The sequence below is a fragment of the Cyprinus carpio genome, chromosome A12, assembly GCF_018340385.1.
Source record: "Cyprinus carpio isolate SPL01 chromosome A12, ASM1834038v1, whole genome shotgun sequence".
Classification (NCBI taxonomy): Eukaryota; Metazoa; Chordata; class Actinopteri; order Cypriniformes; family Cyprinidae; genus Cyprinus; species Cyprinus carpio.
Genome location: NC_056583.1, coordinates 2640824 through 2712912, shown reverse-complemented (window position 1 = coordinate 2712912; position 72089 = coordinate 2640824). Strand labels below are relative to the sequence as shown.

Below are 72089 nucleotides of genomic sequence, written 5' to 3'. Positions count from 1 at the left end.
ATCTGAAACATGATGCATTGCTGTGTCTGTCATAATTGAATAATTAAATAAATTTGGAGACAGTGGATGTGTTTGTTTTTACATACAAATAAATAAAATAAATAAAAAAAAAAACAGTCTTGCTTTAACAGACATTAATATGAGACAATACTGCAAAAACAGTTTACTGTCAAGCTGTTATATTCCTGTTATATATTTATTGTCCAACATTCCCAATTTTTCTGATGCATATCCTTAATTTCCATTTGTTGGTATTAATTCAGTGTTTATAATGCTAATATTTGAACTTAAAAGAATATCAACTGTTTCTAGAGAGCAAAGGTTTTGTGGGAACAAAAATGGAGGACTTAAAGTCTGTAAAATAAACTTAAAAGTATTTGATGATTACTAGTCTAGTGATTGTACAATATTCTGTGTTGTCAACATTCAGGTTGGATTTCAGCTTTAAAGGGATCATATGATGTTGCTAAAAAGAACATTATGTTGTGTATTTGGTGTAATGCAACGTGTTTATGCGGTTCAAGGTTAATGATTATTTTCCACATTATGTACATTTTTATTTCTCCTCTATTCCCCACCTTTCTGAAACGTGTCGATTTTTACAAAGCTCATCGTTCTGAAAAGCGAGGTGTACACTGATTGGCCAGCTATCCAGTGCGTTGTTATTGGCTGAATACCTCAAGTGTGTGACAGAAATGTTACGCCCCTTAACATACTGTCATGCCGTCCCCCGGCTTGATGAGACAAAACCAGTAAAACCCATTACAAATGAGCCATTTGTTGCATCCAGTGGGGACATAATTACTTATTATAATGATTTATATTGTGTTTTTACGTGTTGGGTTGTGTATCACGCTGTGTAAACAGAAAAACGTGTCTGCATTTGGGATGGGAGAAATTACAAACAACAAGCGCTACTCTACACTGCTTAAAACTCACATTTGAATCATCAGTGGCAAATTCTTTAAATATAAAAAAATATACTTACAGGCTGTGAGTCAGAAGCGCAAGACTGTCCTTGCAAAGTTGGAACTGCCCCACTTTATAGAATAGCCTTTGATCACAGACCCATTGTAGGCTACTGGTTCAGGAAACAGTCCTACATAAAATATGTCACACACCGTTACACACTGCGGGCTTGAGTGAGGAATGCCAGCGGACTTGAGAATGGCGTGGCCAGCGGATTCGAGGAAGGAGCGGCCGGCGGGCTGGAACCACATGTGATGACCCCTGGCTAGACTCCGCTTCATCCATGGTGAAAGCCGATCCAGCGATCCACAGTGCGAAGTCGATCTATTTCTTCAGTGACCAGCACAGATCAGCTCTAGGCATGACAAAGCAGATATCATCCTCTTTTGGAAGGCCAAACAAAGTAGTTTTGCTTTCACAATGAAACAAACAGCATCTCCACAACATGGCGGCAGCAGCAACAGCAAGATTAAAAGTTACATCTTCTTTCTTTGCGTGAACATTTGGGCGGTGTTATGCAAAGCTTTGCCAAAGCGACAGCAAGAAGCTAATGAACTGCCGAGTTGCTTTCACCCCAAAATGGTGGAAGCGTAGGGCTGCTGCTGGGCACTGGTGTTGCAATGGAACGTTCTATTGGCTTTCACTTCTTGTCAATATAATTTCTTTGGCTGGATGCCTTTGTCCATATTAAGGATTTCCTGGAACATCATAAGGGTTGTGGCTAGAAGGGATACAGCAAAAACTGGAAGCTAACAATAAATAGAATTTCCTACCTATTAGATTGTGCTTTATTAACGTCTACACCTACCCCAACCCTAAACCTACCCCTTACAATAATGCATATATAGTAATTATTGTTGTACAGTGTGAGAAAAAATACGCTATATTGATGTGCGCATGCCCAGTAGTTTTTGCTGTATGCCATCTAGCCTTAACCCATCATAAATTCTATTTCTTCTGTGAGTCTCACTTGTGGAGTTTCTGTGTGAGGGCGCCCTCTGGCTACCAGTATGAATTAAACAGACATTACATTACGTGTATAGTCAGTACTGCTCACAAACACCATATTTTGGGTAAAAATGGGAAAAAAAACAGTTTTCTCTAAAGAAATTATAAGTAAACTAAACTAAAGTAGAGTTGTTCTCTTGATGTAGTAGAGATGCTTAAGATTTCCTGACAAAAATTACTGTGAAATTACTGTGACAGATTTTTTTTTTTAAATCATAATTTAATATTTTATAATAAAACCTTAGAAATGTCTAATGATTTATAGTTATATGCACCCTGCATGTTAACAGGGGTAACAAAGTGTAAATTATGCTTGCACTCTAATTTTCTTTCTGTTTGCATTTCAATAAAATTTACAGTTTAACTCACCTCAATTTCATATTTCAAAATTTGAATGGTAAGTACTTTTGTATTCATGTATTAATATGACATGCAGTCCAGTTACCAGCATGACACTGAAACAGGTAGTAGTAATGGTTACTTTTTACTTAAGTAGGCTACATGTCAAAGCCCATACTTCTTTACTTTAACTTAAGTGAAAAAGTGTAGTCAGTACTTCAAATTTTGCCCATCCTTTTAAACTTGAGCATCAGGGACTGATTATGATGCAGCTGTGCCCTGGGGACTGACCGATTAAAGGCCCCCCTTGGTTGAAATCACGTTTTGAGGGGGGCACAAGTGAAAGGGGGTGGGGTTGGATGATAAGGCCTCATCATGCTTCTCATGTGACACAGCAGCTACGATAGGCCATAAAATATTTTTAATATGACTGACTTTGTATTTAAAGTGTAACTTAATAAAAACATTGTAAGTTACTAATTGTAACAGGTTCATTGTACAGAAAGAGAGCAAAGAAAATTTACATGGGCTGTTGGGATTATTATAAAAATTTAAACAATTATTAACAAACAATTATATTCATTTAGTATGGCTTATTTAGAAGGCCTTATTGAAAAATAAAAATTCATTCTCTGCCAGCATGTGGCGCTTTCGGAACAGCAGAAGCCATTTCCCTGGTAACCGCAGTAAACAAACAGTGCAGCAACTGTCTTTGAAACTTGTAGCACTCATATTTAATCAATCTAACCATAGGCTTTTGAAGTGTAAGCTATATCTCAATGCTTGTCTTTCTGTCCCCAAATTTAAGACGTTGTATCATTTAAGACTTTTTATGGCCATAAATCTGAAACAGATGTCATCCTTTTAGTGATGAATGTCGAAATGGCAGGTGTGCCCTTCTGTGCCTCTGATGCGCGATTGTGCTGTTGTTATTTAATGTGCCGAGTATCGTCATTTTCCACACCATGTCTGATATTAAAATCAGTACAACACACTTTGCAAAAAGCATGTGCATTGTCGATATGGCTTCCGAGATATGAAATTAAATTCTTCTGTCCAGCTGTTGTTAAATTTAGGCAAGGCAAGGCAAGTTTATTTATATAGCACATTTCGTACACAATTGTTATTCAAAGTGCTTTACATAAAATTCATTTACATTAATATTTTGTTTTTTGTTTTTTTCACCGGCGCACCACCTGAGTCTTCTCCCATTTCTATCAGTGATGCTTGTTTCCTTCCCGTGCTACTACCTGCACAGATATCAACAGTGGCACTTGAGGTCACAAATGGATTGAAATTTGTATGATGTGTCCATTGTGTGAAAAGGATGCGTTTCATACAAGATCTGGCAACTGGACAAATATAATATGTTGACGTGATTATTCATATAATGAGGTTTGGGCCATACAAATTATGGGATTTTACTGGAGGTGAATGTAGCAAACATATCAAATACGCCCAGTGGGATTTTTTATAGAAAGATTAAAAATACGGGAGAAATGCAGGAAAATATTTAAACAGGATGATAGGAGGATACAATGGTTAAATACGGCAGAATCCCGGGAATAAGAGGAGGGTTGACAGGTATGACATTATCAAAGAACATTACTGACTTCAGTCTAGACAGAGTTCAAGCACTCTCAAAAACTCCCATTATAATCACTGAAGCTGTTTACACTGTGAAAGGAATATCTTACTTACATTGTACGCACATCTTCACTTTGTTGTTTCTGCTGAGGGAATTCACCAGAGAGCAGGATTCAGTCAGCAGTTAAGTCAGAATCCAGCATGCACTGAACCAAACACCTGCATTTCAGGGATGACTCACCTGAATGCCCCTGATTGGTCACAACATATTAAAAGAGGCCCACTACCTGGATAAACCTTTGAAATAATTCTTATTAACATTTATATACATTTTAAAGTCTTGTTAATGCAAAATACTAAATCAACTTTTATATTTATAATTTTATTTTGATAATTTAGTTGAATAACTGAATAACCAATGAGAGACAAAACAGAATCTCAGTAAAAAAGATAAAGGTACAATAAGGTAAAATTATTCTATGATTTATATACAGGCATATGAATATTTACATAATTAATTGTCCATATTTTAATTGAAGATATCATAATAACAATCGTATGAATGCAAATTTAATTAATTCACTCAATTGACCTATAGGTTTTAATGAAACTAAAGATGCCTGAAATGTACATCTAATTAATGTACAGTAAATATTAATTAATAACCTTAATAATTGCAATAAGTATTCACTTTAAGAATAATAACACTAGTAAGAACATGCCACTTGGTTCTTTCTGTGCCAATGCCAAATGTATTTTGCATGCCAAGCCATGTCACCTCTGAGTTTAAGAGAAAATGCCAACAAGGACTGGCAAGTGGATTTTGCATGCCAAGCCACTCCCCCGTACATGCTGGTATATAAGATGGCAGCATTCATCCACTCATTCAGATTTTTCTCTGGGCGCTTCAACTAAAAGAGCAGTTTCTTCTAAAAGAGCAAATCTCAGATGGTCTGTGTCTTTTTGAAGTTGCCATTCCATCTGTGTCCACTTGGTTGCAGTCGTTTTTCTGTCCTATGATGATGGGTATTCTGTGCATGGGCACTGAGCATGCTGAAGATGCGTTCGTGGATGGATCATGTCTGCACTGCGTGCATGACCATGGCAATGTTGCGATTGCATCTCTCCTTTCTGAGGAAAGGAAGAGACTCCTCTGTCAATACCCATCCTGGTTGTAATAATAATACTCCATAATTACGGGAAGAAGGAGGCGGGAACCGGCGAACATTCAAATCAAACTTTAATAACCAAATAAACACAAAACAGCGCGACAGCCCCTCACGGACGACTGCCGCGCACAAATAAAAACAAACCACAAAATAAAACCCAGGCCTGGTCCTCTCTCGTCCTTCACTATCGTCGCTCCTCTTTTATATCCTCCCGATCTCCTCCGTGGGACTCGAGACCGGTGAGTGGAGCAGGTGTCGCTCATTTCCCAATCACTCCACCGGCCTCGCTCCGTTCCCACGGCTCTCGGCCCAGCCCCACTCGTCACACTGGTTTTCCTGCACCAAGCAGCGGATCGCCGGCTAGTGCTCTGGGAGATTTGATGGTCACAATGAGAGCAAATCCACTGGGCCAGTTCCCTCGGACCTCCCACCACTCAGGCTCCAGATAATTCCACTGGCCCGACTCATGGCAGTCCCAACATTTCATTCAGGGCTTTGCCAGAGGATCAGATGTCGACAGCAGCATCGGGAGATGGTCTATCGTCCTCTGAGGATGAAGATTCGGCAGGGCTGACCCCTCGGGTGTTGCGGCTTCCGTCGAATCGGACCCAGATCTGATGGCCATGCTTGCCTGGGCAGCCATGAGCATCGGGTTGGAGGTGAATACACTGCCCAGCTCTGAGCACTTGCGGCTGTACATTTGGTTTCTCGGTATGGATTGTGGCTCACAACTGCATTCTGCACCAGTTCCTTTCTTCTCAGAGGTACATAAGGAGGTCACAAAGTTGTGAAAGCCCCCTTTTATGGCCAGAAGCCGCTCCTTGACCTCCTCTGTCCTCACTATGCTCAATGGCAGGGCAGCTAGAGGGTATGTTTCTCCACCTGAAGGAATCGTCTATGCCTCCTGTCCAAAGCCTGTAATCTGATGTCAGCTTTGGCTGCCATAGCTTACAGTGCTGCGGGCCAAGACACCTCTGCCCTGCATGCCATGACCATCCTGCAAGTCCACCAGGCCAAGGCACTCAAAGAGATGCATGAGGGTAGTACTAACCCGAGGTTGATGCAGCAGTTCGAGACACCCCTGTCCTGTGCGAGAAGATTGCTGTCCTACTGGCGAAGGATGCCTGTCCCTCCAGCCGAGATGAAGCAGAGGTTTTACAGCCCTTAAAGAAAAGCGCCTTTCACAACTTCTGTTCAATATGTCGACGCAGAAATGCATCCTCAGATGTGTTCAGCCCCAGGATTGGTTTACAGCGGTCAACCTGAAGGGGACATACAATCACGTCTCGATTCTTCTTCGACACAGACCATTTCTATGGTTTGTGTTCGAGGGTTGGGTGTATCAGTACAGGGTCCTCCCCTTCAGACTGTCCCTGTCCCCCCGTGTCATTACCAATGTCATGGAGGCACACTTTCCCCACTACAGGAAGTGGGCATCATGATCCTTATCTACCTCGATGACTGTGTCATCATGGGAAGCTCTCCCCCAAGCAGAGGAATCGTTGGAGGAGTTGGACTCCGCGTCTCACCAACTAACACACCCAATCAGTGCAGAACTGCCAAAGTTCCTTCGGGGTCAGGATGACGGTACCACTGAAGCAATTTGGTCTGATTATGGCTTATGCCTTTAAGTGGAGTCTTCGCCGAGAAGACCCCCGAAGATGCATGATCAGAATCGTGCTGTCACCCTTCAGCCGTGGGTATTGAGGGAGGAAGATACTCCTGCCAGCACCGAGACTCGAACCTGCGACCTTCAGGTTACAAGTCCAAATCTCTAACCATTAGGCCCTCAGGGGCAGCTGTGCATCATGAGGCAATGGACAGCCGATCCCTGTGTAAGCAAGACCTGATCATCAGGTTCCTGAGGGGTGCTAGGTGGTAAAACCCTCCTAGGCTACCACTCATGCCCTCCTGGGATCTCTCTATTTTTCTGACAAGACTTCAGAGGGATCCCTTTGAACCTCTAGAGCAGGGCTGGGTAACGTCAGTCATGGAGGGCCACTGTCCTGCAGACTTTCACTCCAACCCTAATCACACCAGTGTTAATTTCGTTGGTGAATAATTTTCATCATAATATTCGTCAACAACATTTTTTTCACCGATGACAATGAGACGATAATGAACTAAAACTCTTTTTGAATGACAGAAACTATGACATAAATCTACTGTATTGACATTTTCATCAATGAATAAAAACAAGACAAAAATGTTAGGGAGGGACCCAGCTCTAGAGGCAGTCAAGTTTAAAAATCCTGTCTCTCAAGACAGCGCTTCTGATTGCGCTCACCTCCATCAAGAGGGGCGGGGACCTGCAAGTATTTTCGGTGAGCAAAGAGTGCCTTGTGTTCGGGCTGGCCTACTCTCATATTGTCCTGAGACCCTGGCCTGGAGGAGGCAGATCCAGTCTTGGCATTGTTGTGTCCTGTATGCACCTTGCACATTTATGTGGACCACACCTGGAGCTTCAGAAGCTCATAGTGGCTCTTTGTCTGCTTTGGAGGCCAGTAGAAGGGGAAGGCAGTCTCCAAGCAGAGGTTGGCCCACTATATATTGGATATCATCGCCTTGCCGTACTAATCCAAAGGCTCCCCTCTAGAGGACTGCAGAGCTGTTGGCTGGGTGACACCTAACACCTTCGTAAGGTTCTACCTCTCATGTAGAGCCTGTTTTATCCGTGTGTTGGGTAATAGGTAAGTGGTGGGAAGAACTGGCTCGGTATCACACTTGCTGCGCCATTCCCCCTAACAAGGGGATGCAAGTGCCTTTTTCTCTCCCAGTAGAGTTCCCCTGATGGCGATCCCTGGTCGAGTATCCTCCAGCGAAGAAGTCAGAATTAGTGGAGAAGTCTGACGCCATGCCCAGTACTTGTGTCAGCATGCCTGGAGCTCCAGCCAGCCCCTGGGCTAGGTATCCCATCTGTGTGATTTCCTGTGGGTAATTTTAGATGTGTTTCCTTCCATGGTAAGGTTTGCCTCACGGTAAACCCGTGTCTTCCTCTGGACAGTTCTGTTCTGTCTGTCTCTGTTGATAGTAGCTCCATCCCTAATCCCAGGTATGACCTACCTCAGAGACCTATTCCATATGTAGTATTACCCCTCTCGGCTCAGTCCATATTAGTATCTCCACATATCACCTTCCTACGGGTAGGATGTGGTCCCCATAGCGGCTTTATCTCTTAGACCTAGGCACCCTTCCCCAATGTTTCCATCTAGCCTTGCTGAAAAGAAAAAAAAAACCTGGAAAAATATCTGAAACAAGTATTTTTTCCAGAAGTTTAAATTCCTTTTGTTAAAGAATTTCTGTGGACAGAACAGCAGCATGGCCTTCCACAGCAGCGGTGTACTCACTTTTTTTGTGCACTTTTGATGGGTTAAATGCAGAGCACGAATTCCGAGTATGGGTCACCATACTTGGCTGTATGTCACGTCACTTTCATAACTCATAGTGACCGACAGATAGGGAATGTCTCGGTTACATAAGTAACCCTCATTTCCTAATGGAGGGAATGGAGACGTTATTTCTCCTTGCCACAACCCTGAACCACTCGCTGAGTACTGGGACACAATTTCGGCTCCTCAGCATAAACCTGAATGAGTGGATTCACGCCGCCATCTTATATTCCCGTATGTATTCTCATTGGCCTTTTCTCTAAAACATAAGCCCTATTCGCACGGGATTAGTATTATCTAGGGACCTTGTGTGATTTTGAAATTACCCTCCCACATCTGAATTTCGTGTGGTGGATTCGTACGGGATAAGCGAAGCCTGTGATTTTACTCGAATTTACTGACTTATCTCCCAGATACCCAGATGTCAAGGCTTTGAGAGTCCCGTTCTATGGTTCAGATGGATTAAAATAATAATAATAATAATAATAATAATATAGTTTCTTGCGCTGTGTCATTTACATTTCACCAGGTTAAAATAATATCACAAGCTTTATGCTTGATTTATTAGTAACACATTAACCTCAAAACCTTTTCAGCTTTTTCTTTCTGCAAATTGTATGGTGTAGCAATATGACAGCACCCAAAATACTATCGAACACTCCAACGCAGCTCCATTCTTCGTGAAAGATGGATAAAAAGGCACACAGGAAACAAAAACTTCGAAAAATGATATACGACCCGCCAAATCCAGGCCAAATCACAGAGATGTTGATTCGCACGGGACTAATATTATCACAGGACCTCTGTGTTCGGCGAAATATGGTAGGTATGGAGACAGATTAGTCTCAAATATAATTCACGCAAAAAACACGATTCACACATGCGTAGACAATTTCACATGCATGAAACCTAATTCACGTACACACAAAATCATAAGCCACTGAGAGTGCATTCAAGGAGCACGATTATGCGCACCTTTCGCGCAATATGGATTAATTAGAACGGAAATTAAGCCTTTACATCAGTAATCCCATAGACAGTAAAAGAAATGGACACAGCGACCCAATTGGAACTCAATTAAGACAAGTGAAGCCCATTTTTACCGATTTTTAGCACTTCCGTTTCTGACGCGCAGACTCAAACTAAGCTTGATGACGTCAGCAACCTGTCTGACAGATGTAAACCTTCTAGTAGCTGTGCGTGCAAACTGCCATCGTTAATCTTGCAGAGACGGTGAGCTTGAGCGGGGAGTTCTTTGGCCTGAGTGAGCAGGAGTAAGTATTCTGATTAATTATTTTGTATAGTATTTTAAAATGTAACGCCAGGGCTTCTATGGGCTTCTCTCTTGACGTCTCCCCCGATTGCCTGCGAGCTTCTGAATGCACTCTCGGTGGCTTATGATATGATTGGTTGAATGGTAAGCTCGCATCTGATTGGCTAAAGAGTACGACAGACCCACGTGGGAAGAGAGCTCTGCCAGGAAAATCTCAAAAACATACACACACAAATCCGAGTGGATTCGTAGTAAATGACGATTCGTACATTCAGACACTCGTACATTTTAAACATTCAAAGGTTTTTGTGTACAGTTGTATATCTACGAATTGTGTTTTGCATTTGTGAAATGTATTTTATGAATATATAATTTATTTTGCGCATGTGAATTGCTTTTTGTGAATATATATATTTTTTCACGCACGTGAATTTTTTTTGTGTATGTGAATTAGGTTTCATGTATGTGAAATTGTTTACGCATGTGTGAATCGTGTTTTTTGCATGAATTATATTTGAGACTAATCTGTCTCTATAGGTAGGTCTTTTGCGGGGGAATTTTTACTTTACAAATTACAGACATGGCCGATTTGCACAGGATTAAGATCACAGACAACCTCCGCAATTATTACAAATGACTATAGGTCACCAGGTAATACTAATCCCGTGCGAATAGGGCTTTAGAAGGGGACTAGGGCTCCCAAGTAAGACCCCTATTGTCATCATGACATAATGTCTCAGTTTCCTCCATCAGGGAATGAGGTTTACGTATATAACCAAGACGCTTTTACTCCACAAATCTAAAAACACTGATGTGTCCTCAAATCCTTTATTAACAAATAGACATAACCTTTAATATTCAACATAATAAAATGCCATAGATCACTATTGTCCAGAGACACAAAATTAGATCAGTTAACCTCAAAACTGCTTTGACTAATTAAATCTCACAAATGTTGGTATTCAGATAGCAAACATAAAAGTAGCATGGCCCTTCATCAGAAGTGCTGAGAATGTAATTTTGTGCTATCTATTCTCAAGAGAAAAAAAAATCAGGTGGGGTGGTCATTTTGACCCACATAGGAATGAATGGAATTTACAAGAAAATTGTGTTTTTATTACATTTGATTTTTCTTTATCTTTTTTCTTTCTTTCTTTCTTTTTTTTTTTTTGATGTACAAAATCTAAGACAATCCAGTAAAGATTTATACCCAAACAAAGGGCTGAATAAAGAGTCCACTGAAGGCTAGCGTAGATGAACCCAAGTGCAGTTTATTAACAAGGCCCAATCCAAAAAGAGACTTGACTTGAATAGACTTGACATGAACAGACTTGACTTGACGAGGCATGAACAGACTTGACGAAACCAGGCTAGACTCACCGACAGCAGGTTACAACATTAATACATGACCAGAGACAATGACGACATGGCTACTTATACAGACAATGAAGGTCACATGACAACAACAAAAAACAAAAAACAATGGGAAACAAGACACATGACTAAAGCAACCTATGAGCAAACAGAACTGATAACCACATGACAAGACAATAACCAATGAGAACATGACACATACACAAGGCAGAGATACATGAGGGCAAGGGAAGCATGACACAAACAGCATAAATCAAACTACAAAATAAAAGACATGAAAACAATGAACAAGAAACAAAACCCAAAACAGACCTTACAGGCTGAGACTATAGAATATCCCCAATGCAGAAAATACTCTCTCTCTCTCTCTCTCTCTCTCTCTCTCTCACTCACACACACACACACACACACACACACACACACACACACACACACACACGCACACACACATACACAAACACACACTCCCTAAATGTTATTTTCTTTTCTTTTTTTTCTTTTTTTTCTTTTTACTTAACATAGTAAAATTTGAGTGATGTGGTGGAGACCAATGAGTTTATATCATATTTATATTTATATTTTTAAAAATATTATTATATATTTATTTAATATTTATGAAATTGTATGAATATACATGTTTAGGTTATTAAATTTATGCATTTAGCAGGTTATTATTCAGTTATATATATATATATATATATATATATATATATATATATATATATATATATATATATATATATATATATATATATATTATATATATATATATATATATATTTTTATGATTATTATTATATAATTTCTTTTACAAAAAATGTATTTTGTAATGTTTCAATATATATTTGAATCCATAAACAACCAAACTGAAGCCTCAAGATTATCTAATTTCTCATGTTTCACTTGTTTTGCTCAGTTAAACATCTTCATAGGATCCTGTAGGCCCCTCTAGTGGCTACAACCATAAAATGCTATTTATTCCCCACCAGAGGGCATTAGAGACACTCGGCTACTCAATTCCAAGGCCATCTGTTAGATGAAACAGGACTGAAATAGTGTCTTTATTTTTATTATTATTATTATTATTATTATTATTATTATTATTATTATTATTTTCATATAGTGTACAAAAAATGCTTATTTGCTTATATTTTCTATAAAATATCCAGAATAAATTGTAAATATTATAATAATCACACACAAAAACATTGAAAACCCTAAATAAATATTTAGAATATTTAGTATATATATACATATATATATATATATATATATATATATATATATATATATATATATATATATATATATATATATATATATATATATATATATATATATATATATAAGGTAACCAGCTAACCTAGCTAATTGTTTACATGGTTGGCATTTTATTCAATTTAACATACGAATATTAATGAAAATAATAATAATAATTAAAAAAAAAAACTTTTAGATTTTAGTCTGCAAGGGGTGCCCAAAGTCTGGCCCATGGGTTGCAAACGGCCCATAGCTTGTCTATTAAAATCTATAAAATAACAACTATCATAAAAAAAAAAAAACGCTGTGGATCATCAGGGTAACAACACAGCATAAAGAATCGAGCCTACGAGTCACTAGGGGCACGTTCAAGCTTCAACCGGTGCGCAACGTTTTGCTACGGTTTCTGGGTTGAACAGCATGTTTCCTGGAAATGGTCTGCAACGGTGTGCAACCGGATTTGAGTTATGTTTTTCTCTTGTTTGGTGGGTGTGTCAAAAATGTCAGCCCAATCAGCAGCAACATGCGGTATTAAAGAGACAATGTCCTGCACAATTGCACAATGTAATTAACATCAAAATAAATTCACAAAAGCAAGTATATTGTTTGCACATGTTTATTTACATTAAAGGCAAAATAACTGAAATAATGAGAGCACAAGTATAGATCTGGAACTTCTTTAAGTCTGTCTAAATATCATTTAGAAATTGCAATGTCTTCTGGTCCATATCCTTTCTTTAGGAAGGTGTGCTAAACACTGATTAATGTTACAAAAATACTATACATATGTATATATTTTGCTATTGTATTGTGGAGCGATACTTTCATAAACGTTTCTATACTCCTCTGATTATATAATGGTAAATATTACAATATCATAGCACAACAACAGTGATCAGCAATAATGATAAGCCTAATACTCACAATAAAAATAATAAGGTCATATAGATCATAACACAGTCTCAGAGGTAAGAAGTGGATTATCCTTCACCTGAAATATTTGTCTTTTCATCGTGAATTGCGAGGCAAATGTTGGATCACAATAATTAGGAACCACAGTTTTCACAAATCCCTTCACTTGATTGGGATGTTCTCTTTTATTCTGGATGGCAAGGGCAGTGACTGTAACATCGAGTGTAATTTGCAGTATTAAACACATATTTTCACGGGGTTCAACGCACCACCGTTTTGTTGTACATGAGGGTCAGTGTAAAGTGCATGTGACACAATATTTCGTCTTCAGAATAGTATGCACTTACTGTAGCGCACCACCTGATTGTTGTAATCATGCATAATTGTACCATGGGCGTCGGAGGCAAAAAAATATGGGTCAGTCCTCCCTAAATTTTTTTTACAGGAGTAAATGCCATTACCTGCATTCTGGTGACTTTTAATTCAAAAAATGCTTTTATAGACTAAAAAGGTTACCACATTCCTGGCAAGGTTTCCCAAAAATTAACATAGCAACAAAAGTCTAGTAAGTTGTTTTGAACAAAAAAATGTATCTACTCTAGCTAGCCTAGCAAAAAACGTCAAATAAACATTACAACAAAGTGTAAGTGTAATTCAATGCTCAAGGATCTCACCTCAGTCGTGGTATTGAGGGTGGAAGAGAGCACTGGTCATTCACTCCCCCCACTGACAATCCCTGCCGAACCTGAGACTCGAACCCTGACCTTTGGGTTACAAGTCTGACTCTCTAACCATGAGGCCATGACTGCCCCCCAACAAAGACTGCATGAACTGAAAAAACAAAATTCCCTATAAAAAACATCCTGTAACTTTCTTTTTAGTCTAAAAACTGCTTATATTGAAGCCAATCTGCCAAAACTGCCAAAACTCCCCGCCTACTGATTTGCTCATGTAGTAGATGAATAACAAGAGAGGCAAACACAGATCTCAACATTGGGATAGCATGGATGAACTTTATTTTTAACGAAGATCCAGACCGTGTCAGTAAGAACTTGATCCTTTGGTTCACTTCATTTTTTACCAGGGATTTGTTTACAAACAAGGTACAATTTGATGCAGGATTTTCAGAATGACTGAAACTAAAAGATAATGCTGCAGTGTTGGGCAGTAACGCATTACTTAGAAATGTGTTACTGTAATTTGATTACTTTTTTAGTAACAGAGTATTTTAATGCATTATAATTTTCAAAATAGTAATTAGAGTATAGTTACAAGCCAAGGTCTCTAGGCTATATGTTACTATTGCATTACATTGCTGACAGAATGCAGTGTTTTATAAAAATAAAGATTGTAAAAAGGATGTAGCATACACACTGTTGAGTCAAGTGCCAGTGGATTAGAGTCCTGCTCCAGTGAGACCTGATGCAACAGAGTGCGGTGGGGGACAAGATGGGCGAGTGCTTTTTGCGGGCGGGTAGACACTCGTGTCTGTGCGGGATGCTGGAGAATAAAACGATTCACAGGACTCCCGCAAAACAGAAATATCCAAACATAAAATATCTAAAACAAATAAATTGTTATTCATCTGTTGCACAAAAGCAACATGAACTAATATAAAATATAAACGATTAACAGGTGCAAGCGTATGCATTTCTATTTAGGCTAAAACACGTGATTGCAGTGTTGAGCAATGCAGTGCTGAAATTTGCATGCTCACGAATCCTCTCATTATAATACACGGATTGTAGATTTTATGAAAGATTCATTATGCATATATTTATTGTGTTATAACAGAGATTTATGAGATTGCAATGAACTGAGATGTCTTTTAGAGATTATAAATGCAGCGCTCTTTGCGGCATTCTGCCATGCCATATCAGCAGCTGCTTGCTTTAGTTAAAAATAACAGTGTTCTGTGAACGCTGATGCTTTAATAATAATTTTTTTTTCAGGAGTGTGTATTCTGGGATTTCATAAATATCACTGAGAAAAAAGTAACGTAACTAGTAATGTAACTAATTAATAATTACTTTTGAAATAAAGTAATCAGAACAGTAATGTGATTACTTTTAAAATGAGTAATCAGTAATCAGTAATTTGATTACATATTCAGAGTAACTTGTGCAACACTGTGATGCTGTGTGGAATATATTAGATCCAACAGTAATTTCACACCACACGTGTGAGTTAACTGTTTTAATTATGTGCTCACTATTGCTTTAACTGTTATTACAGATCATTTGATATGTACTGTGTATTTATGCATTGTTAACCTAAATCACAGCACCGTCCAAGGATGTACTGTAGGCTGTCAAACATACACAACTATTAGCCAATCATAGCAGTGGGCGTTTACTTCAAAGTCTACAATTCGCCATACCTATTCAAACAGAGAGTTCTGATGAGGGGGGTCAAAACAGGACAGAAAATGGCCTGTTGCTTCTAAATTATGATGTTTTTGATGTAAAAAAAAATAACATTTTAAGTAGACCTCAGAGAACAGTACAAAATAATTAAAAAAGGCAGTTCATGACCCCTTTAAAAGCAACTGGTTAACAAATGATGAACATTCACTTAAATAGCAGCTTGTTTAGTGACATTATGTGAGCACACAGCCAGACGCACCTGAGTAGCAGGTATGCTAAGATGCTTCCTTTACCTTGCTGTGTCGTCAGAGTATAGCAGGCATGAGTAGTGAAAACACGGAATGTAGTTTAATGTATATGGATTCTGATTGCCCAAAGGGGAATGCATTTGAGGAAGCAGCAGTGTGGAAGTCAAGGCTGTAGCTAAAACGCGGAATGGAGTTATGGATCATGTATTAGGGCATTCCTCAAGTGGAATGGATTTGACTGACAGCACTCTGAAAAGTGAACAGACATATGTGCTGCTTAGAGACTGTAAAAGTGAGTGGGTCCAATATCAGTGGTCTTAAAAAGTGGGTGGGTCCTGTCCCGCCCACATACAATGGTTCCGATGCCCATGGTTTGTACACGCAAGTTGCAATGCGCAATGAGTTTGTTTTGCACTAATCAGCTGTTCCACAAGGCAACACTGGCCCGGGCCATTATTTCACAGTAGAAAATGAAACTAAAGAGACAGAACAACAAAATACCAGAGACTGCAACAACAGATGCCTGCATTGGCAAGTGCTTGTGTGAGAGAGTTATGAGATAACCCATCTTTAGTTTAAAAGAGTACAAAGATAATTTTATTGGTAAAAAATCAAATGAAGAATACTAAAAAATCCAGAGCACATGTCCTTACAACCACACTAAAAACACACTATCAAATGTACAATAACACTAAAAACAATGCGTTCGACAGTACACTTACGCTAACATACGCTATGTATACAAAAACAAAAAGTATACTTAGGGAGTTTTTTTTTTTTTTTTCCAAATCCAGCTCTGTTTACTCAGTGCAACTTATAACATCCAAGTGAAAGATATAACACCAACATGTCAGAAAATAAATAAATAAAAAGAATCACAGAGTTGGACAATATATCACCCCCCTTGATACGTTTCTACTAACTTTGCACATCTAGACTTTGCAATATTTGCCCACTCTTCTTTGCAGAACTGCTCAAGTTCAGTTTAGTTTGATGGTGAACGTTTGTGGACTACAGTCTTCAAGTCATTGCTCAGATTTTCAGTGTGTTTAAAGTCTGGGCTCTGACGAGGTCATGTAAGGACATTCACCTTTATCTCCTTCAACCACTGTGTGCTCAGTTTTGCTGTGTGCTTTGGGTCATTGTCATGTTGGAAGGAAAACCATCTTCCCATTGACAACTTTTTGGCAGAGGGCAGCAGATATTTTGCCCCATTTTCCTTCTATCCTGACAAGTGCTCCAGTCCCTGCTGCAGAGAAACACCCCCATATGTGTTGTACCAAATACTTTCCACTTCTTAACAGTAGACCACACTGTGCTTATAGGCATTGATAAAGCCTTTGAAGTTTTTTTGTATCCATCTACTGACTTGCCAACTGCTTTCAATTGAAAGTAGCTAAAACTGTTAGCTAAATGTTACTGGATGACATTATAATGGCAAATTCACTGATCTATATAAAGATGAATGTAGATCAGTGGGCAACATGAGAACTTAGATAAGGTTTGTCCTAGAAGTTGCTATATTTGCACCTAAACTTGTGAAAAAAGTATCAAAAGGGGTGGGAAAGTCACTGAATCTAGCTACAAAGTAGCTAAATATTCAACACTGGACTTGTGCCTGTCCAGAACTTTATCCAGAGATCTTTTGACACTGTCTTACCACACAGTGGATTGTTTGTTTCAGCTGCACAACCAAGGACCGAAATGCTCCAGGAAAGCTCTTTTTCAGTCTGAGCTAATCAAAATGAGCACAGCTGATAACAGTTCAGAGTCAAATGGCTTTGTGTGCCATTAAGAATGTAATTAGCTACACCAGATTGAGTTTACAAGTCAATTTTAGGAGGGGGTGACCCTTTTTCCAACTCAGTGATTCTGGATTTTTTTTCTTTTTCTCTCTCTCTGACATGTTGGTGTTTTATCTTTCACTTGAATGTTGTAAGTTGCACTGAGTAAATACAGCTGGATAAAACAAAAAAAGTCTGGCCTCATTTCAGGCTGCAAACCAACAAAATGTGATTATTTTACATCTGTGCTAAACTTACACTTAGCCTCTAACTCTTACTAGCCATTGGCTAATGATGGACATTATTTAATTACCTAGCATGAAAATTTTGATTTAATTTACTCGCATTGTAATCAAATTATATATCAAACAAACTTTGACACATTTGTGAACACATTTACAAGTTAACAATTTAAAACAGATTAAGTTTATATTTTCAAATTTAATGATTATTTTGGTGGGGCAATAATCAGACCAGCCGGCTTTATATGTAAAGTCTTTGATTCATAGGAAGTGATTATCGGTTTATTCATGCTTGAATTGCACCTTTTACCTAGCGAGCCAACTGCATTTTTAATTATGGGAGGCACTTCTGGTTTGGGGAAGTTCCACTTAAAAATACTAAAATAAATCACTTTAAATCATAAAGTTGCACTACAAATAATCCTTATCTGTCAGTTTGACTGAATGAGCTGTACTACCTACTGCGCTTTTGTGGTCTGCTCTCCCAATTTCATTTACAATCTAATCCACAAATAATATACCGGAATGCACTAAGAATATCTAGATTTTTTTCTACCCAAATCCTCACGTCTCTTTCCAGGTTTATTTTCACACAGATCCTTTAAAATGTAATTGTCTTCCTTTTTCACTTCTATCCCTATCACCAGTGTTTATTGGAATGTTTATAAATACAGTATTTATCTGTCAAAATGACAGAAATCTCTTTAAAATACCACACTCAATCTTAAGGTCGATTAACATTTTTCATTAAGTCAATGTATGTTACATAATATAGACATATATTACTGCAGTGATATTGAATACATCTGTAATGTTGCTGTGCAAATTAAGCTTTTGGGGTTTTTTCATAGTATGTAGAAAGTAATTTGTAAAAGCTTTTACACACTTGAATTTGCTTTAATTGTTTAATGTTTGATAGGTGCATAGAATCTTGCCTCATTGTGCCCAGTTTTTCAAAAAGCTTAATATTGCATTAATATAGCAAACCTTTCACTGATTGTTTATAGTTTACCAGAAGCTTCTCCCATAATTCAAGCAAAGCATCATGGGGCGTGAAAAAAAAAAAGGTGGATTTAAAATATTGGAATGAGCGGAGATTCTACAACATCCAGATACAAAGTCTTGTGATTAAACACACTCCCACATGTTTGAACTCTCTCTCTGCTCTCTCTCCCTCTCTTTACTTTTTAGGTGACATGAGAAAATCTATGTGCAATGGAGAAGATTCAGGTAAAAAAAAAAAAAAACCTAGTAACCTGGTTCTATACAGTTCTGTTAGTGAATGTAATAGCTAAGCTTACATGACATTACATTCAGGTAGTGTTTATTTCTACTTATAACATTAAAAGTTGTATTAATGAAAGTGGTAGTAAATATATATATATATATATATATATATATATATATATATATATATATATATATATATATATAAATTGTCACCATTTACCCTCACGTCGTTCCAAACCCGTATGACTTTCTTTCTTATGTGAAACAAAATAGAATATATTTTGAATGTCTCAATGCATTGTACAATACAGTGTTGTAATTTCAGAATTTCAGAAGCACCCTCAACTGACTCTTAAGTTCATTGTTCACTGTAGTAGTGTTCTCTCTCTCTCTCTCTCTCTCTCTCTCTTTTATATTTTCAGGCCTTTTCTACTCATTTGGGGATGGAGACATAAGAAGTCCCTCTACAGATGATGGAAGCTCTCCAGAAATATTATTGGAAAAACCCTTTATATATTTTGGACATGTTTATCAAAAGACTCATGTAAGACCATCGTCTTCATAAATTATGTGTATGTGTGTGTCCTGGTATTCCCTCAATTATGGGAACCAAATGTCCCCACAAATTAAAGTTAAAGCCAGTAAATTCTGACCTCGTGGGAACTTTATTTTTATATATATTTATTTATTTATTTATTTATTTATTGTGGTTTCCGTGAGATTTTTTGAAAAACAAAAATAGCAGGAAGTTCTGTGTGAGGGGTAAAAGGGAATATATATACATATATATATATATAAACAGTATAAAAGCCATTACGTCCAAGGTATGTCGCCATAAAACATGGAAACCAGTCTGTGTGTGTGTGTGTGTGTGTGTGTGTGTGTGTGTGTGTGTGTGTGTGTGTGTGTGTGTGTGTGTGTGTGTGTGTGTGCATTTTTGTACTGTGCATTTAGAAAGTATTTAGAATTCACTCCATACACCATAATGAAAAAGCAAAAACCTAATTTGTAAAATCTTTACAAATTTATCAAAAAGAATAAACTGAAATATCCCTAACTCAGTATTTAGTTGGAGCACCTTTATCAGTGGTTGCAGCCTCAAGTCTTTTTAGGTGTGATGCAGTAAGTTTACTCACCTGAAATTTGGGATTTTCTGCAAATTCATATGCAAAAATTAGCGCAAATTATATACTGACTATATTTCTCAAACTCAACCATTACGGTTTTTTTTTCCATTCTTACTTACAGGTCACAGAGTTACGGAAGAGGATTAGGGCCAAGCAATAATAAAAAAATAAAATCATCTCGAGATTAAAGTCATTATATTGCGAGATTAAACTCGTTAAATTTCGAGAAAAAAAGTCGAAATACAATCTTGAGAATAAAGTTGTTGTATTTCAAGAAAAAAACTCGTTAAATTTCGAGAAAAAAAAGTCGAAATACAATCTTGAGAACAAACTCATTAAATTTCGAGAATAAAGTCGTTGTGTTTCGAGAAAAAAAGTCGAAATGAAAGGTAGAGAATAACGCATTCGATCAGTGCTCATTGTATAGCCTACTGATAGAGGACATGGCAGAGTTGGATCACTTAGTCAAGCTATATTTTAGACTTTCTTTCAGTAACAAAGAAATACTATCAACTTTAGCTAATTATGACACAATAATAATTAGCACACGAACTTTAAAGAGAATTTGCAAGCGGCTAGGTCTTTTTAGAAGAAAAAAATCAGTCCAATTTGGGCGATGTATGCTACTCGCTTTTGTCCAACATGAAATGACAACCAGAGGACAAATGCAAGGTTATCGCTGGCTTCACCCAAATGCACTCTGGCACTTGGACAGCTATGATAAATAAAAACTGTACGGCATTGCCATTAATGGCGTGTAATGTAATGAGATTATTCTCAAGATTGTATTTCGACTTTTTTTCTCGAAATTTAACGAGTTTTTTTCTCGAAACACAACGACTTTATGCTCGATATTTAATGAGTTTATTATAAAGATTGTATTTGGACGGTTTTTTCTCTCGAAATTTAAACGAGTTTAAATCTCGAAACACAACGACTTTATTCTCGATATTTAATGAGTTTATTCTCAAGATTGTATTTCGACTTTTTTTCTCGAAATTTAATGAGTTTTAATCTCGAAACACAACGACTTTATTCTCGATATTTAATGAGTTTATTCTCAAGATTGTATTTCGACTTTTTTTCTCGAAATTTAACGAGTTTAATCTCGCAATATAATGACTTTAATCTCGAGATGGTTTTATTTATTTTTTTATTACTTGGCCCTAATCCTCTTCCGTACAGAGTATACAGGTCACAGGGTTGCAAAATACCAAACCTTGTATGACATGAATGTAAAGTAAAACAGATCATACAATATCCATTTGTTGAAAGAAAACAAACTTGGCTTTTTAAGAGTTTCAGGCCCTATTCTGACTACTAAAGCTCTTTTATAATATAGTTTTACCTCTGTTTCAGGTTAATAACAATGGGCATTTGACATTTGATGGGCCTTTTTCACAGTCGAGACCCAGTTATTTACAGACACAAATCAACAGAGAAATTATTGCTCCACTTTGGACAGACATGGACAACAGATTCAATGGAACAATCTCCTATCGTCAGGTCACCAGTGGTGGACTCTTATTAGCAGCATCAAACAATATAAACCAGTATTTTCCTAATCTGAACTTCACTGCATCATGGCTGTTCATTGCCACTTGGGATAAAGTACCATACTTTGCCAGCTCACAATCGGTAAGCTGTCTGTCACTCACATAAGGTAGTTTCTGAAAAACTTTTGGAATTTTTGTCTTCCAAGTATTATTCAAGTAATTTGTTGTGGTATCTTAACATGCTTAATTCTAAAATCTTTTGGTGCTATAAACAAGAAGTTGGTCTTTAGTGTTGGGGAAAGTGACTTTTAAAGGGGTCATATGATGTTTTTTTAAAGATCATTATTTTGTGTATTTGGTGTAACAGAATATGTTGACGTGCTTTAATGTAAAAAACAAAACAAACAAACAAAAAAAAACATTATTTTTAAAATACTGTACATTATTGTAGGTCCCCTATGCCCCGCCTCTCTCAAACGCGTCATTTTCTACAAAGTCCCTCCTTCTGACAAGCGCAGACTGCTCTGATTGGCCAACTGACCCAGTCCATTGTGATTGGTCAAATACCGCAAGCACTCGTCGGAAATGTAACACCCCTTTCCATAATCGCGAGATTCATCTTTCAAAATAAATGTAAAGACAGTTAATAATGTCCTTAGTTTTACCATCAGTTCAAGCCCAAAAGGGGAACCGAGTCCGTGACAGACACAGTGATGAAGCTCCTATGTGTTTGCATACACAAGCCACAGAAGGTTAAGACAGCTGACTCCACTATGTGACCCTGTCTCTCTCTCTCTCTCACACACACACACACACAAGCGTGCGCACACACACACACACACACACATACACATGACACGCAAAACTTCGCATTTGAACAGTCAGTAGCAAATACATTAATAACAAAACATACTTACAGTAGCTGATTCAGAAGTGCCAGATTGTCGTAGCAAAGTCAGAATTACCTCCTCTCCCAGGTTCATGAAACGGTCGTCCATAAAATGCGTGGCTGTTCTGTTGTAAGTAATCTTAAAGCTTCCTAAATGCATCTACTTTTGGAAGGCCAAAGTGCTTTTGCTTTCGCCTAGATACACACAGCATCTCCCTGACATGCTGCTTCAACACTAACTGCGGTTACTGAAACCGTGCCTTCTTTTTTCGTGAACATTTGGGCGGCATTACGCAAATATTTCCACAAAGTGACGGTGACGTGGGGGCGTGTTTGAATGAGCCTTTTTAGGGGGGCATGACAGAGTCTTAACTCTGATAAAGAATATCTCTATGGATTTGAGACTTTAGTCTTTGCAACTTTACAGATCTTCTTCATGCACCAAGAGCTTGTAACACTCCAAAGAGAAAGGAAAAATTTAAATCGCATCATATGGCCCCTTTAAAAGTAATGCATTACAATAATGATTACTTGAGTCTGTACAGTACAGGGTGCAGCTACAGTAAAACTAACCTTTCAGCTGTGCTGCCATTCTGGATTGCATGAAGAATAGGATGTAGGAGAAGAACACTCTTCAGAAAAAAAAAAAAAAAAAAAAAAAAAAAAAAATCTGATTGTTATGTTTATCTAAAGCAGGGGTGTCCATTGCTGCTCCTGGAGGGCCACTGTCCAGCAGAGTTTAGCTCCAGCCCTAATTAAACATGCCTGAACCAGCTAATCAAGGTCTTACTAGGCATACTAGAAACTTCCAGGCAGGTGTGCTGAGGCAAGTTGGCTCTAAACTCTGCAGGACACCAGCCCTCCAGGTCCGAGTTTGGACACACCTGATCTAAAGTAATTTTTGTTTATTAGTATGATTGAATTGGATCATAGAATGTCAGCAGCAAAGACAATGATTATTAAAATTGGATTAGATACATATAGGATATTTGTATTATTTGCATCATATTCTGAGTTTGCTTTTCTCTACTGAGTCTGTTTTTGTGCAAGTGACATAAATGCATGTAGACATTTATTCTAGAACTACTGTAAGCATCATGTTTAAACCACACACATAACCTGATTTCTCTCAGCATGGGGACAGAAGAGCTGTCAGTCAATAAATGGGAAAACAAAATAACTGGCGTTACTTATTTGAAAAAGCAAAGTAAAAAGTAGTAATATTTTCTTGTAAATTACAAAATAATGCATTCTTTTACTAGCTACTAGAAAAAGAAATCTTATTTGGTAACTCGTGGGTCCGTGCACGGTCAGTGTACTTTTTCGTTCATTCATTATTCTATTTCGGAATGAAAGATGAAATTTAAAAAAGGGTGCAGCTTGGTTTTTTGTTTAAAATAAAAAAGCAGAAATGGCTGTATTTTGTTTTCCAAGTGTAAAGTTGTCATCAAATAATAGTATTAGAAACTTGGACGAAAAAAAAAAAAAAAAAAAAAAGGTCAGTGACGGTCTGTGTATGTTTTGATCATTTCATTTCTTATTTAGAATGCAAGAACAAGAAATGGAAAAATGGATAATTAGATTTTGGCTCGATTTCTCATTCTTTTTGTTTGAGGTTAACAAATCTCTATTTCTCAAATATTTGCTACAATATTTACAAAATATTTTCCCACCAATAAATCATTCGCACTTGTGCGCGGTGCTGAAACACTCCTCTCATCTGATTGGTCGAATCGCTCCGCCTTCAGCACGGTCTTTTCATTCTTTCAGGCAGAATAAGAGTCAGTACTATAATGTCTGAACAACCACTAACTGTTAATTAGCATAATAATTGAATCAGATGTTGTTGGGCACATAATTCGCGCTGCTGTGACTTGCAAGTGACCCCATTAAATTATTTCTAGGTTACAGTATTGTATGAATATTGTCCCACTGATAAATACAGTGCAAATAGTCCTGTCTCCTTGGATAAAAGTGAAGTGGAAATAAAAATAATAAAAAAAATAGACTGAACAGTTCCATGATAATCTGTCTGTAACATTTACCACTTTCGTATTTTAAGTCAAAAGGCACTAAGTATGTGTGTGTGACATTAATAAATAATTATGAAAATTAATAAAATTAAATTTATGAAATAAATTAGTCATATTTTATCACATACTTAATTGCTTGATGTTTCTCTTCTTAGTCTTCTTTGTTGGGTTTGAGAAAACCAACATATATTTAAACATTATTATTATTTAGTATGAGAGTAATTGACACCGACTAGAACTTTAATGTTTCACCAAATTCAGCTCAGATCTTCAGAGTCGTCTGACTCGTTGCTGTATAACTGGTCAGACTTTTACCTTCTCAAAAAATCCTATTGACTTTCGTTATCTGAGCAATAAAGGCCTTAACCTTTAATGTCCACTAGAGGGGGCGACAGGTTTAAAAAATCCAATCTACTCTTTTTCTGTTTACATCAGTTTAAATGACAAATAAATACATGAATTTCATGTTTACTGCCATGAATATGCCATATCTGTGTACAATAATAAACTTCACACTTCAAGCTGTACAACTACTTAAAACTTCCCATTCCCATCCTAATTCATTTTAAGATATAGTTTATTCACACTGGTTTATGCATTTAATGTTTGTCCATCTGGAACTTTTATTTTTCATGAGCTGTATATTTTAAGATGTACTAGGTGTTGATAAATCACATGTACTGAATGTGAAGAGCTAATGTCAGGACTCTCAGTCCTGCTTCTGGAGGGCCAGTGTCCTGCAAAGTTCAGCTACCCCGAATAAACACCTAAGCTAAGCAAGGTCTTCAGGATCAGTAGCAATGTCCAAGCAAGTGTGTTGGAACTGAACTCTGCAGAACATGGTTCTCCAGGTTCAAGACTGGGTTTTAAACCTATAAATGAATTTGCACAGTTGGGTGTCTGCATGCAGAGGTGTATGTCAGTAAGTGCAACAGAAAATGTAATCTGTAAAAACGAAATCTTCAGATCTGCATATCGGGCACTGCCTTTGAGGTCTCCATCCATTGGTCAATACAGACCTCGCACCCCACAACACTCCTGCAGCATGAGGTGAACACAGGTTCTTCAATGATAGCTACGGGGGGTGGGGGGACTTCCTTCTAGTTTACTGTGTTTGGGGGGGGGGGGGGGTGTTACCTCTGCAGATAAGACACATGAATGTTTGCTTTAAGATTGTCACTAGGTTTGCCCTACGTGCTGATCCCTGTGTATTGGAAACAATCTCCTGAATCTATATATATATATATATATATATACATATATATATATATATATATATATATATATTTACATAAATATATATATATATACAGTCGTGGCCAAAAGTTTTGAGAATTACATAAATATTAGTTTTCAAAAAGTTTGCTGCTAAACTGCTTTTAGATCTTTGTTTCAGTTGTTTTCTGCGATGTACTGAAATATAATTGCAAGCACTTCATACGTTTCAAAGGCTTTTATCGACAATTACATGACATTTATGCAAAGAGTCAGTATTTGCAGTGTTGGCCCTTCTTTTTCAGGACCTCTGCAATTCCACTGGGCATGCTCTCAATCAACTTCTGGGCCAAATCCTGACTGATAGCAACCCATTCTTTCATAATAACTTCTTGGAGTTTGTCAGAATTAGTGGGTTTTTGTTTGTCCACCCGCCTCTTGAGGATTGACCACAAGTTCTCAATGGGATTAAGATCTGGGGAGTTTCCAGGCCATGGACCCAAAAATTTCAACATTCTGGTCCCCGAGCCACTTAGTTATCACTTTTGCCTTATGGCACGGTGCTCCATCGTGCTGGAAAATGCATTGTTCTTCACCAAACTGTTGTTTGGATTGTTGGAAGAAGTTGCTGTTGGAGAGTGTTTTGGTACCATTCTTTATTCATGGCTGTGTTTTTGGGCAGAATTGTGAGTGAGCCCACTCCCTTGGATGAGAAGCAACCCCACACATGAATGGTGTCAGGATGCTTTACTGTTGGCATGACACAGGACTGATGGTAGCGCTCACCTTTTCTTCTCCAGACAAACCTTTTTCCAGATGCCCCAAACAATCGGAAAGGGGCTTCATCGGAGAATATGACTTTGCCCCAGTCCTCATCATTCCATCCACTCTTGACACCAGCACAACATCAATCTGTCCCTGATGTTTTTTTTGGAGAGAAGTGGCTTCTTTGCTGCCCCTCTTGACACCAGGCCATCTTCCAAAAGTCTTCGCCTCACTGTGCGTGCAGATGCACTCACACCTGCCTGCTGCCATTCCTGAGAAAGCTCCTGCACTGGTGGCACTCCGATCCCGCAGCTGAATCCTCTTTAGGAGACGATCCTGGCGCTTGCTGGACTTTCTTGGACGCCCTGAAGCCTTCTTTACAAGAATTGAACCTCTTTCCTTGAAGTTCTTGATGAACCTATAAATTGTTGATTTAGGTGCAATCTTAGTAGCCACAATATCCTTGCCTGTGAAGCCATTTTTATGCAACACAATGATGGCTGCACGCGTTTCTTTGCAGGTCACCATGGTTAACAATGGAAGAACAATGATTTCAAGCATCACCCTCCTTTTAACATGTCAAGTCTGCCATTCTAACCCAATATATATATATATATATATATATATATATATATATATATATATATATATACATATACACACACACTGCTCAAAAAAATTAAGGAAACACTTAATCATAAAAGTATAACACCAAATCAGTTGAACTTAAGGGATATTGATCTGTCTGTCCAATTAGATCATGCATTGAGTTCCAAAGTGTTCCCTTAATTTTTTTTGAGCAGTATATATATATATATATATATATATATATATATATATATATATATATATATATATATATATATATATATATATATATTTATATAAAAATTATAGTCGCAGAGATGCTGATCCCTCTGTTTTTCAGAACCTCCAATCGCAAATCGAGGAGATGTTGGAGGCAGAGGTACGAACACAACAAAAAAACTGCATCTTTAAATATCCTAACCAAAACACAGTAAACTAGAAAGAACAAATATGGTGCTTAAACAGTAACATGGGTATTGCTCATGTTCAGTATATTCAATGCTACATTCAGTGCAAGTGTGTGGCCCTCTATTCTACATTTGACTTGCTGTTTTCCAAAACATAATAATTTTTATTTGGCACCAGCTGCAGTAGTTAATGTTGTTTTATATTATACAGCTATCATTGAGCTAAAGTATATCCCCCGCCCCCAGCTATCATTGAAGAACCTGTGTTCACCTCATGCTGCAGGAGTGTTGTGGGGTGCGAGGTCTGTATTGACCAATGGATGGAGACCTCAAGGCAGTGCCCGATATGCAGATCTGAAGATTTTGTTTTTACAGATTACATTTTCTGTTGCACTTACTGACATACACCTCTGCATGCAGACACCCAACTGTACAAATTCATTTATAGGTTTAAAACCCAGTCCTGAACCTGGAGAACCATGTTCTGCAGAGTTCAGTTCCAACACACTTGCTTGGACATTGCTACTGATCCTGAAGACCTTGCTTAGCTTAGGTGTTTATTCGGGGTAGCTGAACTTTGCAGGACACTGGCCCTCCAGAAGCAGGACTGAGAGTCCTGACATTAGCTCTTTACATTCAGTGCATGTGATTTATCAAAACCTAGTACATCTTAAAATATACAGCTCATGAAAAATAAAAGTTCCAGATCGACAAACATTAAATGCATAAACCAGTGTGAATAAACTACATCTTAAAATAAATTATGATGGGAGTGGGAAGTTTTAAGTAGTTGTACAGCTTGAAGTGTGAAGTTTATTCTTGTACACAGATATGGCATATTCATGGCAGTACACATGAAATTCATGTATTTATTTGTCATTTAAACTGATGTAAACAGAAAAAGAGTAGATTGGATTTTTTAAACCTGTCGCCCCCTCTAGTGGACATTAAGGGTTAAGGCCTTTATTGCTCAGATAATGAAAGTCAATAGGATTTTTTGAGAAGGTAAAAGTCTGACCAGTTATACAGCAACGAGTCAGACGACTCTGAAGATCTGAGCTGAATTTGGTGAAACATTAAAGTTCTAGTCGGTGTCAATTAATCTCATAATAAATAATAATAATGTTTAAATATATGATGGCTTTCTCAAACCCAACAAAGAAGACTAAGAAGAGAAACATCAACCAATTTAGTATGTGATAAAATATTACTAATTTATTTCATAAATTTAACTTTATTAATTTTCACAATTATTTATTAATGTCACACACACATACTTAGTGCCTTTTGACTTAAAAGACGAGAGTGGTAAATGTTACAGACAGATTATAATGGAACTGGGCCAGGTTTCCCGATAACGATTGATCTTAGCGCTTAAGAGCGTTTTCTACGAGTAATTTTACGATCGTTCGTTATTGTTTCACGTGCGTTTCCCAAAAATGCACGTAAAGCAATCGCACATAGCTGTGCTTTAAGTGCTACTTAGGAGTCGCTATCCGTTTATCAAGTGCTGAAATGTCACCCATTTTCCTCCACTTGTTCCCAGTGTTTTTCTGCAACCAGTATGCGCACGCAGCTGCAAGTGACGTAACTGTGACGTCTACTCTGTATTGGTCTATATAATGGCTCGTAATTGTAGTACACGATCGTTTATTGACATTAACCTAATGCTGCGTTCCAGACAGACAACTTGTATATAATAACTATAATACAATACAATGTTATATTATATTATATAGTGTATAATATTATACTTTACATAATATAATATACTTTATATACAGTATAGAGAGAGAGAGAGAGACGTTATTTCCGGGTCCAATAAATGGCTGGGTTTCGTGCACTTCAGCAAGCCATTGACATATGTTTTTTTCCCTCAGTCTTTGAAGCATTTATTACATTACTTCTTTTATTCGTTTTTTTTTTCAGTCATTTAATTTAAATGTGTATTTCTATTTTTTTTTGCCCTTTTTAATTATTTAATTCATAAATTAATAAAATTAGAAAAATAAAATAAAGAAAACGAGTCATAAAGTGTACAATAAAGCACAACCAAATGCTTATATTATAATCACATTGCACTTGAATCAAGTTAAAGGTGTAATCTGCCGACTGTCCTGCAGGTGACCGCATAAATCTGTCTTGTTACGATGCATTTAGGGCTTAACGATTACTCCAGAGCACTCGTAGATCTACGATGATTTTCAAGTGCTACTTAAGTTACGATGCTTCTGGGAAACAGACCGTAATATTAAGATCATTCGTACGATCGTTTTTACGAACTTCATAGGCTTATGAAGCTTTTGGGAAACTCAGCCCTGTTCAGTCTATTATTGATTTTTATTTCCACTTTACTTTTATCCAAGGAGACAGAACTATTTGCACTGTATTTATCAGTGGGACAATATTCATAGAATACTGTAACCTAGAAATAATTTAATGGGGTCACTTGCAAGTCACAGCAGCGCGAATTATGTGCCCAACAACATCTGATTCAATTATTATGCTAATTAACAGTGAGTGGTGGTTCAGACATTATAGTACTGACTCTTATTCTGCCTGAAAGAATGAAAAGACCATGCTGAAGGCGGAGCGATTCGACCAATCAGATGAGAGGAGTGTTTCAGCACCGCGCACAAGTGCGAATGAAATATTAAAGCCAAACCAATTTGTAACCTCAAACGAAAAAATGAGAAATCGAGCCAAAATCTAATTTTCCGTTTGTTAAACTAAACGAAAAAAACGAATAAACAAGCCATTTTTCCATTTCTTGTTATTGAATTCTAAATAAGAAATGAAATGATCAAAACATACACAGACCGTACACTGACCTTTTTTTTTTATTTTTTTTTGTCCAAGTTTCTAATACTATTATTTGATGACAACTTTACATTTGGAAAACAAAATACAGCCATTTCTGCTTTTTTTTATTTAAACAAAAAACCAAGCTGCACCCTTTTTTAAATTTCATCTTTCATTCCGAAATAGAATAATGAATGAACGAAAAAGTACACGGACGTTTTATTGACTTTAATGATCAAGTTTGGTTTTCTTTTTAAAAGGTTTTTTTTTTCTTTTTTTTCATAACATCGTCAGGCAGATTACGATGACTTTTTTAAACTGGTCACGTGAATTTGCCTCACTGACCAACAGAAAGCTGCTTAGGTTGAAAGTGACTTCTGTGACTTCTGAGCTGTGTTTTACACTTTTAGACAATGGACCATTTTTTGCTGGTGAAATTTGCTGAAATTTCAACATGTGACCTCAGAAAATTTGGGTAAAAGAAAGAGGAAAGCTGTCATAAAGAAATAGTATTCCATATCCTCTGTATTTATGTAGTTATTCCCTTTGTCTTCCAGGAGTCAACTTTTCAAGTGGTTTTGGTGTCTGGCAAAAACATGTCATTTACGCTCATGCATTATGGTCATATCACTCCAATCACATATCGTTTTATGGTAAAGTAATTTGAAAAACACACTGATCAAAACATATTATTGTTATCACTATATGATAAGTGATTGATTTTAAACTGAACTTTTTTGTTGTCTTTGACAGTCTGGCTATGACACAAGTGATTCAACTGATTTCTTTTTAATTCCTGTCTCTGACATCACAAAACTGTCAAACACAAGCAATGTCAATGTCACGGGTCGATGGGTATTTCGAGTTGACCGTACATCAGACCATAATGGTACAGTAACTTAATAATTAAAAATATGTGGCATTTATTGCATATCTTGTTTAATAGTTGCTTATTGTTTAAAGCATGTTCTGAACCATTCATTGATCTATTAGTAGTGAAATGATGAGTTAAATGAATTAATATCATACATGCTTTCAGGACTAGGTCTGTGGATAAGAGGATATGTAGCAAAAAATGTAATTTGAACTAAATACTTTCAGCAGCATTCCATTTTTAAATAAAAAATAAACTAAAATAAAAAAGCCCTGTGTAATATAGTTACGAGTGTAATATAGCCAGTGTAATATAGTTTGCCATAATTAAACTCAATAAATGACAAATCAGGACCAGAGATCAGCAGTACTGGAAATGGTGTAGATTGTCACCATTTACTCATCCTATAGTTCCAAACCTGTATGACTTAAGTGGATCTCAAAAGAAGAGATTTTAAATGTCTCTAATACAAAAGGTTGTTTTGAACACCAATGAGTTTTAATCTAACCTTGTCATTTAACCTAGCAAGCCCATTAGTTAGTTTCCCCTGCCGTCACATAGACTTTTGACTATCAGCAAACTTAACATACACGTTGCAGTTCATTCATGCCATGAAACATTTTTAGGCTATTATTTATTTATTCATTTTTCTTTTATTTATTTTACATTTAAAACATTAAGCCACAGGTAACCTACGACTCCATGAAAATAAGACATCATAAGTGCGCTTAAAAACATTTTTGGGATGCACCAAATTTTTGGTCGCCGAAAGAGAAAAACTACCGTAAATAGAAATCTTCCTCTAGCCCAAAGGTGCCAAACTCAATTCCTGGAGGGCCGGAGCTCTGCAGAGTTTAGATTCAACCCTAATTAAACACACCTTATCCAACTAATCAAGTCCTTCAGGCTTATTTCAAAACTACATTGTATGTGTGTTGGACCAGTGTTGGAACAAAACTCTGCAGGGCTCCGGCCCTCCAGGAATTGAATTTGACACCTCTGCTTTTCCCTAATCTAAATCTAAGGGTAAGGGTAACCCATCATTGTGTCAGCCAAGTATCTTTTAAAAGCACATTTTTTCCTAGCAGACTGATTAAACCTGTGCACCCCAAACCCTGGAAATTGCGTAGCAGCCAGTTAACAGACTGAAATTTTACATTTTAAATTTCAGCCAGTTCACGCCTTTTTTGAGTACAGTGTGTATCAGGTCCAAGGATATGCTGTCAAACAAAGTGACATGTAACAACATTTGTTACATAATCAATAAATTATGTTTTAGATCACTATAGTTTTTTCCCCCTCTATTTTATATTTTCAGACCTTTTCTACCCATTTGGAAATGAAGACATAAAGAATCCCTCTGAAGATGATGGAAGCTCTCCAGTAATATTACTGGAAAAGCCCTTCGTATATTTTGGACGTGTTCATCGAAAGACTTATGTAAGAGCCTTGTCTTCATTAATTCTGTGTACAGTATGTACTGTGTGTGTGTGTTTGTGTTTATGTACAGTGCATTAAAAGTATTCAGAATTCACTCCATTCACCATAACGAAAAAGCAAAAACCTAATTAAATATAACTTTTAAATTTATTAACAAGAACAAACTGAAATATCACACTGATATAAGTATTTAAATCACTAACTCAGCATTTAGTTGAAGCACCTTTTCCAGCAGTTACAGTCTCAAGTGTTTTTAGGCAGCCTGGTCTCATTGTTTATACGTACAGTGGGTAGGTACGCAATGTCTACAAGGACAAAATGTTCTGGTAAATTTTTGTATGTTTTGATTGATGCAGAAACGTTTTACGTTTAAAACGTAAAATTACTACGTATTTACAGCTAAAAAACTTTAAAAATTTGAATCCTTAATATCATTAATATATTTGTATTAATGCATTTTTATCATTTTATCGATAAACGATTTAGTTTTTTAGACCCATTAACATACCCCCAAACCTAAACCTACACATTTTACAGTGAATATAAAAAGATATAAAACAACGTAATAGACAGAAATATGCAGGGAAATTACCACTTTAGCAAAAATTTGCATTAAAAATCTTACTCTTACTTTTAAACCTAACCATAACTGGGATAACAAAAAACGATTGGGTAACACTTTACAATAACGTTCAGTTGTATGTCATTTATAAGTAATTAGTTAATGATGAACTAATCATTTACAAAACATAACTATGCATTCATAAATGATTAATAAGTGAAATGTTAATATTTTTATCTATGTTTTGTAGATTGAGTTATAAATCATTTACAAGTGATTAGATGATGATTAACTAATTATTTACAAAACATGGCTACTGTATACGTTCACAATTGATTAAGTAATATGCTAACGATTTACAAATCTGTCATAAGTTATCTTAAAAAATAGCATAGCAAGTAAATGGATGCTAGTTAATATATTATTAATCACTTATAAATCATTGAAATGTCAAAATTGTACTATCTCACAGCGTTAAAAATATTCAGTGTGTCAGAGAAGACATCTGTCTACACCCTCACAAGTCAGCCTTTACATTGCAGTACACACTAAAAAGTATTCAAAACCTGTTGTGTAAAAACATGAATAAATCATTTACAAAGCTTTCTGCATCCCCTAATCTAAAGTGTAAACTACTCATCAGTTGTAAATGCTTTACTCATCATTCGTAGATCTTTCCCCCCAGTGTGTACATGCACACATCCTGTAACCGGCAGGTTTGTAAAATGGACACACTGCCGCTTGGTCCTCAACCAGCTGTAAAGCCCTCATTCACAGTGTCATGCGATGGTACTGGACATCTTTGGTGGACGGCCCGATGCTCCTCCACCTCCAGGCGGACTGCGATGGCTCTTCCGGTCGAGGGCAGCCGACAGCGAGTCCCCCGTTCCCTGCTCCTCCCCAAACATGGCGTATGGCAGCAGGCTCCGGCCTCTTGGTGAACAGTGCTGACTCCTCCTCTCCCTCTCGGATGGCAGCCACCCCTCCTCGACCCAGGAGCACAGCAGCGACCCTCCGTCCCACCTCGTCTTCCATCGTTCCAGCACCACCACCTCAGGCAGCCACCAGCGTTCTCTGCTTCTTCCTGCTGCCCGATCTCCTTAGCACCACGATCCCTCTCAGCAGCGAGGGCTGTCTGACAGTGTGTCCCTCCTTCCTCCCGGGTTTCGGCACCAATGTAACAAAAGTTGGTAGATCAGGAAGGAGGAGGCGGGAACCGGCAAACATTTAAACATAAAACTTTAATAAATAAATAAATACAAAATGAAAGTAAAAGCAGCAGCCCCTCACGGACGACTGCCACATAAAACAATGACATAAAATCCAGGCCTGGTCCTCTCTCCTCCTTAACTGTCGTCTGTTGAGTTGAGTTGAGTTCTGGAGGACACCGGCATGACTGCCCCACTTAAGCCTACAGTAGTTCACACTACACAACTTAAAACGTCGGCAGATTGCTGTGCTGTTCTGACTACATGACTTCTTGGCTGTCTTGAAGTCATTGTGGTGTTCACACAACGCAACACTATGTAAATGATCCACAACAGGGGTCACACACAACTCTGTCACCCATCGACTCTACACGGACCCCAAATCATGTTTTTTTTATGAAAACACACATGAGAAGTGGAACGAAAACAAGTGAAACAGGACTTGTTTATTTGAAAATGAACATCGGGAAAAAAATTAGTGCTGAAAGCTGTTTGCGCAATGAAAAAATTTGCTCCATTTCTTGTGTCCAAACTTTTCTTTAAGCCGTGTTGCTGCTGCTGTTTTTCTTCTGCTGACCTCAACCCATGCTTGCATCTCTCATTGGCTGTAGCTCATCACGACCCCTGACACCATGTGATGTCGAGTTGGCTGACCTGTCCAGATATTTAGCATGCTAGATATTTGTTTGGCGTCGGCGACCTGTCAGCAAGCCTCTTTGATGCATCATTGAGTAGTTCACACATAAAGATTGCTGAGCACTGATCACCCACTTATTTTCCCTCAATCACAGCCCAAGCTGTCGGCAAGCTCGTTAACTTTGCAAATGCCAAAGTTTGCAAGGAATTTTAATATATCATGCGCCTTTTATGACTTAAAATTGTCAAGAAAATCCAAAAAAAATATTTGTTGCAGAATGCTGAACATATTTACAGTTTATTATTTATTCAGTTTATAAAAAGGTCTATGTTTTGGGTGAATATTTTGGTGGGGCTCTGCCTGACTAATTCACAAGCCAAGTGAGATTCATACTCACAAAGGTGATGTTATTAAACCAAACAAAATCAAAACTTTCAAAAACACCCAGCAATGTGATTATTTTATTGAGTGTAGATTTACTATCCGGCTTCTTCTCATCATTTACACAACATCCTTCATCTTCACGACCTGCTTCCCTTGGTGTTTTTACATGTAGAAAAAGCAAAAAAAAAAAAAAAAAAAAAAACATTTTGCATCGTCCAGTTTCTCTCAGAAAGACAATGAGTTACTATTGCAATATTTGATGCAGCATGAATGACATGCAATGGTGACATTTTTCACAATCACTACAGAAAATCTAAATACTGCCCTAAACTCAATTTTACTTTTACACATATTACGTTGACTACAGTTTTCAAGATCAATCATTCAATCCTTCACATTCCCATGTGTGTGTGTGTGTGTTGTTAGTCTATATATTTGTTTGTAAGTTTTTTAACTGTGTTTTAAACAGTTAAAGAGTTGCTGTGAAATAAAGCAGATCATACCTAATTAATATGTTGAAAGAAAAGAAACTTTGCTTCTTAAGAGTTTAAGGCCGTATCTTGTATTGCTAAAACTCTTTTATAATATTATTTTTAACCTCTGTTTCAGGTTAATAACAATGGGGATTTGACCTTTGATGGGCCTCTTTCACAGCCGAAACCCAGTAATTTACAGTCGCAACTCAACAGAGACATTATTGCTCCACTTTGGACAGACATGGACAACACTGTCAGTGGAACAATCTCCTATCGTCAGGTCACCAGTGGTAGACTCTTACTAGCAGCCACAAACAACATAAACCAGTATTTTCCCTATCTGAACTTCACTGCATCATGGCTGTTCATTGCCACTTGGGATAAAGTACCGTATTATAACAACTTGCAATCGGTAAGCTATCCACTAGGCTATTGTACTTACAGTACACACATCTGGTAGTTTCAGGAAAAAAGTCTAAATAAGATGTCTGTTTTTTTAAAGCTAGGGTAGGCAGTTTCTGCACTATTAGTGTTGCCTGGCAGAACTACAAACATAGTGAAGGCATGTCTTAACAGGTTGAAGTAAACTACTTTCATAAAAGGTCCAGCATATTAGGATTTCTTTAAAGGGGTCATGAACTGCCTTTTTTAAAATTATTTGGTACAGTTCTCTGAGGTCCACTTATAATGTTATAATTTGTATTTTTTTTTACATTAAAAAAAAAAGGTTTTTAAAGTAATAGGCTATTTTCTGTCTTGTTTTGACCCCCTCATCGAAACGCTCTGTTTGAATAGTGGTTGATTGCAGTGGCGGCTCATGGGTTTTAAAATAGAGGAGGCACACTCCCTGCCGATTATTATTATTATTATTATTATTATTATTATTATTATTATTATTATTATTATTATTATTTGCTTAACAACTTTAAAATTGGCTTTTTGGTTGCTTTTAGTCAGAAAACGTAAAGAAAACAACACATACAGCAAGATAATATAATTTCACTTACCTGGCCTATAACTTGAAGCAAACATCCATCCCCTCTTAAAAGTCTGTGTTAAAAGAGCCGACTGCTGTAATGTTAGCCTATACCTTGGTATGGCATGTTCTCCCTTTATTTTTAATTTGTATATATACTGTTTGAATGACAGTTTGATAAATCTGTTGGCGATCAAATAGGTTCTCCCTTGCAAGGTTTCTTTTCTCAACACTCCTCAGAGCTGAAATTGATCACTCAATGCTGATTGGCTAATTTTTTTTTTTTTTTACCAACGGAGGCATGAGAGCTCAGCTCTCCCCCAGCCTCCCCCTCCTCTTCTCTATCACTTAGCAGTTGTAATTACATCAGCAGATTCGGCACATTTGCGATTTAAATGTGGCACTTTCCAACTACAGTAACATGTTATGGTATTACAGCTGTGAAATTACAAACAAAAAATACACATTCTGAGACATGAATTGAAATGAATTTTATTAACATTAAATCATCCTCCTCCCATTTTCACCTCAAAATTTTGGGGAAGCTGTGCCTCCCCTGCCTCCCCCGACGAGCCGCCACTGGTGGGTTATAGACTCAGAAGTAAATGGCCACTGCTAAGATTGGCTAACAGTTGTTTATGTTTGACAACCTACAAACTTCATACAGTAGATGGATGCTGCTGTGATTTAGGTTTAAACGCAAGAATACTTAGTACATATAAACGACCTGTAATAACAGACAAAGCAATAGTGATCACATAATAAAAACAGTTACTCACACTTGTGTGGTGCAACATCACTGTTGGATCCAATATATTGCAATATATAGATCTTTAACTTGAAGCTCAGCTTACATGTCGAGAAGAAACCCTGTAACCCTGTCATATCGAATGAACCCAAAACATTCCACCAAAATCTTGTAAAAACAATGCCAACATTTACCCCGTTGTCTGTCCCTGTGTAAGTCTTTGAATTTTGGCTCACACTTCTGTAACAGAATCTGAATTTATTTTTCCACACTGGCTAAACACTCTCTGGCTCAGCTTGCTATAGTAGCCACACCCCAAACTCTCACTGTTGGTGCATGGAGGTATGCAAATACATAAGTTGACAGGCAGGTAGGACATCCTATCATTGCATTTCAACTGCAGTCTTAAGTGTCACAGGATCCTTTAGAAATCATTCCAATATGCTGATTTATTATCAGTGCTGGTGATACTTTTTTTCAGGATTTTTTGATGAATAAAAAGTTAAAAAGAATAGCATTTATTTTAAATAGAAATCTTTTCTAACAATATACACTACCGTTCAAAAGGGGCCAGTACATTTTTCTTCTTTCTTTTTTTTTAAATAAATTATTAAAACTTTTATTCAGCAAGGATGTGTTAAATTAAGAAGTGATAGCAAAGATTTATATTGTTAGAAAAGATTTATATTTTGAATAAATGCTGTACTTTTTAAACTTTTTATTCATCAAAGAATCCTGAAAAAAAGTATAACAGTTTCCAAAAAAAAATATTTGGCAGCGCAACTGTTGCCAACATTGATAATTCTAATAATAAATCAGCATATTAGAATGATTTCTAAAGGATCATGTGACACTTTATACTGGAGCAATGGCTGATGGAAATTCAGCTTTATAACTTATGTTTTAAAGGATATTAAAATAGAAACCATTATTTTATATTTTAGATTACTGTATATATAAGATTACTGTTTTTTTTTTTTTGTTTTTTTTTTTTTGTATTTTTGATCAAATAAATGCAGCCTTGATGAGCATAAGAGACTTCTTTAAAACATTACAATCTTACTGATCCCAAACTTTTGACTGGAAGTATATATATATATATATATATATATATATATATATATATATATATACAGAGCTGGGTAGATTACTTATGAATTGCAATCAGTTACTGATTACAGATTACATGACAAAATGTGTAGTCAGTAGTGGTGGGCATAGATTAATTTTTTTAATCTAGATTAATCTCACTGTAATCTTGGAATTAATCTAGATTAATCTAGATGAATTAAAATGACAGCGCATTGTTCGCGGTAAAAATTAACATGGATTGACAAGGAAATGCAATAATTTCACAATAAATGTATACTAATTAAAGCCTACTGTGTTTCACACGCAACACATGGGTTTTTGGTTAGGTTTAAAACAAGAAAAAGAGCACCTTTAGATAAGCGAGGCAACATGATATAGGCCTATGCACTTTTATGGAAGCAGAAAAACAAAGTTCATTTAGAACCATGCGATTGCTTGTAATAAAGATTTAAATGCAAAAGGCATGAGAGTCGACTGTTTCTGTCAGTGGTGCTTAAATTTAAACATTTGCGATATCCCAACAAGAAAAGTAGGCTATTTGTTGTGTTTAAATGTTTTGCCGCTTGCTTGAGCAGCTTATTATACAAACCTAGAAGTCAAATGCATGAATAATATGTTGTTTATATTTATTAAGTTTAAACTTATGTCTATGATTATGAAAGATTGTTACTGTTCTGTGATAAGAGTCACAATTTTTTTTTTTTTTTTTTTACATGGTTTGAAATATAGAATAATGGACAAATGTTGTGTTTGTGGACTAAACAGCCGCGGATCAGTAGCAGACTGCAAACGCGTCCTGTGTGAAAACACAATGAGTCCGTGCTGCTTCTGCACCACATACGTAACGCACACGGAGTGCATACACACTGCAGACGGAGTATGTGTGAAACAGGCGTGAGTCTTGTCGAGGTTTTTTTTTTTTTGGGAAGCTTGGTAATTTCACAGTAGACATACACACAGGTTCGAAGACTCGTTCTCGCCTGCTACAGTGCAATTCATCTAGGTATACATCCGCGCTAAACTATCAAAATTAAAGTCATCATAGCTTGCGTAGTATAGACCCAGCTCCCAATCCAACTTTGAGAATAGATTACCAGCGATATTTTTTTTACCGCCCGATAAGAGTCTCACGTTAACGCAGCACGTTAACGCCAATAATGACCCACCACTAGTAGTCAGTAATATAATCTCTTAGATTACACATTTTAGGTAACGTAATCTGATTACTTTTGGAATGCATTGAGATTACATTTGTGCTAACCCTTATTTGATATCACATATATTGAATTAGCCTAATCTTGTACTATTTTGACAGATACAAAGAAAAATATATATTCCAAAAATATATTTAATTCACCAACAAGAGCCACAATACAGTAGCTAATTTTTCAAGTGCAATGTATGGACAGTTAATACTTACAAAATACAAACACTAATGTACCTTGCTGTTAGTGTTTGCTAGTAACACTGAATAAAACAAAATCACATCTTATGATTTTAAAGCATATTTACTTATAATTAAGTAACTTAGAAAAACAGCTACATTACAAAAACCAATATTGAAAAACATGAAAGTCACAGCAATATAATTGCTAGGTCAAATATTTAATCTAAAAAAACTCTAGAAGTGTATATGACTGTATCAATGAAAAACATCAAACAATAGCTACATTGCAAACATTAATTTTGAAAAAGACTAAATTCACACAGCAATGACATTTCTATCTATCTCAAAATATTTTAAGTGCATAGTAACAATGAGGAAAAGACAAACAATAACAACATTACAAAAATAAATATTAAAGAACATGAAACTCACAACAATAACATTGCTAAATCGTGGAAGTCGTGGCCTAGTGGTTAGAGAGTTTGACTCCTAACACGTAACCCACAACAAAGCACCCAACCACCAACTCACCCAACACCCAACTCATCACATGATTTCTTCTGAGTGCAATTCTGACACCCCTCCCCTCTCCGCCGGAAAAACTCGAAGAATCACGAACGTATTTAAGCGGCAGGTTTATTATGAAAAAATATAAACTTTAAAAATAAGGAAATTTAGGAGAATCAATGATTTGTAAACAACTTACCACCATTGTGTAAATAATATGTAATCATGTAATCCATAAAAAAAGTTAACTGTAGTCTGATTACGAGTATTTTAAAAAGTAGTTTACTCTAATTACAAATACTTGAGTTTTGGAATCTGATTACGTAATCCAGATTACATGTAATCCGTTACTACCAACTCTGTATATATATATATATATATATATATATACATATATATATATATATATATATACATATATATATATATACATATATATCTATATATTACATATCTATATATATATATATATATATATATATATATATAATATATATACATATATACACACACACAAACCCGATTCCAAAAAAGTTGGGACACTGTACAAATTGTGAGTAAAAAAGGAATGGAATAATTTACAAATCTCATAAACTTATATTTTATTCACAATAGAATATAGATAACATATCACATGTTGAAAGTGAGACATTTTGAAATGTCATGCCAAATATTGGCTCATTTTGGATTTCATGAGAGCTACACATTCCAAAAAATTTGGGACAGGTAGCAATAAGAGGCCGGAAAGTTAAATGTACATATAAGGAACAGCTGGAGGACCAATTTGCAACTTATTAGGTCAATTGGCACCATGATTGGGTATAAAAAGAGCCTCTCAGAGTGGCAGTGTCTCTCAGAAGTCAAGATGGGCAGAGGATCACCAATTCCCCCAATGCTGAGGCGAAAAATAGTGGAGCAATATCAGAAAGGAGTTTATCAGAGAAAAAATGCAAAGAGTTTGAAGTTATCATCATCTACAGTGCATAATATCATCCAAAGATTCAGAGAATCTGGAACAATCTCTGTGCGACCGGAAAACCATACTGGATGCCCCTGATCTTCAGGCCCTTAGATGGCACTGCATCACATACAGGAATGCTACTGTAATGGAAATCACAACATGGGTTCAGGAATACTTCCAAAAAACATTGTCGGTGAACACAATCCACCGTGCCATTCGCCGTTGCCGGCTAAAACTCTTTAGGTCAAAAAAGAAGCCATTTCTAAATATGATCCAGAAGCGCAGGCGTTTTCTCTGGGCCAAGGCTCATTTAAAATGGACTGCAGCAAAGTGGAAAACTGTTCTGTGGTCAGACGAATCAAAATTTGAAGTTCTTTTTGGAAAACTGGGACGCCATGTCATCCGGACTAAAGAGGACAAGGACAACCCAAGTTGTTATCAGCGCTCAGTTCAGAAGCCTGCATCTCTGATGGTATGGGGTTGCATCAGTGCGTGTGGCATGGGCAGCTTACACATCTGGAAAGGAACATCAATGCTGAAAGGTATATCCAAGTTCTAGAACAACATATGCTCCCATCAAGACATCGTCCCTTTCAGGGAAGACCTTGCATTTTCCAACATGACAATGCCAGATCACATACTGCATCAATTAGAACATCGTGGCTGCATAGAAGAAGGATCCGAGTACTGAAATGGCCAGCCTGCAGTCCAGATCTTTCACCCATAGAAAACATTTGGCGCATCATAAAGAGGAAGATGCAACAAAGAAGACCTGAGACAGCAACTAGAAGTCTGTATTAGACAAGAATGGGACAACATTCCTATTCCTAAACTTGAGCAACTTGTCTCCTCAGTCCCCAGACGTTTGCAGACTGTTATAAAAAGAAGAGGGGATGCCACACAGTGGTAAACATGGCCTTGTCCCAACTTTTTGTGTTGATGCCATGAAATATAAAATCAACTTATTTTTCCCTTAAAATGATACATTTTCTCAGTTTAAACATTGATATGTCATCTATGTTGTATTTTGAATAAAATATTGAAATTTGAAACTTCCACATCATTGCATTCTGTTTTTATTCACAATTTGTACAGTGTCCCAACTTTTTGGGAATCGGGTTTGTATAAATACTGTATATACTTGGGGCGAGCACTGAGCAGATAGTGCCTTTTGACAATAGACAGTGGAACTTTTTTCCAGCAAAATTGTGCAGAAATTTCACTAATGTGACTGCAATTTTTTGTAATTTTGGTAAAAGAAAGAGGAAAGCTGTTTATGATTATTAAAGCACATTAAGTATGAGGATGAACTGCTTTTTATTATAGCATTGCAGAATAATAAATGCGGAATTACTCTGTCAGTTAAAGATCTTTTTTTGTTTGTTTTGTTTTTGTTTCTGTAACAGAGTTCCTCTTATCAACTTGTTTTGGTCTCTGGTGGCTCTCTGTCTTTTGTCTTGATGAACTATGGAAATATCTCCTCTACGGATCACCGGTTTCAGGTCAGACAGAATGTGAATCATATTTCTGAACTCTGCAACTATTAGAAAACTTGTAAATATAATGTGCTGCAAAGCCTTTATTATTGATTTATGTTTTCTTAGGCTGGCTATGGCACATTAAACTCAAAAAATTACTTTTCCATCCCTGTGCCTGATGAAAATAAACTCTTCAACTCCAGCAATGTCAATGTGTCAGGACGCTGGGCATTTCGTGTTGATGGTGGACCTGAGGAAGGTAATCCTTTGACTCTGTTTGATAGCATACAGTGACTTTTCAAAACAAGAACCACATCCGAGGTGTATTCCAAGGTTAACTTATCGTCATATACCCTGATCTCTCGGTTGATTTAACCCAAGCCTTGCTTACTTGAGGTATGCTGGTTCCTAAAACACTTCTGGGTTGTAAGCTCAGTCAACTCAGTGTATGTTCAAGGTTGACACACAAGATGATGAAAAAGAGTTTTTTCTTTTATTTATCCAAATAACAGGGCAAAATGTACACAAACATGCTAGTACAAACTGAAACAAATCAAATCAAGACACATGAGGCGTCACAGATGACATGAACACAACAAAACCTTGGCACTGATTTTATAATAAGACATATCATAATGTATTTTTTTTATAGAAATGCATTATAGAAAACATCCTGTTCCAAAAAAAGATCCATGTGTGAGATGACAATTAAATAATACAATATAATTATTAAAATATTAAAATATAATAGACATATTAGAATAAAACAAACCTTGTTATAATAGTGCTTTATAATTAATATTACTTACCCTTAAACATACTCGGGTATTTTTAGAATACTTTCTAGAATACCCCCAGATCAAATCTGACAGGGCTGCCAACTCTCGCAGTTGACTCACACAGTACGGTAGCCAGGTTTCCATCCAAAGTTGCAAATTTAACTTATGCACAAAATTGGAATATCACACTAAACATTTGCGAACAAGCATCATTTCCATCCAACGAGTCAAAGAGGACAAAATTGTCACTTCCTGATAAACTGGCACTATACATCACTAAGAAAAGTAGATGAAGCTACTGAATATAATAATTTTCATACATAATAAATTACTTGCACCTCAGAATGAGTAGAAGAAACACAACGAATGCGGTTATTGCTTTCGGAGGTAGATGCTGCTGTTTGGGAATGCAGTCGTTTAACAGTTCTGGGAGGCAATTATACAGAAATACTTTGATGACAGACTTTGCTTGAGCATTTCAGAATGAACATAACAACATTTTAGATGCTGTGGAATGAGATCAGTCCGTCCCATAGCACAAAGTCACATGACTTTTTTGATGTGCTTGGAGGAATTTTTTTCACAAAATGCATTTACATCTCCCATTACCACTGGTGTTCAAGAAATCAACAGATATGTCTGTGATTGGCTACATTGCACAAAGCTACAAAAATAGAACATTTTGATGCTCTCCAAAGTACAAACACAAATAAGCACTGGAGCATTTACCAAATTAGTTTACAAAGTTTTATGTTAAAAACAAAGTACTAGTCATGGCGTTAACTACTTGGCATGTCCAGCCAAACCCCCAATCTATATATTTTAGTGTGTCTTCAGTAAGCACCATTTTTCAAAAGTGCGCATGTGCATAAATGCATATGATGTCAGAGGAAACCCAGCCATTTGTAAATTTTATGGGTCTGGCTTTCAGTCTCATCTGCTTCCAGCTATTCTTAGCTGTACAAAACAGCTTGTTTCTACAGTGAAGCATTGTACTATGGTGGTTAAGCAGCAATTTTTTATTTTTATCTATTTTATTTTTTTGTGCAGGAAACACACCCCAGCATCACAAACTTACATGACTGAAATTACAGCTCTCAACAGAAGCATATAGTTTCTTGTTAGTTAGTATAAGATCATGCTCTTGCAAAATTAGTAAACTAGCATGCACTGTAAAAAAATAAAATAAAAAAAATAATAATAAAACAAAATTTCTGTGACATTTACAGTAAAATACCGGCAGCTGTGGTTGCCAGAATTTCACCATTGAAAATATGGTAGCAACATTTTAGGCTTTACAGACTTAACTTAAATTCACAATAAAAAAAACATATTTCATTAACTGATGTAATGTTAATAAACCAGCATACTGAAGAACTAATATCTGTTTTGAACCATTGTAATACTGATAACCACCAAAAGCAGGTGATGATGAGAAAGTCACATGATGAATCAAAGCTCATCACAAACTGCTCTTCCACAAGCTGAGAAGGGATATACATATATATAGAAATATAGAATATATAGAATATATAGAAGGCACACAGTGTCTTTCACACAAACACTAAACACCATCATGGTAACACACATGATACTGAAATAATGCAATAAACATTAATTTAACAACATTAGATGTAAGATAAAACCCCAGTGTACACTACTTATAAGAAAAAAACTAAGAAGAAACAGTCATTTCAACGAAAAAAAAAAAAAAAAAAAAAAATGAAGTGTCATGCAGGGAAGTTTTTCACTGTAAATTGTACAATGACTTTTTCTTTTTCACTTTCAAAAAACTTAATTTTAACAGCATTTTACTGTAAAATTACATTAAATGTAATTACAGTTATTCACCGTATATAGTATGGAAACTTACTGATAACCAATTAACAGGTTTTTACTGTAGCATTTTTACAGTCTTTTACTTTTAAAATCACAATCATTTTTTACAGTGTGCAGTACAATCTGTATCTTTAATTTCAGTTAAATATGTAAGGAATAATTGACAACGGGCCGTTGAATTATTAGAAAATATACTATACTATATAGTATACTTATACTACGGTTACCACACCACAAGACATCGATCAGATGATATATTTAAAGGGATTCCCCTGGTTTTTGTACTTAAATTGCTATTGTGAGTAGGATTATTTCTTCCACATCTCATCTAACGCCTCTTTTGCTGGTTCCAAAATGTAATTTTAAAGCTGGTAATGGAGGCTTGAGCAGTTAATAGCATTCTAATGCAGTTATTAATGAAGTTATTAGAAAGAGAGCGAGAGGGACAGAAACACACAGATAAAGAGAGAGAGAGAGAGAGAGAGAGAGAGAGAGAGAGAGAGCTTGTGTGAATTAGGGTACCTCTGTACATCCCTCAACAGTGTTCTGCAGCAGCATCTTTAAACAGTGCTGTTATTACCTCGCTAGTGAGAAATGTCATGTGTATTTACTTTCGGGAAAATCGTCTGTCATTTTGTTGTTTTTGTTAGTCCTGTGTGCTGTATAGGTACTGTATGCTAATGTCCGTTATTACAGTTAACTATGCGAAGTGATGTGGAACTGTAATGTGGTCAAGTGAGCTGCCTGGAACTACATCAGATAAGGCAAAATAACAGCAAACAAAAAAACAGTGAAGTAGTAATCCGGTGCCATGTTTATTAAAAGCAACATCTCAGAGATCTCAAATCAGTTAATTAGCATAACTGATTACAACATGCATGTGACGTCATTAAAGGAACACTCCACTTTTTTGAAAATAGGCTCATTTTCCAACTCTCCTAGAGTTGAAGAGTTGAGTTTTACCATTTTCGAATCCATTCAGTCGATCTCCTGGTCTGGCGGTACCACTTTTAGCTGGAGTTTAGCATAGATCGTTTAATCTGATTAGACCGTTAGCATCTCTCTCAAAAATGACCAAAGAGTTTTGATATTTTTCCTATTTAAAACTTGACTCTTCTGTAGTTACATCATGTAACTACATCGACGAAAAATGAAAAGTTTTTGAAAATGAAAATAGGCTTATTGGAAGTTACCTAGCTGGGACTATTTCCAGGCACTGCGTAATATCATTGCGCCTGCTGCACCCATGGCAAAGTTCCTTGATTATTACGCCGGAATGAGAGTACAGTTCCTAGCCATATCGGCCTAGAAAATTCCAACTTTTAATTTTCCATCGATCTTAGTACATGATGTAACAACAGAAGAGTCAAGTTTTAAATAAGAAAAAAATATCGAAACTCTTTGGTCATTTTTGAGCGAGATGCTAACGGTCTAATCAGATTCAGTGATCTATGCTAAGCTGCATCTAAAACTGGTACCGCCAGACCCAGAGATCGGCTGAATGGATTCAAAAACGGTAAAACTCAACTTTTTAACTCTAGGGGAGTTGGAAAAAGTGGAGTGTTGCTTTAACGGCAGCCCTATATTGTTAAACTAGCGTGGTTCAAATGACAGAGGTGACAGAGATGCAACCATGTTCAGGAAACACTACTTTTGGCTGGATTTTGCTGTCACGGACAGATTTCCAAGGTCTGCAACAAAACCTACGGATAGCGTTGTGGTCGCCAATCCTCTTTAAGTATGAGCTGGTAATCGATGCGATCTTAGTCTGTATTGAGCAGTCACAGACCCTGCTATATTTTCAGATATCGCCACATTTTTTTTAATGTGTGTGCAATGCAATGACAAGATGGAACTAATCCAGCCAATTACAGTGAAGATGATATAAGTGGAAAAATCTTGTAATCACTTGTGTGAATTTCTCATGTGAATTTATGAGAGGAAATGTTTTACGCTGTTGGTAAGGTTTTGCTACCTCTTGACCAAATGTCTCCAGTTATTTTATGGGAATCACAACCCAGACTGGGTACCACAACACCAGTCAATCAGCAAGTGGGAGATTTGTAGAAAGAGAAAGAGAGATGGCTGAGACATTACCAAAGAGAAAAATGTCAGAGGAAAATTACTGAGAAAAAGAAGGGTTACGATCTACAACCTGTGTTAATAGTTGAAAAGCTTTCCAGCACTGGAAAGACCTTGGGGAGTGGGAAACTTTGTTTTTGCTCGTCATGTGAGTAACATTGGTTTTGCTATGTTTCACAGAACCAGGATATGCTGTTGTTGTAATGTTAGATATAGTAAAAGGATAATTTTGAGTACTGTAAGTTGTAAGTTGTTGCCTGTGTTGTATTTTTGTGAATTCGGTGGAGGAGCAATAAAAGAAGAGGTGTGCTTCTTTTGGAAAGGGCTGTCTTTGTTTGGGTGTCGAATTCAAACATCAAATATCAGTGTTTCTCATTGATCACTTACTGAACATTTAATATTGCAGGTTATTTATAATGTTCTTTACAATTATAGGAATTTTCTACCCATATGGAAATGAGGATACAAAAAACCCTGCAAAATATTTTGGAAGTTCACCTCTGATCCCTCTGGCACAGCCGTTTGTCTACTTTGGGCTTATTTATAATCAACTACACGTAAGCAGCATTGTCACATTTATGACACTGTACACTAAGTTTTATTGAAACAACATGAGTAGCTTTATATTCCACATTAAGAATGTTACTTGTAAGTCCAGATGACTGAGCTTTCACTGTTTTGTTGTCATAACAGGTGAATAACAAGGGGTATTTGACTTTTAATGAGCCGTTTTCCCAGTCGTATCCCAATTCTTTTCCTGCATACTCGACTAGAGACATCATCGCTCCACTATGGACAAATATTGACATTACAAATAAAGGAACCATCTCTTACCGACAAGTAACAGATTCTCATCTCTTGAATCGGGCATCAAAAGATATAAACCAATATTATCCCAACTTGAACTTCTCTGCTTCATGGGTTTTCATTGCTACGTGGGATAAAGTACCTTACTTTATAAACAGACGGACAGTAAGTCTTCTTCTCGCATAGAAATTTGATTAAGAAACAATATCCCATGTTCTCTGTATTTATGTAGTTATACTCTTTATCTTCCTGAAGTCAACCTTCCAAGTGGTTTTGGTGTCTGGCAAAAACATGTCATTTACACTTATGCATTATGGTAATATCGGCCCAACATATTATGTTAATGTAAGTAATTTGAAAAAAAAAATACACTGAAATCAAAAAAATTTTAATCACTATATGATAAGTGTTTGATTGTAACTAAACTTTTTGTCGTCTTGTATTTTGATTGACAGTACGGCTATGACACAAGTGATTCAACTGATTTCTTTTCCATTCCTGTCTCTGACGTTACATACCTTTCATACACAAGCAATGTCAACATCACGGGGCGATGGGTATTTCGAGTTGACTATGCATCAGACAACAATGGTACAGTAATTCAATAATTAAACATACATGGCATTTTTTGCATATCTTAATAATAGTTGTTTATCATTTGAAACATGTAGAACAATTAATTAGAAATGTTGAGAATTACAAATGAATTAAAATCATAAATGTGCTGAAAAATAAACTTGTATACTTGCAGGACTGTTCTATCCATTTAGGAATGGGCGCAAACTAAACCTTCAACAATATGGGTTTTCAGAGCTCTATTTGCAGACACCATTTTCTTACTTCGGGCTCACATACAGAACTGTTTATGTGAGGACACTCACTCATTAATGCAACTGCATTTTTTAAAATCAATTTATTACTTATATTAGCCATTAAAATATTGGTCAACATGTAATATATGTTACTTCAAACCCCTTTAAGGTTTACAAAAATGGATTTCTTACTTTCAACTGGCCGCTGTTTCCTTCAAGTCCCCCTACTCTTCCAGCAAATATAGACATTGTTGCACCACTTTGGACAGATATTGATAACAGTGACGTTTACTTTCAAGAATTCAAGGGTGTCCGAGTACTACAGCGAGTTACAAATGATATGCGTCAATATTTTCCTAATACAAATTTTACTGCAAACTCAGTTTTTATTTGTACTTGGGGTAATGTGAAATATTTCAACACTTCCGCTCAGGTAAGATTAATTACGTTCTTTGTTTTCAGTTTTCTTTTGACAGATAATTTGATGTTTGTGTTGTTTTTCTTCTGCAGAATTCCTCTTTCCAAGTACTGTTGATCTCTGGTTCTGGATTGTCATTTATTGTATTTAATTATGGCAGTATTCCCCAAACTAAACATATTGCACTGGTGAGAAATGGTTTCAAATATTTTACATTTATTTTAAATATTCAAAATAGCTTTAGCTCCTCTTTTCCACAGGTCTGTAACCAAAATGTTTGTAATCATTATTTAGGCTGGATATGACACTGATGATTCAACCAGTTATTATACAGTTCCGGGGTCTAACGTCACTAACCTGACCCACTCCACAAATGTCAATGTTAAGGGCCGTTGGGCTTTTCGTGTCAACACTTTGCCAAAAGAACATGGTAACACACATGTATATATATATATATATATATATATATATATATATATATATATATATATATATATATATATATATATATAAATATATACATACATATATACTTTTTTTTTTTTTTACATATTCTTTTCTTTCTTCATCTCACTTTAATTAACTTTTTTTTTACAACAACCTGTTTTTTTTCCAGTTCTGTTTTATCCAGCTGGTAATCAAAACACTCAGAATCCCTGTCAAAGTAATGCAAGCTCACCAGCTTGGCACTTGCAGTATCCTTTCTTGTACTTTGGACGCAAATACCACAAGATATATGTGAGATGTTATGCTAAACATGGTACATTTGAAATACACTGATATTCAGTTTTACATTTCATGTTGCTTCAGTTAAACGTTCAAATCTTCATTATAGGTTGATAATAATGGACTTTTGACGTTTGAACCATTTTATGAAAGACTCCCCAAGGCTTTTCCTGCCAACTCTAATAGAGACATTATCCACCCACTCTAAAGAAAGACTGAATCTACAGTCAAAACAACACCACCACCACCATAACAACACGACGTACTTATTCTGGACCGGGCAAGAAATGATATCAAAAAGTATTTCCCTCAGTTTGGGTTCTCAGTACACACAGTCTTCATTGCTACTTGGAATAGAGTGCCGTACTTGAACAGCCCCACGACGGTATGTAGATTGAAAGGTGACATAATCTTTTTCAACCTAAGTTTAATATAAAGCTGGGCAGAGATTGAAAATGAGTTTTACATGCTTGATAATATCACTTATAATCAACTTACTAAAAGGATTGCATACATTTAGCCTGAATGAGTTTTGTTTATAGACCATTTATATCTTTTTTTTTCTATTGAAACTTAATGTTTTACTGGACTTTTCCTAGGAATCCTCCTTCCAAGTTGTTCTAGTTATCTTCAGAACTCTTTCCTTTGTCATAATGAACTACGGAAATATCTCCTCAACTGATCAAAGTTTTCAGGTTGGACAGAATAAGAATCTTGCTACAAAATTTTGAGATTCAAATCAATTAATAAAAACATTATTGTGTTTAGTTGAATTAGTAAAAAAAAAAAAAAAAAAAAAAAAAATGTTTTAATTTACCTGCAGGCTGGTTATGACACAATAAACTCAACAAGATATTTTTCAATCCCTGTGACTGATGAAAATAAGCTATTTAACTCCAGTAATGTCAATGTGCCGGGACGCTGGGTATTTCGTGTTGATGGTGGACCTGAGGAGGGTAACGTCACTGTTTAATATAGACAACATCACATTATTTGATAAATACAGAGGGTATAGAAAAATAAACACCCTCTTTAAAATAATCACATTTTGTTGCTTTGGAGCCTGAAATTAAGACGACACAGTTTTTGTTTTATGCAGCTGTATTCACTCGGTGCAACTTAAGTATAAAATTCAAGTGAAAAATATAACACCATGTAAAGAAATAATTAAAGAAAGAAAGAAAGAAAGAAAAAAAGAAACAGAATCACTAAGTTGGATAAAGGATCACCCCCTCCTAAAAATGACTTGTAAACTCAGTCAGGTGTAGCTAATCATCTTTTCAATGGCACACAAATGGCACACAATCTCTGGGATAAAGTTGTGGACAGGCAGGAGATGGATACAAATAATAATAATAATAATAATAATAATAAAAAACAATTTAAAGGCTTTATAAATGCCTAGAAGCACAGTGAAGTCTATTATTAATAAGTGAAAGGTATTTGGTACAATACAGACCCTACCTGGATCAGGTCGTCGCTCCAAACTGGATGAAAGGGCCAGGAGAAATCTGAAGGAAGAAATCTCAACTCTGAAGCAGTTGCAGGAATTTGGTCATTGTGTGCATGTGACAACATCACAAATTCTCCACAAATGTGGCTTGTATGGGAGGGTTGCATGAAATAAGCCACTCCTCAAGAAAGGCCACATGCAATCAGGACTGTGCTTTGCCAAATTACACCTTGAAAATTCTGAGGCCACATGGAAAGAGGTGTTATGGTCAGATGAGACTTAAATTGAATAACTTGGCCTCAACACCAAACGATAATTTGGGGAAAATCCAATACAGGTCACTATCCAAATAATAGCATTTCTACAGTAAAGCATGGAGGTGGTGATATCCTGTTAAGGGGGGTGTTTCTCTGCAGCAGGGACTGGTGTGCTTGTCAGAATAGTAAGGAAAATAGATAGGGCAAAATACTGTCAAATTCTTGAGGAAAATCTGCTGCCCTCTGCCAGAAAGTTGTTAATGGGATGAAGGTTTACCTTCCAACATGACAATGACCCAAAGCACACACCAAAACTGAGCACACAGTGGTTGAAAGAGAAAAAGGTAAATGCCCTTACATGACCTAGTCAGAGCCCAGACTTTAACCACACTGAAAATCTGAGGAATGACTTGAAGACTGCAGTCCACAAACGTTCACCATCAAACTGAACTGAATTTGAGCAGTTCTGCAAAGAAGAGTGGGCAAATATTGCTAAGTCCAGATGTGCAAAGTTAGTAGAGACGTATCCCAAGAGACTAAAGTCTGTAATTAAAGAAAAAGGTGGTTCAACAAAATCATGACACAAGGGGGTGATCCTATTTACAAATCAGTGATTCTGTTGATTTAGATTTTTTCTGACATGTTGGTGTTATATCTTTCACTTGGATGTTATAAGTTGCATGAGTAAATACAGCTGGATAAAACAATAACTGTGTCCATCTTAATTTCAGGCTGCAAAGCAATATTGTACTATTACATGAAAGAAAAATGTAGTCATTTGGATGCTTATAAAATGTCCTCCTTAAAATCTTTAAAAACTAATATTATTGGGAATATTAGGGATATTCTACCCATATGGAGGTGTAGAGGATGGGATAAGCCCCCAGTCGGATGATGGAAGTTCTCCACTGATTCCCCTTCTGCAACCATTTGTGTACTTTGGACGTGAATATGACAAAATATTTGTAAGAAGCATTGTGATATTCATGACATTAATATATATTCCACATAATTGATGTTACTTAAAACAGACAACTGGATTTGATCTTACAGGTAAATAATAATGGAGACCTGACCTTTGATAAGCCACTTTATCAGTGGTATCCCTATTATTTTCCTGCATACTCATCTATAGACATCATCGCTCCACTGTGGACAGACATTTATAATTATGAGAAAGGAACCATCTCTTACAGACAAGTAACAGATGCTCGTCTCTTGAATCGTGCTTCAAGAGAAATAAACAAATATTTTCCCAGCTTGAACTTCTCTGCCTCTTGGGTTTTTATTGCTACATGGGATAAAGTACCATATTTTGGAAACAGTAAGGCAGTAAGTTTCTCTTTCAGTTAGCATGTTAACTTTTGTTGCATAGTATTTTCATTGAGCTGAACTTCATGGAATATTCAGAATGATGCTTGTATTAATGAAGAATTCCCGCTCTCTTCCAGGAATCAACCTTCCAAGTGGTTTTGGTGTCTGGCAAAAACATGTCATTTGCACTCATGCATTATGATTATATCACTTTCACCCAAAGTGTTGAGGTTAAGCAATGTGAAAAAAAAATGTGTCAAAAATATTGTGTTACCCCAGTTTATGATCTTTAGCAGTGTTTTTGGATTTAATGGGATTTTTGTGTGTGTGTGTGTGTGTGTGTGTGTGTGTTTTCTTTTTCTCTAACAGTCTGGCTTTGACACGATTAATTCTACTAATTTCTTTTCAATTCCTGTTTCTGACGTCACAACTCTGTCATACACAAGCAATGTCAATGTCATGGGTAGATGGGTATTTCGAGTTGACAATTCATCAGAAAACAATGGTATATATGTTTTTTCATGTAATGTGTCATTTACCTCAATTTCAGATATCTCAATTTCGTAACACTTTAGATTTCGGAACACATATTCACTATTAACTTAAGAGTTTTCCCTCAATAAACTCATAATTACTGCTTATTGATAGTAAGTAAGGTAGTTGTAGTAGTTATGTTGAGGAATGGGGTAGGGTTCAGGGATCTTGAATATGATCATGCAGAACAAGGCATTAATACGTGCTTTATAAGTACTAATAAACAGCCAGTATGCTAGTAATATGCATGCTAATAAGCACCTTAATAGTGAATAGTGTTCTCTAATCTAAAGTGATATCCTAATTTCATTTTTTTTTCTCTCAAAACATATGCTTTTGTTTATTACAACAGAGTTGTAACTAAGCATTTAGGGTAGATATGTATGTAACATTTGCCTCTGTTTTGTTTTGCAGGATTCTGTAGCAAAATTAATCCCCAAGGTACATTAATATGGCATCAACAATTTGGTTTCTAGTTTTATATAGTAATATAGTAAAATAATTGATATCTTTGTTTTCAATGAAATAATTATGCAAATAATATGTCTGTAGCAGCATGTAGATTCAAATCGGCTCATGTACACTCAGGCTTTTGAGTCAGTTAAATTTTGAATGCAATTTTATATATAGCAAAAAAAAATACTTTTAATAATTTTTATGATTATTGTAGGTTGCAGATTCACTATTTTGAATCTTTTGAGTTGACATGTCTTGTGCAGAATTGATGATCTTTTCAAAAGTAACATATGTATCAATAAATACATAAAGGATATTTGTTATATTTAATTATCAGGTATGCATCATATTCTGAGTGTGCATTTCACAGTTTTTATTCATTTGGGGAATACTGAATCTGTTTTTGTGCAAGTGAGATGTGAATGTGATAATAGCCTTTGGTAATAGCCTGCATCATTGTATTTTGTGTTAGCTTCCTTAGATGATGTTTCTAGTGCTCTGATGTGTGGAAGAACTCCAGTTACCACCAGCAGCAGGATAGTAGGAGGTCAGAACGCTTCAGCTGGACGCTGGCCCTGGCAGGCTAGTCTTCTTCGGTTAAGCAGGCACATCTGTGGAGGTTCTCTCATCAACAAAGAGTGGGTGCTGTCTGCTGCCCACTGTGTTCATGGGTAATCTAATTTAACTACTTGCAAATTAATACCTCAACGTTCATAGATGCTTTGAGTAGCTTACATTTTAATTGAGGATTTGATTTAACCCTATGAAGCCTACAGTAACATATTTGATATGCTTATTTCTATGGCTTAATTATCAACGATCAAAACCTGAAAACCCTGTTGCACACACACACAATCTACTATATGCCTTCTGTCACCTGATTGACTTTTTAAGCAAGTAAAAGTTATTCCAAAAAAAAAAAAAAAAAAATCCCCTATCAGGTTGGGGTTCACTGTGTTTTTTTTTTTTTTTTGTTATGAAATCTTTACTGATTTTTGTAAAGTAAATGTAAAAAAATAATAATAATAACTTTTACATATTATTAGTATTTCAAGATGAACACTTACTTCACTAAAGTAACCTAGGTTTATTTGTGTCAGACTCTTGCCTTGTCCAAATACACACACTTGCAGTCTTGGCCACTTGAGAGCGCGTGCGCGACAGGAAGTAAGTGCGCAAGACTGTCCAGATCTTAAAAATACTAAAGTGCAGTGCCCTTAACACACACTAAATCCACACCATCTTGAATACCACTCTAGAGCGGTATTCAAGGCTTAGTGTATCCCATCATGCATCATGTTGTGGAAATAAATTGCGAGACTTCACGAGAGGTCACGGAAACCTTTCCAGTGTAAGTTAAATATTAATAATAATTAGATATTACATTTAATTTGATAGTAAAACAAAGTGCTACATGTTTTGTTGGCGCAAAGGTGAGTAGCCTATTTTTATTTTGTACATCATTTGCAACAGCTATTTATCACTTAATTAGAAGCACCAGAAATCAGTGTGAACCATCAGGTAATGAAAAGTTGTACACACACTTGTGGTCTTCATCCTCACTTGAACACTTGGGCCAAACACAGGAAATACGTCATATAAGTAGTCAAGTGATCAAGTGCAAAGACCGCAAGTGTGAGTGTTTGGACAAGGCATCTCTCCCATGTTTTGTGTATGTTCCTACTCCCTGATTGTTTGATGTGTTCCAGGTGTCTCTTTATCAGTTATCCTCCTCACCTGTCTGCCCCTCGTTATCTGCCCCATTTAGTTCTAGCCCGTTCTGTTCTCCCTTGTCTGCTGTTAAATGTCATCCCTGATGTTCCAGTGTTCGTTGTCTCCTTGTTTCCTTAATAAAACTCCTTTGACGTATTCTCCAGCGTCTCCTTGTCCCTTCCTGCCTGAGTGAAATGTGACAACTTGATTATCCATCCATAATTTATTCCATATTAAAATGTATCAAATATGACTCAACAAACTTTTTATCACATTTCATTATTTCATCCCCCAACAATAAAACCAATGCATACAATTATGTTTTGAAACCACAAAGATTTAATCATAAAATATTTAAATAAACTATATTAATATTATACAGTTTTAAATATCTCACTGTTTCATGTGCATTTCATCCTAATTTCTCACAATATATTCTGACTATAAAAATGATATTTTCACTCATTTTGTGTTTCTAATTGGGTGTTTTTCCACGTTGAATGTGAGCTCCATATTCTCACAATATGAGCCATAAAATAAACATCTCCAAACTTTTTAATATATTTTGTCTAAAGGTTCAATAAATTGCTCAATTTAAATAATTAATAAATCAATAAATATCTATTTATTTATGACTTAATGACTATTATTTTATATGTCGGGTTTTACAGAGTTAAAACTCTTCTTTATTCTTACTTTTTTATTTTCTTCCTCAGGTATCCCACCATTGATTTCACTGTAGTTTTGGGGCGAGATACCCAGGAAGGCTTCAACCCCAATGAAGTGTTCAGATATGTGAGATTAATCATCAAACATCCCAAATACAATTTTACAAATGACAATGATATCGCACTTCTCAAATTGAGGTCACCCGTCACCTTCACTGACTACATCAGTCCCGTGTGTCTAGCTGCTCATAACAGTGTCTTCAACAGCGGCACAGACAGCTGGATCACTGGATGGGGAAACATTAGTGAAGGGGGTGAGAAAATCCATTTCTGTCACCTCTTAGTTACATTTAAGACAACATGTAAATGTGATTATGATTTCTTAGGATAGTCAATGACTATACAGAGATAATAACATCTCATGTCTTTATACAGTGTCTCTCCCATCCCCTAAAGTTCTACAGGAAGTGGAGGTTCCTGTAATTGGTAACAGACAGTGCAACTGTCTCTATGGAGTTGGAAATATAACAGACAACATGATCTGTGCTGGTCTCCTGGAAGGAGGCAAGGACTCATGTCAGGTACAGAAACCCTCTGTTCAGCCCAAACTTGTGTTGACAAGATAAACAATGAGTGCTTCAAATGAAGAATAAATAAATAAATAAATAAATAAATAGGCTTGATAAAAGTTGTGAGGTTCATGTCCAAACTTAAGATATTCAGTAGTGCTGTCAAATGATTAATCGTGATTAATCGCATCCAAAATAAAAGTTTTGTTTACATAATATATGTGTACTGTTTGTTACTTTTAGAGACTTGGTAACAAACTTCTTGATTTTAATAACAAGTAACATTCTGGCAAATGTGTATATATTATAATTATGGTTTAGCAAACATGTAATACCATTCAGAAGTTTGGGGTTGGTAAGATTTTAATGTTTTTGCTCACCATGGCTACATTTATAAAAAAAGAAAAAAAAAAAAAAAAAACAACAATAAAAATCTTGCTGACACCAAATCTTTAAATTGTACATTTCATTCTACGGTTATTTTAATGATGTGCATTTTTAGGGGGATTCAGGAGGTCCAATGGTGAGCAGGCAGAGCTCTGTATGGGTTCAGTCCGGTATCGTTAGCTTTGGGACTGGCTGTGGTCAACCTGAAACTCCCAGAGTGTTCGTCAGAGTATCACGTTATCAGGAATGGATCAGGTCCTTCGTGTGCAGTGATCCTCCAGGTTTTGTGCAGTTTACCTCTGCTGGAGCTGACCCTGACTACAGTTACAGCTGTCCTGGTCTTCCTCCTACTCCTCCTACTCCTTCCTCATCCACAAATGAATCTACAGTTCTATCTTATGTAACATCTCCTCCAAAAAAATATTGGCTATTATGTTTTCTGTTGCTTCTACCAATACTTGCCTTAATTTTCTATGTAATGAAACATCGTTTGGGGTCATGCATTCAAAGATGCATTCATCTGATCCGAAGTGACAATAATGACATTTATAGTGATACAAAAGTTTTATATTCCAAATAAACGCTGTTCTTTTGGAAATATTCAAAGAATCCTGAAAAAAAAGTAATACATCCCTAAAAATATAAAAAAAAGCGGCACAACTGTTTTAACATTGGTAATAAGAAATGTTTTCTGAACAGCAAATGAGCATATTAGAATGATTTCTGAAGGATCATGTGACACTGAAGACAGGAGTAATGAAGCTGAAAATTCAGCTTTGAATCACAGGAATAAAATACATTTTATATGTATTATATATATATATATATATATATATATATATATATATATATATATAATATATATTTTATATGTATTATATATATATATATATATATATATATATATATATATATATATATATATATATATATATATATATATATATATATTTTTTTTTTTTTTTTTTTTTTTTCAAATAGGAAACAGCTCATTTAAATCATAATTACATTTCACAACATTAAAAGTAATACAGCTTTAGTAAACATAAGAGACTTATTTAAAAAATATTTTAATTTTTGTATGGACCCCAAACTTTTGAACGGTAGTGTATGTTCAAAAATAGTCAACAAAGTGGAGACAACAATAATGGGGTATATTTTCAGTCAAATACACTGAGGTAAAGAGATTTGATCTTACAATATTTAGTTGTTTTCTTGATCTTCTTACACAATTTTATTTCTTCATTGACTTTTAAATAGCTCTAAATAACAATTCATTTATTCCATCCTGGATCCGATCAATAGTATATATTGGGGAATGATAATCTGTTATTAACTCCTTACTTCTAACTACATTCTATATATATAAACATATTTGTCAAATATTTTTTGTGTCCTTTGAAACATAGCATGTATCTGATTCTAACAAATGATGTTTATTTTACTGAATATTGATGTAGAAAAACAATTATCAATTTCTATTCTACTTCCTAGTCTGTTCATGTTTTATACTTTATATTTTTACACAAGATGTGTATCTTTATGTGAACCAATTAGATGTACTATATAACTTTACAAATCTAATTTCACTTGGAGGAAATAATTAACTACTGTACATGTAGCTGCCCACAGATGACCACATATGGACAGTGGGATCAATTTCATTGATTAAGTGTTTGTTTATTAACTGCTGTTTTACTGTTAGACTGATATCTGGGTGGGCTGACAAAATTACTTTTTTTTTTCTTCTGTGTGTATCCTTTTCACTCAATGTAATTATTAAATACAACTTCTAATACTTTTCAAGGATATGTAATACACTTTAAATAAATATTCTGGTTGTGGTGGTATAATTCCTTTAACAGCCATTATTTCTTATTTTATTTGTATTTATTTATTTATTAATTAAGAGTGCACTACGATCTTCAGTAAAACCTGGAGGTTAATTTTAAAAATGCATCTTTATACAGTAATTACCGGGGGGTAATTATTGCGGTTCATTTTACTCCACCGCAAAATTACAATTTTGTAACATTATCAAGTGACGAGAATACTTTTTGTACATGAAGAAAACAAAAATAATGACTTTATAATTCAATAATTCTTCTCCTCTGTGTCTCTCCAAATCAGCGTAGCGCCATTTTGGCAATTCTGACTAGTACACAGGCGGCGTATGCTCTTCTGTGTTGTCTTGTCTTTCAAACCAAAGCGTAAATACACGTAAAAAATGTATCCTTGTGGCGCGGCTGATACAGAATGATGTTTTATTAACAAGTCTCGGTAGACGGTGGGCCGAGGGTCCATATCTGCTTTACTTTTCGAAATGGATGATCCCCATGTAGGGAGAACCTGGATTTGTAAAGTTGGGACGGTTGTTTTATTCTCAACAATATGGAAAGTGTTGCCACTCCCATTTATTGCACATTTTCCCCGAAATCATAATGCACGACCCGTAAATATGCAGGCAAACGCGGTTGCCTACTATATTAGTTGAGCCAATAGCGTGGCAAGATACTGACATGGGATTATTATTAACCAATCAGATGTAGCTTATTTAGAACAGCTGTTACACGGATGATTTAGCTATCAGACACGAGCAGCAACAGCGCATTGATCATCGTCAAGGACATTCTTTGTGTGATTGTAAGTATTAATTTAATTAGAATATGATATCTATATAAAATGTTTGCTTTGTACACTGTGTTGTTCAAACGTGTGTAAGCGTCTCGTTAGTGTCGTTTTAAGCAGGGTCACGTTTCAGCTGGCGAACTAGCAGTAGCCAGAGCCGTTGAGAATATCATATTTAACGGCTCTGGCAGTAGCTAGCATCATGCGATTACATATTTGATTTGGTGTAAACATTCCATTCTAACGGTAACACTTCGTCCAACTCACATAGACTACAGCTCCACTGTATGTTGGTGAAAATTACCTCAGACCGTTTTGCAAACGCCAAAAACTCAAGGCAAACATGAACATGAACCTGTTGATGTTTAAGACATATATTTAATTATCAGTTACATCTGACATAACGGTAAAGGTTCAGTATTCTAATATTCTAACCAATATTCAATATTCAAACCGGAGAGCTAAGAGCTCTAACGTTAGTTAGAACTGTATGTAATAGAAATAAGATTATAACTATCAAAGAACATAAACTGCATGTAAAAGAAACAAGATTATAAGTATAACTATCAAAGAACATAGGCTATCAAACATAGGCTATCAAACATAGGCTATCAAACAGAGCAGAGTTATAATGTACATACACGTCATACAGATTTACTTCAGCAGGAGTAGCAAACACACAAACACACCACTCCCCACATGTGTACATACATACACACATGTGCCCTAGTCATCTTCAAGTGACTTACTGTCACAGTTTACACACTGACAGTGGTTTGTACATGGCAGCTCATGCAGTTTACATGTGCTTCTACCCTTAACACAATTAGTTTTCTACACAAGCAGTGCACAAGTTCCAGTATGGCCTCTGGAGCTGGCTGAAGTGTCATCCAGTCCACTGTCTTCGTGATATTTGTGAAATGGCTGTAGCACTCCCTGTGGTAACCAGTGTTAGCTGGTTTGACTAACTGGTTTGTAGGTTCCTGGCTTTGTAACTTGTATACCTGTACTGCCTCTTCTGCAATGATACCTTCTCTGCCCTCAAGGTCTTTCCACAGAAACACTGATTTAATAAATCACTCCCAACTTATGTCTGTGAAGGGAATGGTTTGAAAACATGAAATCTCCCCTCAGCCCACCATCTACGGGAGGAGCACGTCAGATACTTAGCCTACTTAGCAAAGGTGGAGCTCACTTAAGATAATCAACACTAGGGTATAAATACAGCTGACTTACCCCTATCCATTGATGGTTTATCAGCATTTGGTTTGCTCCTTTTGCCATTATACATCAGACTCAGCGTCACCCATTTAGACGACAAGTTCTATACTGGGGATTTTTCGGTTCTCCAGCCAATTTGCCGGCTCCAGGATCTCTCCTTCTCTGCCAGACACCGCCGCCGAGCTCCAGTCTTCGTCGCGGCTGCTGCTCTCTGCTCGTCCAGCCACACGCTTTCCACGACACCGAAGCTTAACCTTGCTTCTACCGGCGTCACTTTCAATTCTTCCCTGGCATCCACTTATCTTTCGGCTGTGCCAAACAACTCCTCCAATCGGAAAGTTGACCGTATTTAATCCTGAGGCAAACGCTGATTATTTCCGACGCTCCGTCCTCACAAAGGGTTTTGTACAATCTAAGTTACTATCCAACCAACAAACATCCAAACAACAATCCAAAACCCACTCCAAAAGTCCACCCAATAATTCAAGCAAATATCCCGAGCAAAGCTCGACACCATCATTGCCCCGCGGCGCACAAGACCCGGCTCTCCTTAAGCGCTGGGTCGCAGCGGCAGGCTTCCAACGAGCCTGGGCCGCGCCCCTGATCTCATCGCAGTAAAGCCTCACTCGCTTACCGCTTCAACTCAGAGTTTTACCACGGCTCTTCAGGCCGCAGTGTCGTATGCAGCGCTAGCGGCACAGGCCAGGTGGCAAATAAATTTTTAGATAAAGTCGCTACAAGGCAGGTCATTCATTGCTGAAAGTTGTTAAACGACGTTGTGACCAAAAGGATGCTGTCATTTTTAGCCACGTCATAAAAAGCGTAGAATACAAAGAAATTACTCAGATTTTCAGATTTTTTGCTAGCTTTTTTTTAGTATTTTTAAATTACACTACACTCAGATAAATGGACGAAAAGAGTGATTTGCGAGAAAATGATTTCAACTATGTACCTAAATGATCGACGATTATAGACACAAACTACTAAGGTTTATCAAAGGAAACAATTATTGATCAAGTGCAACTAGCAACCTAATTCACATGTGACGTGAGTATTACTAGGCACCTCTCTCCAAGTCTCTAGCCGACGTGCCACCAGGCAAGCTTTTCAATACCTTCTTCTTTGTGTGGTTAAGAGGAAAATGCATGTGTTTTTAACATTTTATAACTTTGTAAGGTTGCCCAAAAAAAAAAAAAACCTGGCCCTTATCAAACATTAGCCTTTAAAATTACCTGAAATACATGTGTAATAGCAATGAGGCCATGGTGATCGGTTTAAATGAGGAATGAAAAGCAAATAACAATACTGTTCTACTGAACAAACTTAATGTATGTTAAACAATATAATGTACATGCATTATCAAAAGCCTTCAAAGGGCACCAACATCCCGATGATTGTTTATACATGTCACTGTGCAATTTAATCCTCGTTTGGCTAAACATTTAATTCAAATGTACACTTAATCTTGAATTTTAAACAATTCTTTACAACAGAGGTGCTACAGCAATCATAAATCCTTGAATGGTGACATCAAAAGTTGCCGTTTTTCTGCCAAGTTGCCATTTTACATGCGAGCCCTCTTGATGACGAAAATAACGTAATGCAGATGGCCGAACTATACTTTGGCTTTTACGCGATCGACAACTGGCCGTTTTTTGCCTTATTGCAACTCTCTGTTCTGGACAAACTGCATTGCAATGCAATCATTTTCCAAAATGTAATTTGTGTGAAAATATTAAGTCTGATTTCGCCTGTTAACACAGGCCAGAGATGCTGAAGACGGACGCGCAGAGAAAAATAGGCCTACTGTAGCAGGCAGATCACTCACTGTTCATGATGCACAAACTATTGGAGGAAAATCCCCAATACTGATTTGGGGGTTTATATGAATGTGTTTCTGAGGGGAGCTAACTGTCTTCTGAAAAGTTGTATATCGTGGTATAATTTCACAAAGCTTGTCAGAACATTCTGTTTTTGCTTCAAATTGGGTTATTAAATCAAATTATGTGTATGATTATTCTTATATAACTAAATGATATGACATTTATATAAATGATATGTGTATGAATTACATAACTAAAATTAAATAACTGTAATTACATATTTAGGTTAAATAAAGATGTCAGTCAGTATTTTTTTATTTTTTTCCTTTTTAGGAAACAAATCAACAAACATTTTTTTTTTAATTATTATTATTATTATTCTATTTTATTGTGTGAGACATGCTCTTTGAAATGTGTTTCTTTCTTCAAGCTGCTTTACATAGAGCGACCAGGTGTTTCTAATTTGAATAATTAGCTGCTGTTAAATGAACTGTGATGATGTTGATCACACACACCCTGATGAAGGCATGTACCTCTCACCAAAAGAGTTTTAACGTATAAAGCCAGTGATGTAATAAAGGCTTTTTATCTTTTCACTACAATTCGAGTGCCTTGGAGTTCTAGTCCTTAAAAACAAATCAAATGACTTACCCAGTCATTTAAAAATAACACATTTCAGAGCTGTAACAACAATACCATGAAACAGTGATATTTTTGCTTAAGGTTATCATATGCCTGTTAGCGATCAGCCCTTTTGATGCCCCGCCTTCTCAGTTTTGCATTTGCCCACTGGAGAGGCTGCTTGGAAAATTCTGTGGTAAAAAACTCCTAATCGATCTGTCAGCTCCGCATAACTCGCCGTTTTCAAACATAATCAACTCGATTACTCTTGATGAAATCTCTCTCTCAACTGTAGGACATTGATCATGCAATCAATATGAAAAGAGAGAGGGGAGAAGAGAGGACAAAAAAAAAAAAAAACTTTTATATATTTCATGGATCTTAGCACTTGGCTGGCAGAAGTCGACATCACCTCAGCTTTCAAAGTTATGCCTATGCATCCAGATTCATAGCACTTATTCGGGGTACACTGGCACAGGAAATTCTATTTATTTGTAATTTTTGTACGCTTAACTTAAGAAAGAGCATACGCCGCCTGCGTACTAGTCAGAATTGGCAAAATGGTGCTACGCTGATTTGGAGAGAGAGACAGAGGAAAGAAATTGTTGGATAAAGTCGTTATTTTTGTTTTCTTCGTGTAGAAAAGGTATTCTCGTCGCTTCATAACATTACAGCTGAATCACTGATGGCAGATGGATTATTCTGACAATGCTTTTCATACTTTCCTGGACCTTGACACTGTTATTTATTTGCTAGTCTATGGGACAGTCTCAAGCCTCCCGGATTTCATCCAAAATATCTTAAATTGCGTTATGAATACGAACAAAGCTTTTACAGGTATGGAACGACATGGGGGTAAGTGAATAATGACAAATGTTTTATTTTGGGATGGAGTATCCCTTTAATTCCACAATTTGTCTAATAAGATTTATTCAAGTTTATTTATATATTTATTTATCTGTTTCAACATGTCGGTTTCCTCATTAACACACTGCAAGTCGTCTGGCTTTTGAGTGAATTCAATGATTTGCACTGCTTTTACTTCTCATTTCAAATAGTTTCCTTCATATCTGCTGTAGTTTGCAGGATTAGATGTTCCAGTAGTTGTTAAGTCTACTGAAAAGTGGAGCCTATATACATTATTCGAAAAAATATATATATATATATTTGCTACAAATTTGCTAAAAATGTGCCTCAGACCATCCAATATGTAGATGAGTTTGTTTCTTCATGGAAACAGATTAGGAGAAATGTAGCATCACATCACTTGCTCACCAATGGATCCTCTGCAGTGAATGGGTGCCATCAGAATGAGAGTCCAAACAGCTGATAGGGCTGAAATGATAAGTCAACATTATTGACAAGGTCTACAATGAAAAGTTCTCTCTCTCTCTCTCTCTCTCTCTCTCTCTCTATATATATATATATATATAGATATAGTTTTTGTGGAATAGCCTTCTGATCTCAGCCCTCATTTCAGGGCCTGCAATAACATGGATTGACCAGTGGGGCGCTGTGGAGCAAGACTACTAATTCAGCCTTCCCAGATGCAAGAAGAAGCCAAAGCAGACTGTGGGAAAGTTTTACAAAACTACAAACAAACAACAACAACAAAATGCCCTGATGTACACATAGCAAAGTTCTTCATTTAGAGGTCAAACTTTGATATACAGTACAGAAGCAGCAAGAAGCAGTTAAATATGATCATATTACCCCAATACTACAGTCTCTGCACTGGCTACCTATTAAGTTCCGTATCAGTTACAAAATATTATTACTTACTTATAAGGCCCTTAATGGCTTAGCTCCTGCGTACCTAACTAGTCTTCTACCACGCTACAATCCATCACGCTCCCTAAGGTCACAAAACGCTGGACTTTTAATAGTACCTAGGATAGCAAAGTCCACTAAAGGAGGGAGAGCTTTTTCGCATTTGGCTCCCAAACTCTGGAATAGCCTTCCTGATAATGTTCGGGGTTCAGACACACTTCCTCTGTTTAAATCTAGATTAAAAACACACCTCTTTGGCCAAGCATTCAAATAATGCATCTTATAATTCTGGACTGCAGTTATATCTGATCAAATGTGCATTATTATTCTTTAGCTTGGGTTAAACTAATTAATTTTACTTGGCTGGAACAGCAGCTACGCTAATTATGTCTCTGTTTGTTTCTCTGCTTTGCCACGGGATTTACATCCCGTGGTAACTAGGATCTACACAAGCTCCAGTCTGGATCCAGAACACCTGAGAAGAGATGATGCCAACCCCTCAGAGGACCTCAGATGATGCTAACCCAGAGACAACATACAGAACTACCACATTTTGCTACAAGTTTGATTGCATAATTGCTGTTAATAGTGTTAATCTTCTGTTTGTTTACGTCTTTTATTGATTTTTCTGAAAATTTCTGCCATATGCACATGAACTAACAGTCACCACTGATAAGCTGCTACTAAATATTGTAGAAACTTAATTTTCTGTAAAGTTGCTTTGTAATGATTTGTATCGTAAAAAGCACTATACAAATAAACTTGAACTGAATTGAATTAAAAAAATAAAAATAATACTTTACAGTATTAAACATGAAAACACGGTATCTGTGTCACTTTCACTTAGAATTACAAGCTGATTTTCTGCTATAGAGCAGATCTCCAATATGGAGCTAACTAATGTTAAGTTTTTTTTTTTTTTTTTTTTTTTTTTTTTTTTTTAAGAATGCAAAAAACACCCCAAAACATTATATTAAATTCATAGTTTGGTGTGCACAGATAAATGACTGATCTACCTCAGGACTTTGATTATCATAACATTATAAGAGGTAATGTTGTGAATAAACAATAAAATAAAAATAAATCATCACTTCTTCCTTTTATTTTGTTCCATATTAACATATAAAAAGTGAAAGTGAAAAAAGTGAAAGTGATGTGACATACAACCAAGTATGGTGACCCATACTCAGAATTCGTGGTCTGCATTTAACCCATCCAAAGTGCACACACACAGCAGTGAACACACACACACACACACAGAGCAGTGGGTAGCCATTTATGCTGACTGAGCACCTCAGTCGTGGTATTGCCGGTGTTACGGTTTAATTGGTTACCGTGTTATCTGGTGACCAACTTCCTGGTTCAGGTCTCCGCTCCAGATGTGATGGAACGACCGCAGCAGATTCGCCAATTCTTAAAGCACAAATGACGTGATATTAAGCTGTCTAATAAACGCAGACTTGCTCATTGCATGATTTTGATATTCTTGTAAAGATTACAAGTTATTGGTATGATCGCCCGTAGCTGCTGAAGTAAGTAGGATAAACAAAAAATAAACATAAAGTAAGTCTGTGTTGGCGCGGGTTTCGAACAGGCGTTAAAAGACGCGCGCGCCGCGAGACGACAGTATTTAAACCACCGATCTACCGATCTACACTGATTCAGCTACAGATCTCTGGATTGAAGACAGGCATGGTACATTTTCTTTAGAGGCTGCTGATGTGTCATCACATGAATGTAACAACGTTGTTTCCACTTATTTTCTTGTAGCATTACTTTTATAACGTGACTTGATAAAAAAAATTGTCCACTTAAATTAGGTATATTTACGTTGGTCAAAATCGATCATAAGAAATGTGAATTTACCTCATTAATAATAAGATAAGGTGTAAAGGTTTTTATTAACAATAAGCCTAACTTTAATCAACAAATGTGTTTAACCTGCTGTTTTGATGATGGAATTAGCTCCATATATTAGACATTCTTTACCTAATTGGGGGGTGAATTAGATTAAATGTGCTATGTTGGCCTAGACATCATTTACAAAAATAAGAAAATGTGTATTAGTAAAACAAAAGATAACTTCAGTTTATTTAGATCTCCGAAACGACCCCTGCTTGCCAGAGCCTGCTCAATTCCATGAATCTGCTACAGAGCCCGCTAAAGCCCTAGAGATCGATCCTGTGTTGGCACCAACCTGTAAGTTTCCAGCCTGTCCTTTTTTGACCACAGTGGTCACACATACCCTTACAAAAAAAGAAGTTTATTCAAGTGTGCTATTAGTGTACTTCTTTAAAAATAATAAATAGGAAATTATGGTTTTAGTTTACTTTTTATGTACTTCTCAGAAATGGGCTTTATGTACTTCTCAGAAATATACTTAAAATGACATTTAAGTAAACTTGACTTATATTTACAAAAAGTCTAAATATATTTGAACTACAGTATACTTGTGCTCATAGAATCTGTGTTGTCATTATTAAACGATAGATAGCGCTATTTCACATCTTCTGTACAAAACTTCCAAAAAAACCCAAGTGAAGAAGAAAAAGAATCAACAGATACTAACACATGTAACACGATCATCTGACATGAAACAGCATCAAAACTGTAACATTATGGAATAAAATGTTGACCGATGAAGAGGTAATAATTACAGTCAAGCTTTGGGGTGTTGACCGACTCCATCTACGTTTTGATTATCATTCTGAATTTTTTCAGCTTTTTGTTCAAAATGTTATTTCTTTATTTTTTCATTAAACTTACCCACATTAAAGTGTTTAAAAAAAGAATGCATGAGGCTAGAATATATATATATATATATATATATATATATATATATATATATATATATATATATATATATATATATATATATATTTGTTTACAAGCAGATACCCTGTTCTTTATTTGGATGTTTTGTATGTTCAGATATTCATATAACAAAAAATATACAAATTAAAACCTAAATAGGGACATAGTAGTATACTTAAAGTAGTTTACTGAGAGTATACTTCAAAGTGTGCAAAGTATTTAATTAGTAGACTGTCAGTATACCTATAAGATCACTTTTATTATAATTGCAGTACAAACTACAAACTACAAACACAGACGTAAACTAGTTGTGTACTCAAAGTGTGCTTTTATATACTAGAAAGTGGGCCAGTTTAGTGGGCCAAGAAGTATTGAAACAGTACACTTACAAGTATAAAGTACTTCAAGAACACTGATATTTGTATACTTGCTACATAAAGTATACTTAACTTTACTTGAACTTGATATACTTGAACTTTACTTAAATAAATAAATAAATAAAATAAACTTGAAGTATACTACATTTTGGTAAGGGTAGACCCTCTGCCAGGCCTGTCATGGCTAAAGAGGCTGTCCCTGAACTCACATTTTGCCCTGTCACGGCCAATAAGGCTGTCCATGAAGTCTCTGCCTGTCCTGTCACAGCCAAGGAGGCTGTCCCTGAACTCTCTGCAAGTTAGGTCACGGCCAACAGAGTGGGCAAGTATTGCAAATTACCAGTTCCCACTTGCCGGCCCAGAGAGGGCTCCTGTTCCCAAGTTCAGCCCAGATAGGGCCCCTGTTCTCAAGTCAAGCCCAGGGACGGCCACAGTTCCCGAGTCAAGCCCAGGGAGGGCTGCTGCTCCTACATCAGCCCCACTGAGAACCCGAAATTTCCCCCAAGGATTTTTTTTTTTTTTGGGGAGAGCTATAGGGCTCTCCACCACTCCACCATGGCCTCCTGAACTGTCTGCTCCCCAAGCTGCCTGATTTTTTGTCACAAACTCAACTAAGAATTATGAGCTTCTAGAACAAAATAAGTAAGTTTTTTCTTAGTCTTATTAAGTGGAACCATAATGTTTCCAGTTACTGTTGTAACAGTACCAGCACCATAACAGCACTTGGTTCTCTGAAAAGCAGGAACGAGACATTGCAAAGCATTCACTGTGGGAACTCCTTTACTTCTCTGGGATTCTTGCACTGTAAAAAATCGAATTAACAAAATGTTGGAAGGGCAAAAATATTTAAGATGAGCTAATTTTATTGCTTGGGCTTAGTTGAGAGGACATATTACATTAAGTCTACAAAAATATATTTTAAAAACATTGAATGAACGGTTATTTTCAAAGCCAGTCAACAATTAGCTATGCTAATGTTGACTAAACTTATAAAAACTAATCCAGCCAACACTGAGATCATTCTGCACGTGCACGAGCCTGAGTGACTTCACGGGAGAAACAGTGGCACCTTGTCAAGTTCATGAGTCAAGTTAAGTGCCACTAAATAAATGTTATTTTTTAGACTAAATTTATCGACAAAAACATATAGCATATCTAATGTTTTTGAGTAGATATTTAAAAGTGCTTTATAAGTCGTGTGTCTGAAGAAAAATTAATGTTTAGGCAATGTTAAATGTATGTCAAGTTCACGCGTCAGGTAAGTGGAACTGAATTTGTACTTAGACTAAATTTATCAATACTTGTAGGCTATATTATAAAATGGTGTAAACATTATTTAAAATGTGGGTATTTATACACAAACATACAACATATATAAAAACATTGAATAAGCGTTGTATGAATATGTATGAGGGAAATTAGCTGTTTAAGTGAAGGAAACATGGTCTTTCTTCTCATTTATTCCATAAAACACTTAATTTAAAAAGCTGTGTAACTATAATGAATTGTAGGTTTAATTTTGGTGTGTTGTATGATATTTTTGTGTTTCCAAGACGTTAAAAGATATGAAGAGATTGCGCAGTCTTTCTGTTTTATAAACCATTGATGTTGTTTACTACGACAAACGTGTACATATCACCCTGCAGCCCAAGACTGGTTGCCCACTGAAGCTAAGCAGGGCTGAGCCTGGTCAGTACCTGGATGGGAGACCTCCTGGGAAAACTAGGTTGCTGCCGGAAGAGGTGTTAGTGAGGCCAGCAGGGGGTGCTCACCCTGTGGTCTGTGTGGGTCCTAATGCCCCAGTGTAGTGATGGGGACACTATACTGACAAAAAGCACCGTCTTTCGGATGAGACGTTATTAAACCGAGGTCCTGACTCTCATTAAAAATCCCAGGATGTCCTTCGAAAAAGAGTAGGGGTGTAACCCCCGGCATCCTGGCCAAATTCGCCCATTGGCCTCTGACCACCATGGCCTCCTAACCATCCCCATATCTACTGGTTGGCTTTATCACTCTGTCTCCTCTCCACCAATAAGCTGGTGTGCGGTGTGCGGTGGGCGTTCTGGCGCAATATGGCTGCCATCGCATCATCCAGGTGGATGCTGCACACTGGTGGTGGTTGATGAAATACCCCCTTCTATGTAAAGCGCTTTCAGTGCCCAGAAAAGCGCTATATAAATGTAAGGAATTATTATTACGATTATTAAATGTGACTAACAACCAGGCCCTTTTCGAATGGGGCAGATTACATGGTGTTTCTGGTCTTAGCGCTTCGAAAAGGAGTTCGTCGTTCCGAACAAGTATAAACAACTGAATCCTTTTTTCACAAGGCTGTTATCAAAACAGACTGCGTCAGTTCCCTATCCCTAGATAGTGAATCACTAGATCATGCACACGAGTCCCTGCACTGGTAAAGAGACCATGGCTTAGTAAACATTGGGACAATTGATCAATCGATTTGTAAAACGTCACCACTGGTATTTATCAACAACAGGCAGGCATGTTTTGATATTATTTTAATGCTGTTTAAGGTAGACTTATACAACATCAATGCTCCCTGTGTTATGCGATGGACTGAGATTTTTTTGTGTGCCAAAAAAAATAAATAAATGGTTGCAAATTCTGTTTCATCACAAATATAATTAACTGGTATTACATTTTAAATGAGGTCCTTCCTAGATGCTGATCCACCATCTGACCTGGATACAGACTGGATCTGGTGGCTACAGTGACCTCGGAATAAGAGAGAAACAGACTAATATTGGCATAGATGCCATTCTTCTAACGATGTAGCAAGTACATCGGGTGTGTTATAGGAA

At 36.4% G+C, this 72089-nt stretch overlaps 3 protein-coding genes and 1 long non-coding RNA gene across 4 annotated transcripts; all 4 read left to right on the top strand.

The window, feature by feature from the left end:
- Positions 1 to 19443: 19443 nt before the first annotated feature.
- LOC109065522 lies at positions 19444 to 49958 on the top strand. The gene is made up of 16 exons (XM_042768259.1): positions 19444 to 19450; positions 19573 to 19694; positions 21637 to 21915; positions 31030 to 31125; positions 31226 to 31361; positions 32665 to 32786; positions 36187 to 36465; positions 43131 to 43226; positions 43329 to 43461; positions 48338 to 48459; positions 48596 to 48874; positions 48965 to 49054; positions 49165 to 49300; positions 49461 to 49576; positions 49691 to 49863; positions 49955 to 49958. Exons 1-16 carry the CDS (start codon positions 19444 to 19446, stop codon positions 49956 to 49958), a joined length of 2190 nt encoding a protein of 729 aa, XP_042624193.1.
- Positions 49959 to 49978: 20 nt separating this feature from the next.
- Positions 49979 to 50860, top strand: LOC122146948. The gene is made up of 3 exons (XR_006161290.1): positions 49979 to 50369; positions 50556 to 50677; positions 50775 to 50860. It is a non-coding gene; the product is annotated as an uncharacterized LOC122146948 (long non-coding RNA).
- Positions 50861 to 51199: 339 nt separating this feature from the next.
- LOC122146947 (sushi, nidogen and EGF-like domain-containing protein 1) lies at positions 51200 to 54106 on the top strand. Its single transcript, XM_042767142.1, has 5 exons — positions 51200 to 51360; positions 51489 to 51621; positions 53216 to 53340; positions 53429 to 53707; positions 53827 to 54106. The coding sequence occupies exons 1-5, from the start codon at positions 51319 to 51321 to the stop codon at positions 53980 to 53982; spliced, it is 735 nt and encodes a 244-aa protein (XP_042623076.1). The 5' UTR covers positions 51200 to 51318; the 3' UTR covers positions 53983 to 54106.
- LOC109099390 (tryptase-like) lies at positions 54066 to 58640 on the top strand. The gene is made up of 6 exons (XM_042767139.1): positions 54066 to 54194; positions 54638 to 54664; positions 55152 to 55350; positions 57109 to 57374; positions 57496 to 57641; positions 58132 to 58640. The coding sequence occupies exons 1-6, from the start codon at positions 54149 to 54151 to the stop codon at positions 58594 to 58596; spliced, it is 1149 nt and encodes a 382-aa protein (XP_042623073.1). The 5' UTR covers positions 54066 to 54148; the 3' UTR covers positions 58597 to 58640.
- Positions 58641 to 72089: the final 13449 nt, after the last annotated feature.

Coding starts and splice junctions, on each gene's coding strand:
- LOC109065522 (XM_042768259.1), top strand. Junction 43,227..43,328: donor CTACGGATCACCGGTTTCAG/GTCAGACAGAAT, acceptor ATGTTTTCTTAG/GCTGGCTATGGCACATTAAA. Junction 49,055..49,164: donor GCCCAACATATTATGTTAAT/GTAAGTAATTTG, acceptor TTTGATTGACAG/TACGGCTATGACACAAGTGA.
- LOC122146947 (XM_042767142.1), top strand. CDS start 51,319: ATGAACTACGGAAATATCTCCTCAACTGATCAAAGTTTTCAG. Junction 51,622..53,215: donor TGATGGTGGACCTGAGGAGG/GTAACGTCACTG, acceptor TGGGAATATTAG/GGATATTCTACCCATATGGA. Junction 53,341..53,428: donor GTGAATATGACAAAATATTT/GTAAGAAGCATT, acceptor TTGATCTTACAG/GTAAATAATAATGGAGACCT.
- LOC109099390 (XM_042767139.1), top strand. CDS start 54,149: ATGGGTAGATGGGTATTTCGAGTTGACAATTCATCAGAAAACAATG. Junction 54,195..54,637: donor CAATTCATCAGAAAACAATG/GTATATATGTTT, acceptor TTTGTTTTGCAG/GATTCTGTAGCAAAATTAAT. Junction 57,375..57,495: donor GGGAAACATTAGTGAAGGGG/GTGAGAAAATCC, acceptor GTCTTTATACAG/TGTCTCTCCCATCCCCTAAA.